The sequence below is a fragment of the Rutidosis leptorrhynchoides genome, chromosome 1, assembly GCF_046630445.1.
Source record: "Rutidosis leptorrhynchoides isolate AG116_Rl617_1_P2 chromosome 1, CSIRO_AGI_Rlap_v1, whole genome shotgun sequence".
NCBI lineage: Eukaryota > Viridiplantae > Streptophyta > Magnoliopsida > Asterales > Asteraceae > Rutidosis > Rutidosis leptorrhynchoides.
Genome location: NC_092333.1, coordinates 6811453 through 6883541, shown reverse-complemented (window position 1 = coordinate 6883541; position 72089 = coordinate 6811453). Strand labels below are relative to the sequence as shown.

Below are 72089 nucleotides of genomic sequence, written 5' to 3'. Positions count from 1 at the left end.
TTAAAATAATAGAACCAGAAAATGGATAGTAACAGGAGGTTGATGATTTAGAACGAAACAGAAGTACTACTGCAGTAAGAACGAGTAGGATTTGCAGGTGGTTGTTCACAGTTTCCTTGTTCATCGAAAAGAAATAGGAACGAACGTAGCAGCAGGGCAGATGAAACAGAAAAATAGTTCGTATGGTGGTGATTGTCTGATTTGTAGCAACGGTGGTGCTTGGACCGAGAAGGAAGACAGAAGACAATATATTTTTTTTTTCGTGGTGTTTATTTGGGTTTCGAAGGTTGTGTTATTTGAACAGTCGTAGTAAACAGGCGGGATTACAATGGTGCATTAGGTTGATGTTTACGAAGGAAGCAAGAAAGAAAAAGGAGAGAGAAGAGAGAAGAGAGAGAGAGCAGATGGTTTCGTTTTTGTTTTGTTCGATCAACGAAGAAAACACAACGGGTTTAGGTGGTTCATAGTGTTCGAATAGTAGCAGATTGTTCTTGGTTGTCGATGGCAATGGGATAAAGGGTGATGTGATCAACGAAGAGAAAAGAGCAAGAGAAGGGTAATTGTAATTGTTTATTGGTAATGTAATTGTTTTGTATCATTTAACAACGAATTTAGTCAGACTTTATCACAATTACAATCGACAAGAATCCTTCTTCCAGTACAGAAATATTAGAAAATATAAAAAGGAGAAAACAACAGCTAACAGATTTTGTTTGTATTATAAATTGATATTCGATTTCTTGATTCAGATTAGAGACATAAATAAATTAATCTACAGCTCGATAGCTATTTCAATCATCCACAGAAAAAGAAGAAATCACATAAGCAGTTGAAATTTATAATTGAATTCGTACGTATGATCTTATCCTCTTTTTAATAATAATTAATAATTAATAATTATAACTATATTAATAATAATCTAAATAAAAATAATAATATTAATATTAATAATAATAATAATGATAAAAATAAAGATTTCTAATGATAATGATAATGATAACTAAAATAATAATACTAATTGTAGTAATAATTAAAATTATAATTCTTACAACTAATTATGATAATAATAATATTATTAATGATAACCATATTAAATTGAAATAGGGTTGATAATAATGATGATAATACTACTGTTATTAATGATACTAATAATAATACTAATTACAATAATATTAGTAATAATAGTATAACAATTTATATTTACATCCATTTTCATAATAATATTAATGATACTATTGTAGATGTTAATATTGAATGAAAGTAATAATATTATTACTATAACAATTATAATTAAATTTACTATATCAGATATTAACATTACATGTTATTAATTATATGATATATATATATATAATACTAATAATAATAATACTTGATGTCAATACTTAATAAAAATAATTCTTAATTCAATTGATTAAATATTATTATTTCCAATTATTATATTTATTTACATTTATGTATGTATACACCTGTACATATTTATTTACAAATAATTTGTTCGTGAATCGTCGGGATTAGTCAAAGGGTAATTGAATATATGACTATAGTTTCAAACTTTTTGAAACTCAACATTACAGATTTTGCTTATCGTAGCGGAATCATATAAAGATTAAAGTTTAAATTTGATCAGAAATTTCCGGGTCATCACACCATAGATACTAACTAACAACTTTATAAGTTAAAAACATCAAGAACACAAAATCTAGTGATTTTAGAAAGTTACCCAAATATAATGAAATCGGTATAGAATCGAAGAGGAAGTTGCAAGGATTCCAAATATGTAATTTATTTTGCAAGACACCCGCTAGCTTGGATTTAGATGATGATTCTTGAAATGGAGAAATGAGAGAAAGTTTGAAAGTATTGAAAGAAAAAGGAAAATGAAATGGAAAAGAAAGAGGAGGTGTGACGCCCCGTACTAAATCATCACGTACGGACCATCATCAACAGGATCATTACAAGGTTAAGTACTATATGCGTTTTCAAAACAGAGTTTGCATTCATTAATAAAGGTGACGTCATAACATACGTCGAATGTTTTACAATCCAAAAGTAAGCTTCACTAAGTAGAAGCATTAAATAAGTGTACGTGACCACAAAGGTCGTTACATAACATAGTTCTAAAAGTATATAAGTTTGAATGCAAGATAAGTAGTCATGCGATAACAACTCTAAGCAGCGGGTTCTACAGCACGACTAGTATGATAGCGGAAGCGACTTCAAGAACCTGAGAAATACACGCTTAAAAGGTCAACACAAAGGTTGGTGAGCTATAGTTTAAGTATAACAGTAATGTAAGTAGGCCACGAGATTTCGGTGCTACAACGAGCGTTTCAAAAGTATGTAAAAGTATATGCTTAACCGTGGGCACCCGGTAACTAACTTAACGTTTATGTACCCCCTGAAAGTGCACTTGGCAAGTGCGTATAACCTCGAAGTATTAAACACTCGTTAAATGCTAGCGCGACTAGCCCGAGTGGGGATGTCAAACCCTATGGATCCATATCTAAGATTCGCGTTCACGATTCAAAAACCAATGATTAAACGTTACCGAGCTAAAGGGAATGTTTCTGCCGTTATATAACCCACACATATATAAAGTTTAAGTACTCGTGCCTATTATGTAAAACATAAAATGTGCATGTATTCTCAGTTCCCAAAATAAGTTAAAGTAAAGAGGGAAAGCTATAACTCACAATGATAAGTAGCGGTAAAATAGTAGTAATGTAGAGTCGGGAAAGTGTGCAAGTAATCGGTCCAAAAGTCCTCAACCTAAGTCAAATAGTACTAAGTCAGTAGCTTGTCTTAAAAGGTTTATAAGTATGTAAATAAGGTCATAAGGGTCATCATCAATCATCATCAAACGAAAAGTATAGGTATGTTTTGTTCATAAAAGAAGTTTTAAAACAAAGGCTGACTTCGGTCAGTCACCACGGTCTCTATACCTACTGAAATAAGGTGAGACCAGTGGCCATGGCTCCGTCTATGAGTCCCTTAAGTGTGGTAAAAATCTCAGAAGCAAACTCGTCTTATTTTGACCGTGGCGACGGTTTAAGTGCGAGTAGGTCAGAATTTTCTGCACAACGTTAAAGGACCTAGTGACGATCGGAGGGCCATAAATCCTAAACCGTAACTCGTATTAAGACGAGTCCTAAACGAAAAATTATCTACTCGAACAGATCTAACTGAATATCACAGTTACAGTAGCCCAGGTGTTCGGGTCTGACTCAGAAAACAGTAAACAGAAAACAGAAACAGGAAACAGAAAAGTAAATGGACCTAGTGACGATCGGAGGGCCATAGACTCTAAACCGTAACTCGTATGAAGACGAGTCTTATATGAAAAGTTATCTAATAGAAAATTCCTATCCAAAAATCAAGGTTAGATCAGCCCAGACCTACTGGTCTGTTACGAATTCAGCTGATCAGAAAGTTGGACAGAAACAGTAAGTTTTAAATGGATTCCGGTGGTTTGGTGCTTGATGCTCATCACGGTTCTCATCCTTGATGCATATAGCTTCAAGTGCACAACTCGTTGATGTGTTAGCATCATCTTGACCAAGATTTGACCATCATAACCCTTGTGTGAGTCTATGATATGAAGCACAACTCACTTTAGAGTTGCATGAAGGTTGATGAACCAAAGTTGCATCAAGGTCATAGATTCAACACATGCATGTAATGTAAAAATAACATTGTACTATAATTTGAAAATAAACTAAATAAATCAAGATCTTAAGTGGTAGTACATAGTTTTTAGATTGGTCTAAAGTTGTTAAGTAAATTTTATGTTCTTGAACCTTTTTAAAGTTAATCTTTAGTTCAAGAGAAACGAGATCAAAGTTAACTTGTAACACTTGACCATCCACAACCAAAATCACGATTTTAAAAGATGAACAAATGAGAAAAATAAAGTAATTACACAAGTAGTAAGTTCACGGGTTTCATACTTTTAAAGATTCAAGCCTAAGTCTTGATCTTTAGAAAGTAAACTTTTAAGTTTACTTCATGAACACAAGTATGCTCACAACACATGAACTTTTATCCTTCAAAACAATAAAGGTAGAACATAAACTAGAGAGTTTTGTTCTTGCATGTTCTTGTTAACACAAGATAAATAAAGAATCAAACTAGAAAGTTTGCTCCTTAGTAATTAGTATGTATTATCAAGGGACTAGTAAGCAAAACAACTATAAGTAAGTAACAAGAACAAGAACAAGTAACAACAAGTAAATGATGATGATTAGAGGGGTGTTTTGGTTCGGTTTTAGCAAGGAGGAAGAAGAGGGAATTGCTCAAAGTTACTTACAAGAACTAGAGAGTAAAAGGAGAGAAATTAGTTGCAAGTTTGAAGTGTGTGTGAGAAATGAGAAAGCAAGTGATTATGTAGTCAAACTTGGAAACCAAAAACCCCCCTCCCCATGCTCTCTTGGCCGTGAACCTCCCACCAATGGGGGAGGGAGTTGCTCACTCAATGTGCATGCTTCTTTGACTAAGGGTGAATGGTTAAAGGGTAACTTTGTGGGGTAAGTGTGCAAGTAAGTGGTAAATAAGTTTCTTACCATGTTTTTCATCTAGGTAACTCCTAAAGTGATACTTACATAAGTGTTGGGCTAATTAAGTCCATTAAAGTGTAGGGTGGGCTTATAAGTCCACAATCATGAGTCCATAACATTTAACAAGCCCAAGTTCAAGTAATTCACAAATTAATCCATCTAAAGCCCAAGTAATTAACTAATAACTATAGTTAATCAAAATAATTAATAAAATTAATTATGAATGTAAATAATACTTGAAAATATTATTCGTGCAAGTTCCGGGTGTCGCAAGGGCGTTTTGGGCAATTAAAGTCAAGTTCGGGCAATCATGGAAACAAGTAAATGTAATAACGTACACTCGTTTAATCACACGTATTAATAATAATAATTATTAATAAAATAATGTTGGAAAAACCAGGGTCGTTACATTACCCACCTGTTAAAGAAAATTTCGTCCCAAAATTTTAAGCTGAATCTGAAGGTGATGGAGGAGGTGGAAAAAGGTGAGGATACTTCTGTCTCATTTGATCCTCTCGCTCCCAAGTAAACTCAGGTCCTCGTTTGGCATTCCATCGAACTCGAACGATCGGAATCCTATTGTGTTTCAACTCCTTAACTTCACGTTCCATAATTTCAACAGGCTCTTCCACAAAGTGAAGTTTGTCGTCAATAGTAAGTTCCTCCAATGGTATGATCAGTTCAGGTGGAGCAAGACACTTCTTCAAGTTTGATACGTGGAAGGTAGGATGAACTGAGCTCAATTGTGTTGGAAGGTCAAGACGATAAGCAACGGGTCCAACACGCTCCAAAATTTCAAAAGGGCCAATGTACCGCGGGTTTAACTTTCCGCGCTTTCCAAAACGAATCACACCCTTCCAGGGTGCAACCTTCAACATAACGCGGTCACCAACATTGAATTCAAAGTCTTTACGTTTACTATCAGCATAACTCTTTTGGCGATCACGAGCTACCTTGAGTCTGTTTTGAATTTGGGCAATCTTCTCTGATGTTTCGTGGACTATCTCGGGCCCGGTGAGTTGCACTTCACCTAGCTCGGCCCAACAAAGAGGAGAACGGCACTTGCGGCCATACAATGCTTCAAAAGGTGCAGCTTTAATGCTCGAGTGGTAACTGTTGTTGTAAGAGAATTCGGCGAGTGGCAAATGCCTTTCCCAGGCCTTTCCAAAATCAATAACACATGCACGTAGCATGTCCTCCAAGGTTTGAATTGTTCGTTCACTTTGCCCATCAGTCTGAGGGTGATATGCAGTGCTCATGTCAAGACGAGTTCCCATGGCTTCTTGCAAAGAACGCCAAAATCTAGAAGCAAATCGAGGATCGCGATCGGAGATGATCGATAAGGGTATACCGTGTCGTGATACAACCTCTTTAATATAAAGTTGAGCAAGTCTCTTCATTGTATCGGTTTCTTTCATTGCTAAGAAATGTGCAGTCTTGGTAAGACGGTCAACAATAACCCAAATGGTATCGTATCCGCCCACTGTCTTTGGCAGTTTGGTGATAAAGTCCATAGTTATCATCTCCCACTTCCATTGTGGGATTTCCGGCTGTTGAAGTAACCCAGAAGGTTTTTGATGCTCGGCTTTAACCTTTGAGCAAGTCAAACACTTACTAACATAAGCTGCAACATCCTTCTTGAGATTCGACCACCAATATTGTTCTTTAATATCATGGTACATCTTGCCCTCCCCGGGATGAATCGAATACCTAGACTTGTGGGCTTCATCCAATATGAGGCTCCGTAAGTCTCCATAACGTGGTACCCAAATTCTTCCGGCATAACATCGGAGTCCAGATTCCCTAACTTCGAATTTAGAGACGAGGATGTTCAAGTATTCATAGCGTAAGTTCTTCTCTATGAGAGCCTGTTCTTGGGCTGCTTGAATCTGATTGTGAAGGTTTGAATGAATGGTGATATTCAAAGCCCGAACACGAAGAGGTGCCGTCCTCTCCTTTCGGCTCAAAGCGTCAGCTACGACATTAGCCTTGCCAGGATGATAACGTAGTTCACAATTGTAGTCGTTTAGCGTCTCAATCCATCGTCGTTGTCTCATGTTCAAGTGTTTCTGATCGAAGATGTGTTGGAGACTCTTATGATCGGTGAAAATAGTGCTCTTAGTTCCATACAGGTAGTGCCTCCATAATTTGAGCGCGAAGACAACGGCTCCAAGTTCAAGATCATGAGTAGTGTAGTTCCGCTCATGAATCTTCAGTTGACGGGAAGCATAAGCGATGACCTTCGTGCGTTGCATCAGTACGCAACCAAAACCACTTTTCGAAGCATCGCAATAAACGACAAAATCGTCATTGCCTTCAGGAAGTGACAAGATAGGTGCGGTGGTTAACTTTTCTTTCAAAGTTTGAAATGCTTTTTCATGTGCGGGTTCCCAAACGAACTTCTTCCCCTTGTGAGTCAGCGCGGTCAAAGGGCGCGCAATCAAAGAGAAACCTTCAATAAATCTTCGGTAGTAACCGGCGAGACCTAGAAATTGGCGAATATGAGTCGGAGTAGTGGGGGTCTCCCACTTGCTGATAGCTTCGATCTTGGCGGGATCAACTTTGATGCCCTGGTCACTCACAACATGACCCAAAAACTGAACTTCCTTCAACCAAAATTCACACTTGGAAAACTTTGCGTAAAGTTGCTCACGTCTCAAGAGTTCAAGTACTAATCGGAGATGATGCTCGTGTTCTTCTTCGTTCTTAGAGTAGATGAGGATATCATCTATGAAGACTATAACAAATTTGTCCAAGTACGGCTTGCAAACACGATTCATAAGGTCCATAAATACAGCAGGTGCATTGGTCAGACCGAATGGCATTACAAGAAACTCATAATGACCATAGCAGGTTCTGAAGGCGGTCTTCATTACATCACTCTCTTTCACCCTCAACTGGTGATAACCGGATCGCAAATCGATCTTAGAGTAGACACATGATCCTTGCAGTTGGTCGAAAATATCGTCAATTCGTGGAAGAGGATATCGATTCTTGATTGTTAATTTGTTGAGCTCACGGTAGTCGATACACATTCGGAAGGATCCATCCTTCTTCTTTACAAACAACACAGGCGCGCCCCACGGCGAAGAACTCGGTTGAATAAACCCTCGATCAAGTAACTCTTGTAGCTGGCTTTGCAATTCTTGCATCTCGGAAGGTGCAAGTCTGTAGGGTGCGCGAGCTACAGGTGCAGCTCCTGGCACTAAGTCGATTTGAAATTCTACTGCCCTCGGTGGCGGTAATCCAGGCAATTCTTCAGGAAAGACATCGGAGAACTCGTTCACAATACGCACATCTTCCACTTTCTTCTCCTCGGTTCCTACGGTTTTCACGTGAGCTAGGATAGCAAAACGTCCCTTCTTCATTATCTTTTGCGCTTTCACGCAACTAATGAGGTTCAATTGAGAGCTACATCTCTCTCCATAAATGATCAGTGGCTCTCCATCTCCTTGCGGTATACGAAGAGCTTTGTCTCCACAAATAATCTCAGCTCTTATCTTAGTCAACCAATCCATGCCAACAATAACATCAAAACTTCCCAACTTAATGGGTATCAAGTCTATCTCAAAATTCACGCTGGCTATGTTGATAATAGCCCCTCGGCCAATTTGGTCAACTTTTTCAAGTTTACCGTTGGCTACCTCGACGAGCATACTTTCCTTTAAAGGAACTAACGACCAATCTAACTTATCACAAAAATGTCTACACACATAGCTCCTATCGGAACCGGTATCAAATAGGACAGAAGCTAAAAGATTATTGATTTTGAATATACCTGTCACCAAGTCGGGGTTGTCGCATGCATCCCTTGCATTAACATTGAAGGCTCTAGCACGTGGTGGTCCGCCATCTTTACGCTTGTTTGGGCACTCGTTTCTGAAATGGCCCGTCTTCCCGCATTCATAACACTTCTTAGGCCCATTGTGATTGTGGTTTGGCTTCACATTCAATGTAGTAATCTTGCAATCCTTGCCAACATGCCCGGTCCGTTGGCACTTCTCGCAAACAACATTACAAAACCTGGTGTGGTGCTTGTAGCATCTCTTGCATTGTGGTAAGGTTCCCTTGTAGTTCGGGTTAGAGCTTGTGCCGGGGTTGGTGTGACGACCCGAAAATTTTCGACCAAATTTAAACTTTAATCTTTATATTATTCCGACACGATAAGCAAAGTTTGTTAAGTTAAATCTCAAGAATTTTAAACTGTGTTCATACATTCATTATAACCTCGACCAAATTCTGACGATTCACGAACCGTTATATATAAATAGATATGTATATGTATATATATATTATAACTTGAGAATATTAATAAAGTATTAAACGTATAATACTTTACCCGAACGTATTTGTTTCAATATGATTTTTGACGAAATTAAAAAATATATATTAAATGATTGAATTATCAGAAATATTGAATTATGATTACAAGTCTCTATTGAGAGGTCCACTATGATTTGAGAAAATCTATTCCTCTTAACGATATTCAGAATAATTTGTAAAGTTATTTATAAATAAAAACATAAAGTGTCATTTACGAAAGTTAGACAAAAGTTAGTGGAGAATTGGTTTCCATAATATTCTATTAATCTATTTTCAAACGTACAAAGACGTTTTCAATTTAAAAAGAACTTTATTATTAAAACGTATATAACTTTTATAAATATCTAGAATCACTTTTGACAACTCATTACTTAACCAGTATGATAAAGATAACGATATTTATATTTTATTTTATTAAATATATATAACGATTTAAATTAATATTATATATATTTATACGCGTATTATACATACATAGTTTTTGTACTTTTACTATACTTTAACTTTACCTTTACTTTACTTTTACTTTACTTTAACTTTAATAATTCATACTTTAATAATTCACTTTAATAATTCATACTTTAATAATTCACTTTAATAATTCATACTTTAATAATTCACTTTAATAATTCATACTTTAATAATTCACTTTAATAATTCATACTTTAATAATTCACTTTAATAATTCAAAAATCTATTATAAATAGAATTCAATAGGTTTCATTTTTTCATAGAAATTTGAAAATATATTTCTCTAAACTCTCTCAATCGAATTACATATATATATTTTCTTTGTATTATTTCAAGATATTATTAGTATACATAAAATACAACGACAGAGTTATACTCAGACGATTTCAAAATAAGTTTTCAAACGGGATAGAGCTAAGGAAATTATGGGTTATAGCTATGGAGGTTATGGGTATTAATCGAGGGTATTGCTCGTGAGGTCAACCTAACGTTTATCATTTTCGTTGCGTCTACGTACTTTCTTGCAATATTGAATCACAATATTGATACGTTCGTGAATCCGAGACAAACCCTGCACTTGTTCAGTGCCGTCATATACATAATTGCTACGAAATACAGTATTGTGAGTTTCATTTGCTCCCTTTTATATATATTTTTGGGACTGAGAATACATGCGCTGTTTTTATAAATGTTTTACGAAATAGGCACAAGTACTAAAACTAATTCTACGTGGATTTAAACCAGAAATATACCCTTAGCTTGGTAACATTAAACTACTTGTCTATGTACGGTAGGCGCGAATCCTAAAGATAGATCTATTGGGCCTGACAAACCCCATCCTGACTATGAGATGCTTTAGTACTTCGAGGTTATTTTAAACACACCTGATCTGGTGTACTTCAGAGGGTAAAACATGAACGTTAAGGCTTGTTACCGGGTGCCTACAACTTATAGAATACTTTTATACACTTGCGAGTGTACATATATTTATAAACGGAAATCTTGTGGTCTATTAATATATTGAAATGATTGTTATGATAAACCTGTGAACTCACCAACCTTTTGGTTGACACTTTAAAGCATGTTTATTCTCAGGTATTAAAGAAATCTTCCGCTGTGCATTAGCTCATTTTAAGGATATTACTTGGAGTCATTCATGGCATATTTTGAAAGACGTTGCATTCGAGTCATTGAGTTCATCAAGATTATTATTAAGCCAATTATAGTTGGATGTATTATGAAATGGTGTGCATGCCGTCAACTTTCGTTGTAAAGAAAGTTTGTCTTTTAAAAACGAATGCAATGTTTGTAAAATGTATCATATAGAGGTCAAATACCTCGCGATGTAATCAACTATTGTGAATCGTTTATAATGTATATGAACGGGTCCTTTCAGTTGGTATCAGAGCGGTGGTCTTAGCGAACCAGGTCTGCATTAGTGTGTCTAACTGATAGTCGTTAGGATGCATTCGTGAGTCTGGACTTCGACCGTGTCTGCATTTCAAAAGTTTTGCTCATCATTCTTGTCGGAAATTACCTGCTTATCATTCTTAGTCTAGACACATCTTATTGCATTGATTGCATGAATAGTGTATAGACAAAATTCATATCTTAGCGTATCTGCTAATTCATATCTTAGCGTATCTGTTATTGTAAACTTTGCCTGACATATTCCGTAAATTCCTCCGTAATCTACGAAACCTTTTGCTCTATATAATTAGAATACCACCCGATAGCCGGAAAATCATTTCATATCGAAAAATTATTTATTCAATCGTACGAAATGGAATTCGTCATTAGTTCAAGTCCCTCGGATTCCGAAATGGAATCCCACTCAAGTTCCGAAAGCAGTGTGACCGGAATGGATCAACCAATTAGTCATCATCTATTCTGGATGAATTGGGGATGGGTTCGTAGCCTCCTTAATCATTGGAGACAAGAAGAAGGTGATCCCTTCCATCCACCACATTGCCCTCTTGGCGAAGAACCTGAAGCACTTACCGGCGAACCTATCCGAAACACCATTTTCTCTCTTATTTCTAGAGTATCTCGTCACGATTACATACTACACCAAATTCTAGATTTTATTTATCCGATCGTCCGAACCGACAATCACCCCGGTGTAATAGAAGAAGTCAACGAGCTTCGCGCTCGGGTAGTGGCTTTGGAGAATATGGTGCAAAGGTTACAAACACCAGCACCAGCAGCATAAACAGTACCACCATCAGCAACACCAACAGTACCATCACCACCACCAACAACAACATCCACATCCCACACCGCAACATCACAATATGTATCTCAAACATCAACGTCATACGCCCTGTAAATATCCAGGAATATCAACAACAACAAACGATGAAGTATTAATTCATAAACTTCATTGAAGAGATATCTCTGCGGCAGTTATGTAATCTCCAAAATCTTAGAGATTATTTAATTCTGACCGTAAATCGGATGAGTGAACGGAGATGGTAGAGTAGAAACTTTGATCGAAAATGGTGTACGATTTACAAGCTAGAATTGTTTTACCAACAGCATCAACAGGACCGTAGCATCATCAACACAGTCAGTGCCGTCAGTATCGTCAGAATCAACAGCACCTGTAACATCACAAACTCTGTCAGTTCAAGAATCGTTGTGGACATCATTACGAATCAACAACAAATATATTGTATCAACGCGTTATGAAGTATTAACTCATTTCCAGTCGAAAGATTTATATGTATATTTTATATGTATAAATTTTTAAACCATAATAAATCTTCCCGTACTAAGCTATTATGTGTGAATCTTAACTACTCAGTTAATTCATATTACAAATATGCAATGATGTACGTCCTTCGTCCGCAACTTAACCATCGTTAATTACAATCTCTGTCTCAATTCAATAAAAAAATCCAATTTATAATAAATCAAGTGTATTATTCGAATATATGTTTGATTTTACGCTTTCATCATCGATGTACTCGAAACTTTTCAAATAACATCATTCGTACCTCGCGAAGTTTACAAGAATTTCACGAAAACCAACAAATAACAAAGTAATGATTCATAATTTCAATATTATTGAAGAAATACTTATGCAATTTATAAAGTTTTAGGGATTACTCAATTCTAGTTCCAACCATAAAACAAATGAGTTTAATTTAATATTAACTCATTAAATCTATATTACATCTAAAGAAAATATACACATATATTTTCATAAAGACTGTAATAAACTTCCTTTGTACAAAATATTAATTGTGAATTTTTTTTAACGGGTAGGTAATACCCGAGAGATATATAAATTCACAATTAATATATTACATTTTTCGAAACTGATTCAGCAATCATCAACTATACTCCCTACTTTCACAACAATATCCATTCTTTCATATAAATCAAAACAATCATACTCATTCAAATTCAATTACATATTCTGATTTTGAAATCGCATAATTCAATTCGAAATATAACCAGTATCATCACTCTTAGATTCCTATATCTTTCAAAGCTATACTTTGACTTCAAAACTGTGTTAGAACATCATATGTATTAACGATTACAATATGTGCTCAAACCCTTCGAAATTCCTGAAGACACTTCAACTAAGGAACAATCGAGATGATGATCCAACCACATGTTACCCACAGTTATACACCTGGAAAAACTCTCAAAACCCAAGTCATAGTTCGACACGTATCCGTGTTAGACCCTTTGGCATTTACTAGCTAAAATAACTTTTCAATTCCGTTTCAAAATAGACAGTTTTGTCACAGCTCCAGCAAACCAACTTCAATTGTTCATTCGAATAAGCCTTATTATAATGATTACCCCTTCATCATTATTACCGGGGAACCTTTCATATCTCGCCACATTAGCAGTAAACTTATTAACAACTTCATTGATCTTTGAATTTCCGAAAAATCTTTATATTTATCAAAACCCCATCATTTACTCATCTGCATCTTGTAACGAGAATTGCCATACGAATCATCGGAAATTAGCAATCAGTATTTTGAAGTCTCGCAGCATGTCTACGCCAACAATTATATGTGTCTATCTTCTGGACTTATATACTTTGAATGTGAAGTTTCTGAAAAACACCCTAAACCAGTTCTCAAAATTTTGAAAAATGCTGATGAAGCAGCAAAAACTGTAAATGACCTTAACAGTAAAAAGTTGGATGATAAAGGATAGTATATTGGCAAAGCTCAGAAAAAGAGAAGCTTTGGAACTGAAAAACGGATTGAGCAAAGTATGAAGGAGGCTGTGGACAAATCACAAAGACTGAACCTGCCTTCAAAGAATCCAAATGATTCAGTACTTGCTGAAGTCATTAACGAATACCTTGCTCCTGACTCTAAACCCCTGCGGACAATATCCTTCATCATCCTCTGATATTAGACATTCTAAGATATCATCGTATCTTTCATTATAAATATCCTCCATATTTCTGAAGATATTTCCATAATTATTCTTATCTGAAATCATTTACCTCTTCGTGCTGTCTGTATTACATCATAAAAGAAACTATTTTAGTTTCTAAATTCTGAAACTTTCGAATTTAAAAAAAGAATATTTTTGAAGTAGTGTTGGGAACTGAAGCATGAACTAGTATAATATAATGACACTTGATCAACGTGATTATATTACAGTAATTCATGCTGAGTTTCTAAATGGAACATAATGATTCACAGATCATAACGTCATCATGTGCTATGTTACACGACTCTTATATTCTATTTGATCTCTAAATATCAAAAAAATATTTCTTGATGATTCGGCCTTTTTCGAGGTATTCTGGTAATTTGACAAGTCAAGATCGTGCCATTACAATTTCCTTCCTAGAACATTAACAATGTTCATTCCGAAATTTATATCTGCGAATTCTGGACCATTACAAGCGGTGCTTAATCGCAAGAAGAAGAAACGAAAGGACAAAGCTCCGAACTAGAAATGGGAGTATAAATCATAGCAAACAGAAGAGAGCATTAACTGTGGATGACAATGATTATAGAAGAAGCAAGGACTTTGAAATATAAGGGAAGATATAAAACCCAACAACAACCCAGAAATCACAAACCGTATATATCAATGCATATAGCAATATAAAGACACGGGAGAACTAAAAATACTATAAAACCAAGAGTATAGTAGAAGTAAATAGATTCTTCCAGAGGCAGATGAAAAAGAAGAGCGACAGATATGAAAGTGAGGAGTATATCAAGAATCAGCACTGGATGAAGCGTATTGACAAATAATTTTAAAGTAAGAATTGAGGGAGAAAGAATAGAAGGTGTGAATTAAAAGGAAATGAAAGAGGTGGATTTATAGTGAAATATCCGACAGAAAAATCGAGATGAATCAACGCATTAAATCGAAGAGGATCATAATTTCCTTAATCATCGAAGAATCAAATCCTATATAGATTACAAAGATTTTCTTTAATCCGGAGATCAACTGTAATGATGTCAAAATATAAGACGAATCCCTATTTTCTCATTTCACTCTTTTACGATAGCTTCACTCATACGTTTCGAGTAATCGAATTATTTTATCCATATTTCTCAATCATGATAAAACCCTATGAATCAACTTATATTCATCATAATAACATTCTTATTGTTAGCCATGACGACCTCGATCAAATTTCGGGACGAAATTTCTTTAACGGGTAGGTATTGTGACGACCCGAAAATTTTCGACCAAATTTAAACTTTAATCTTTATATTATTCCGACACGATAAGCAAAGTTTGTTAAGTTAAATCTCAAGAATTTTAAACTGTGTTCATACATTCATTATAACCTCGACCAAATTCTGACGATTCACGAACCGTTATATATAAATAGATATGTATATGTATATATATATTATAACTTGAGAATATTAATAAAGTATTAAACGTATAATACTTTACCCGAACATATTTGTTTCAATATGATTTTTGACGAAATTAAAAAATATATATTAAATGATTGAATTATCAGAAATATTGAATTATGATTACAAGTCTCTATTGAGAGGTCCACTATGATTTGAGAAAATCTATTCCTCTTAACGATATTCAGAATAATTTGTAAAGTTATTTATAAATAAAAACATAAAGTGTCATTTACGAAAGTTAGACAAAAGTTAGTGGAGAATTGGTTTCCATAATATTCTATTAATCTATTTTCAAACGTACAAAGACGTTTTCAATTTAAAAAGAACTTTATTATTAAAACGTATATAACTTTTATAAATATCTAGAATCACTTTTGACAACTCATTACTTAACCAGTATGATAAAGATAACGATATTTATATTTTATTTTATTAAATATATATAACGATTTAAATTAATATTATATATATTTATACGCGTATTATACATACATAGTTTTTGTACTTTTACTATACTTTAACTTTACCTTTACTTTACTTTTACTTTACTTTAACTTTAATAATTCATACTTTAATAATTCACTTTAATAATTCATACTTTAATAATTCACTTTAATAATTCACTTTAATAATTCATACTTTAATAATTCACTTTAATAATTCATACTTTAATAATTCACTTTAATAATTCAAAAATCTATTATAAATAGAATTCAATAGGTTTCATTTTTTCATAGAAATTTGAAAATATATTTCTCTAAACTCTCTCAATCGAATTACATATATATATTTTCTTTGTATTATTTCAAGATATTATTAGTATACATAAAATACAACGACAGAGTTATACTCAGACGATTTCAAAATAAGTTTTCAAACGGGATAGAGCTAAGGAAATTATGGGTTATAGCTATGGAGGTTATGGGTATTAATCGAGGGTATTGCTCGTGAGGTCAACCTAACGTTTATCATTTTCGTTGCGTCTACGTACTTTCTTGCAATATTGAATCACAATATTGATACGTTCGTGAATCCGAGACAAACCCTGCACTTGTTCAGTGCCGTCATATACATAATTGCTACGAAATACAGTATTGTGAGTTTCATTTGCTCCCTTTTATATATATTTTTGGGACTGAGAATACATGCGCTGTTTTTATAAATGTTTTACGAAATAGGCACAAGTACTAAAACTAATTCTACGTGGATTTAAACCAGAAATATACCCTTAGCTTGGTAACATTAAACTACTTGTCTATGTACGGTAGGCGCGAATCCTAAAGATAGATCTATTGGGCCTGACAAACCCCATCCTGACTATGAGATGCTTTAGTACTTCGAGGTTATTTTAAACACACCTGATCTGGTGTACTTCAGAGGGTAAAACATGAACGTTAAGGCTTGTTACCGGGTGCCTACAACTTATAGAATACTTTTATACACTTGCGAGTGTACATATATTTATAAACGGAAATCTTGTGGTCTATTAATATATTGAAATGATTGTTATGATAAACCTGTGAACTCACCAACCTTTTGGTTGACACTTTAAAGCATGTTTATTCTCAGGTATTAAAGAAATCTTCCGCTGTGCATTAGCTCATTTTAAGGATATTACTTGGAGTCATTCATGGCATATTTTGAAAGACGTTGCATTCGAGTCATTGAGTTCATCAAGATTATTATTAAGCCAATTATAGTTGGATGTATTATGAAATGGTGTGCATGCCGTCAACTTTCGTTGTAAAGAAAGTTTGTCTTTTAAAAACGAATGCAATGTTTGTAAAATGTATCATATAGAGGTCAAATACCTCGCGATGTAATCAACTATTGTGAATCGTTTATAATGTATATGAACGGGTCCTTTCAGTTGGTGTTGTTGTTTTGCCTGAAACCTTCATGTCGCTTCGCCGGGTTTTGATCATAGTTTCTACCTCGGTTGTTGTTGTTGTGGTTGTTGTCCCATTTCCTCTTCTCGCCACTACCAGTTTCAAACTTAGCCTTCTCCGGCTCGTCAAGGATGATTTGATTCAAGAGAGTATGCACCATGCGCATTGCTTCGGGAACACTTGGTGGCTTGGATGAGGTAACATTGCCCTTGATGGACTTAGGAAGTCCCGAGAAGTATTTTTCCAAGCGCTTAAATTCGGGGGTGACCATAGTCGGACACATAAGAGCCAACTCCAAAAACCTACGATTGTAACTGTTAAGGTCGTTCCCTACGGTCTTCAATTGCATAAATTCAATTTCCATCTTTTGGATTTCGGTCCTCGGACAGTATTCCTCGATCATAGCAGATTTAAATTCTTCCCAAGGCGTAGCATACGCCTCATCAATTCCTTGCGCTTGGGCCATGGTATTCCACCATGTAAGCGCGCCATCGGAAAGCGTGCAAGATGCAAATTTCGTTTTGTTAGCCTCAGAGCAATTGCTAACCCTGAATACCGATTCTAACTTTTCGAACCATCTTGTGAGACCGACTGGTCCCTCAGTGCCACTGAAGTAGTGCGGCTTACAGCTTTGGAATTCCTTATATGTACACCCAATTTGGACGGGTGGAACAACCGGTGGTGGTGGTGGTGGAGCTTGGGGTTGCCTTTCAGCTAGAGCAGCAGCAACACGCTCGTTAATCATTTCTTCAATTTGTGCTGCGGTAGGGGTTGATCTCCCGTTGGCCATGATGTTCTAAACAAACATTTTTGACTCAAGTCAAAATCCAGTATGCAAATAATAATAATATAGTGTATAACAATCAACATGAAAACAGCACAACACATGTTGATTAAGTAACGCAAGCAGATATAAGTACCACAAAACCATGATAATGTGAATAGAACACTTGTGCAAAAAGTAAACAACACAAATTTCCATTCATTAAAGATAATAAGTTCCATACATTACAATAAGTTCGTACGATACATAAGTGAAATATGAAATTTCAAAAGAGATTACAATACAGAATCTAATACAAAGTCCTACGGTGATGGTGGGTGCAAGATGTCCAAAACCTGAGCCAACTGCTCCTCAAGCTCAGTAACTCGGGCCTGGAGAATCTCAATCTCCCGCCTCAGTTCTTCATTAGAGGAAGATGGTGGGGCAGGTGGTGCTGGCGGTGCAGGTGGTGCTGGTGGTGCAGGTGGTGCTAGTGGTGCTGAAGTAGATGGTCCGGCTCTGGGTGGAGATGGTAATATCAGTGGGTCAGCAGGGTACGGCACCAGCCGTTTACGAGCAGTAATCCTCTGACGCCGACCAAAAGCGTCAGTGATAGTACGACCCGGAATAATGCCAGCGAAGCGATACCGCTTCTTCGGCGGGGTAGAGGGTGCCTGAATCGGTCTGTCAGCGGGATCCTCCTCATCACTGGAGTCATCAGATGTGGTGTCGTCTGAAGGAGCATCGGTGGAAGACCCGTCGTCTGAATCATGTGGTGGTGACACGGGTGGCTCAACTGGATATCCGAAGGCGGCCAACATCTGTCGGTGTCGGCCTGGCGTAATCACTGCTAGGTATCCGTCGGGAGTGCGTCGGCAGGGAGTGCGCCAGTGATTACGAAAAGGACCCTCCCCGAACTCCGCGGGGATCTCCATACCACCAATGCGAGCCAGTTGCCTCGGGGGTCTGGAAGAAGACGCTGGGGCAGGTGCACTAGAGCTAGCTCCGGAAGTGGAAGCGCCGGGATCGCCAGTGGGTGTCGGGGCCGAAATATCGGCAGCAGCAGCAGCAGCAGCAGGTATAGCAGTAGGTGGGACAACGGGGTCTGAGCCTGTACTGCCCGGAATGCCAGCAGGTGGAACGTCCGACATCTGAACAAGGAAAAATAAATTTTTCCATGTCAGTAAGTCATAAAGCACGCAAATAATTGGCCAATAGTTTAAATCATGTATAACAGTAACTAGCATGACAATAACAGCAAATCGTATGAAAGTAGCATGCAATCGAAAGCAAATAATAGCATGTAGTAGTGAAAACATGTAGTAACATACGGCATATAGCAGTAAAGGTAAGCAGCAACATGTAGTAAACACAGCAGAAACAAGTAAACTAGCAAGTTGTAGATTAGTCCTATTAGTGAATCCTACTCGGGTCGGTCTTAGACTCACTAATGCATCCTAATTCCCTACAACCAATGCTCTGATACCAAATGTGACGCCCCGTACTAAATCATCACGTACGGACCATCATTAACAGGATCATTACAAGGTTAAGTACTATATGCGTTTTCAAAACAGAGTTTGCATTCATTAATAAAGGTGACGTCATAACATACGTCGAATGTTTTACAATCCAAAAGTAAGCTTCACTAAGTAGAAGCATTAAATAAGTGTACGTGACCACAAAGGTCGTTACATAACATAGTTCCAAAAGTATATAAGTTTGAATGCAAGATAAGTAGTCATGCGATAACAACTCTAAGCAGCGGGTTCTACAGCACGACTAGTATGATAGCGGAAGCGACTTCAAGAACCTGAGAAATACACGCTTAAAAGGTCAACACAAAGGTTGGTGAGCTATAGTTTAAGTATAACAGTAATGTAAGTAGGCCACGAGATTTCGGTGCTACAACGAGCGTTTCAAAAGTATGTAAAAGTATATGCTTAACCGTGGGCACCCGGTAACTAACTTAACGTTTATGTACCCCTGAAATTGCACTTGGCAAGTGCATATAACCTCGAAGTATTAAACACTCGTTAAATGCTAGCGCGACTAGCCCGAGTGGGGATGTCAAACCCTATGGATCCATATCTAAGATTCGCGTTCACGATTCAAAAACCAATGATTAAACGTTACCGAGCTAAAGGGAATGTTTCTGCCGTTATATAACCCACACATATATAAAGTTTAAGTACTCGTGCCTATTATGTAAAACATAAAATGTGCATGTATTCTCAGTTCCCAAAATAAGTTAAAGTAAAGAGGGAAAGCTATAACTCACAATGATAAGTAGCGGTAAAATAGTAGTAATGTAGAGTCGGGAAAGTGTGCAAGTAATCGGTCCAAAAGTCCTCAACCTAAGTCAAATTGTACTAAGTCAGTAGCTTGTCTTAAAAGGTTTATAAGTATGTAAATAAGGTCATAAGGGTCATCATCAATCATCATCAAACGAAAAGTATAGGTATGTTTTGTTCATAAAAGAAGTTTTAAAACAAAGGCTGACTTCGGTCAGTCACCACGGTCTCTATACCTACTGAAATAAGGTGAGACCAGTGGTCATGGCTCCGTCTATGAGTCCCTTAAGTGTGGTAAAAATCTCAGAAGCAAACTCGTCTTATTTTGACCGTGGCGACGGTTTAAGTGCTAGTAGGTCAGAATTTTCTGCACAACGTTAAAGGACCTAGTGACGATCGGAGGGCCATAAATCCTAAACCGTAACTCGTATTAAGACGAGTCCTAAACGAAAAATTATCTACTCGAACAGAGCTAACTGAATATCACAGTTACAGTAGCCCAGGTGTTCGGGTCTGACTCAGAAAACAGTAAACAGAAAACAGAAACAGGAAACAGAAAAGTAAATGGACCTAGTGACGATCGGAGGGCCATAGACTCTAAACCGTAACTCGTATGAAGACGAGTCTTATATGAAAAGTTATCTACTCGAAAAGTCCTATCCAAAAATCAAGGTTAGATCAGCGCAGACCTACTGGTCTGTTACGAATTCAGCTGATCAGAAAGTTGGACAGAAACAGTAAGTTTTAAATGGATTCCGGTGGTTTGGTGCTTGATGCTCATCACGGTTCTCATCCTTGATGCATATAGCTTCAAGTGCACAACTCGTTGATGTGTTAGCATCATCTTGACCAAGATTTGACCATCATAACCCTTGTGTGAGTCTATGATATGAAGCACAACTCACTTTAGAGTTGCATGAAGGTTGATGAACCAAAGTTGCATCAAGGTCATAGATTCAACACATGCATGTAATGTAAAAATAACATTGTACTATAATTTGAAAATAAACTAAATAAATCAAGATCTTAAGTGGTAGTACATAGTTTTTAGATTGGTCTAAAGTTGTTAAGTAAATTTTATGTTCTTGAACCTTTTTAAAGTTAATCTTTAGTTCAAGAGAAACGAGATCAAAATTAACTTGTAACACTTGACCATCCACAACCAAAATCACGATTTTAAAAGATGAACAAATGAGAAAAATAAAGTAATTACACAAGTATTAAGTTCATGGGTTTCATACTTTTAAAGATTCAAGCCTAAGTCTTGATCTTTAGAAAGTAAACTTTTAAGTTTACTTCATGAACACAAGTATGCTCACAACACATGAACTTTTATCCTTCAAAACAATAAAGGTAGAACATAAACTAGAGAGTTTTATTCTTGCATGTTCTTGTTAACACAAGATAAATAAAGAATCAAACTAGAAAGTTTGCTCCTTAGTAATTAGTATGTATTATCAAGGGACTAGTAAGCAAAACAACTATAAGTAAGTAACAAGAACAAGAACAAGTAACAACAAGTAAATGATGATGATTAGAGGGGTGTTTTGGTTCGGTTTTAGCAAGGAGGAAGAAGAGGGAATTGCTCAAAGTTACTTACAAGAACTAGAGAGTAAAAGGAGAGAAATTAGTTGCAAGTTTGAAGTGTGTGTGAGAAATGAGAAAGCAAGAGATTATGTAGTCAAACTTGGAAACCAAAAACCCCCCTCCCCATGCTCTCTTGGCCGTGAACCTCCCACCAATGGGGGAGGGAGTTGCTCACTCAATGTGCATGCTTCTTTGACTAAGGGTGAATGGTTAAAGGGTAACTTTGTGGGGTAAGTGTGCAAGTAAGTGGTAAATAAGTTTTTTACCATGTTTTTCATCTAGGTAACTCCTAAAGTGATACTTACATAAGTGTTGGGCTAATTAAGTCCATTAAAGTGTAGGGTGGGCTTATAAGTCCACAATCATGAGTCCATAACATTTAACAAGCTCAAGTTCAAGTAATTCACAAATTAATCCATCTAAAGCCCAAGTAATTAACTAATAACTATAGTTAATCAAAATAATTAATAAAATTAATTATGAATGTAAATAATACTTGAAAATATTATTCGTGCAAGTTCCGGGTGTCGCAAGGGCGTTTTGGGCAATTAAAGTCAAGTTCGGGCAATCATGGAAACAAGTAAATGTAATAACGTACACTCGTTTAATCACACGTATTAATAATAATAATTATTAATAAAATAATGTTGGAAAAACCAGGGTCGTTACAGGAGGTGGGTTGACTAGTCAAATACTAGGCACCTCTTTGGCATTTTGGCGAAACTAGTCCCTCGAGTTCGGTTGCGGGTGCGAGAATTACCTAAACGAGATATTTTTAAAACGCGTAACAACATGAGACGTTATAAACATATAACGGAATTTAAATAGTTAAACGGAAAAGTAAACGGAAAAATGCGGGATGTTACATCATCTTCATAGTGACACCATCCTCATATTCGCGTTTCTTCACCATAACCTAATCGTGATCACCACCATTATTTATTATCACCACCATCATCGTTACATTTAACACCAATCATCATCATCACTGTTACTCTTTATTGTCATCATCACCAAACATAAACAGAAAACGAGTAGAAGTTGTAGGAGGGTATTCGGTGAATAAAAACAGGTGTAGCAGCAACGAGCAGGATGGAAGGGACACAGCAAAAACAACGGCTCAAATCAAAAGCCCAACGGCAATACTTAAACTGGATCTTGCCAATATCACGGCCCACCAACACAAGTAAGAATATTGGTTCAAATTTGCACAGGCCCAGCTAGCAACTTATGGCCCAAATTGAAGAAGTCTGGTTGAAAGAATAAAAAGGAATACGTTCAATTTATTTTATTTAACAAAAGGCAGCTAGTGGAGTTGTTTGTGCCAACCCTACTGCAGCACTCATTAACCTTATGTCTCCACCTCTACGAATCAGAAATAGTAATATTAATTAATCATTGTGTCTAATCTTCATTGCCTTTATCATTATTCATCACGATATCATTGTTAAAACAGAATAGAGATAAAGCGTGCTGTAGCTGGTGCTATAATGGTGTGTGATCTTCGTGTTTTTAACCCTAACAGGTATGGCATCGAACAGAAGAGAAAGAAGAAAGAAAAAAAAATATAGATGTGGCAGCGTGTTCGTTTATAAATGGGTTTGTGTGTGGTTGTCGATGAAGAAACAAGAAAAGGTGTCGGGTTTCTGTGGCTAATCGAACCAAGGCAGTAGTCTCAATGGTTTTCATGGTGATTTATGGTAGTGGAGTGGTGGTGTTGATTTCTAATTTGAAACAGAAACGGGAAATGAGATTTCAATTTGGTGGTCATGGAGGTTTACAAGGAAAAGAATAGAGAGAGAGAGATGATGAGAGAGAGAAGATGGTCAATCGCTTGAGGTGGTGGTGGCTCCGGTAAATGATAACCGATGAAGATGGTGTGCTGTGATTGTGAGATTGTATGGAACACAAGAGGTGTTTGGTTATAGTTGATATCAAAGAACATGCTACTGGGTTCTTGGGTGGTTGCTTCAAAGGAACCAAAATCAATAAAAGAATATAAGAGGATGTTGGTTGTTTGATCACAATGAGAATCGACAGGAAGAAGTTTGTGTTTTATTTTTATTTTTTTTCTGTTTCAGCTTCTCCTTTTCTTCTGTTTTAACTTACGAATAGTAGCAGAGAATTTTATGGTGTAAGTGATTAATGGATGTTGTTACATGAATTGAAGGATCGTGTTTATAGCGAAGGAGGAGACAAATTGATTCACGGGTTTAATAGAAAAGGAAGAAAACAAAATAAGCAGATAATGATATATGGACACCTAATTCGCTAAATATATCTATCAGTTTATATATCTGTTTCTGTATATATCTGCATTTATATATATAAGTATTTATATATTGTAATTACTTTTAATGATTAATAATAATAATAAATTAAATATTAAATACACTAATAATAATAATAAAAATAATACTAGTCTTAATGATAAAAATAATTAATAACATCAAGAAATACTAAATATGATAAAGTTAAATGTAAATAAAAATAATGCTTAGATGATGATTTTTAAATGATAATAATAATAACATTTTATGATAATATTAATAATTTTTAATGATGAAAATAATAATCATATCTAATAATAATCATAATACAAGTAATAATTTAGGTATAACAAGTTACATGTATCAACTTTCATATCTATATATTTATGTTGTTAATAATATTAACATTAATAATAATATTAACATTAATAATAATAAAAGTAATAATATTATATACTTTATACTTTGTTAACACTGACAGCTTATGTTCGAAATCACTTATAATCAATATACTATATCTATTCAAATAACAAGTTTTAATTATTTTAAGTTATCTTTTATAATAACTAAATCACATAATAGTTCATTAATATATTTAAACTATTATTTATAATTATTTATATAACTATTTATATCTACAATTATGTAAACACTCAAAGGTTCGTGAATCGTCAGAATCAGTTACAGGATATTTTAATATATAATAATAGTTCAAAATTTTCGTGACTCAACATTACAGACTTTGCTTATCGTGTCGAAACTATATTAAGAATTAAGTTTAAATTTGGTCGGAATTTCTCGGGTCGTCACAACTTATATTGATGAGACAATGACATACCACAGGTCCCGACTCTCTTTTCATTAAATAAATATTCATTATTACGAGTTGTTAATTTTGTCTATTTTTTTAAATAACGAATATTTGATTTTTTTTTCTTCCCCGTTTTCTTTTTTCCAAACTAAGCTTTTCTAACTGTTTTTCTTCAAAATCTGACCCTTTTGGGATTTTTACCCTTTTATGAAGGGATTATAGCCAAAATACCCATTCCCAGCAAGTTTCTTGCGCTGGAGCCCAAAATTTTTTTTTTTTGCCAGGTTGCCCTCGCAAGATACAAGGTGCCTTGCGAGTTGCCCTCGCAAGGCGCAAGCTTGCGTCTTGCGAACTTGCGACCTTATCTGATCAGAAATACGAGTTTGTGGATAAGATTTCGTCAGATATCATAGATTTTTACGGATAATATTTTGTCCCTATATATAGATTGACCCTGAGACTTTGAAATCACAGTCTCATAAATATTTCAAAATTTTTCAATGCAGAGCTTATACCCACGTTAAGGTACTATTTTAACCACTTTTTCACTAATTTTTGTCATTATGAATTGTGTTAATGATGATAAATTTGTTGTTAATATATGTTGTGGGGGTTCTTTTGAGTACATTAACAACATACCCATATATAATACAGCAATTTACCTTCTCAATTGGTTTTCTATATCCAGGTGAAGTAAACGGGGACCTTAATGCACGCGTGGGTCGTCTTTCTCTTATTCCACGTTGTATTTGCATCGGAGAAGGGTTGACAATCTCATTGTCAGAGAAAGATTTCTCATAATACGTATCGTCCTAAGCAAATAACAAATAAAAAATAAAAATTATATAAATTCATTGAGAACAAATATTCAAATGCAAAAAATAAAAATAATTAATAAATTTTAATATACCGGATACTCTTGCTCTGGAAAAGGGTTTTCTTCGTATTCCAATAATTTCCTTTTACATTCACTTAATTCATTTTCAACTTTGTCCAACCGCTCTTTAAATTCTTTTTCAGTTTTGGATACCCGCTCGGTCAACAACGCTACCACACGATGTAATTCTTGTACCTCGGTATTTTGATGTGTTGGTGTCTGTGTCTATGTCTGTGTCTCCTCTACAGTTTTTGGAATTATTGGGGTTTCTTCTTGCTGGATCTCCTGTTCAACTAAAGTTCCAAGAAATAACGCGTCACTATCAATCCACCATTGACACTCCTTCTCTGTATCAGTGGGGAAGAGACCACTTATAGGTCTCTTGTTCTTGGGACAATCATCCTGCATAATCAAACACGACTTTATACACAAGATAACAAAAAATACTAGGAACTTTTCTGGTCAAACAGACGCAAGGACGCAAACAATTCTTTGCGTCTCCATAGTAGCACGTACGCAAAGACGCAAGTACAACCTTGCGACCACGCTTACCAAAGACGCAAGGACGCAGGAATGGTCTTGCGTCCTTGCCATTTCCTCTCTGTTTCAACAGTCATTTACCAGTCAATGGTAATTCCAAATATTAAAGCCCACTGACCTGAATATCTAAGAGTTTAATGTAATCAGAGATTCCAAAAGTCTCCGCTGTTGTACGCTTCCAAAAAAGAGCCCTCGGTACTCCATTCTTGTCCGTTTTTGTAGCAAAGGATTTAATGTTACGACGGTAAGCCTCGAGGATCCAAATCTACAAATCATTTTTGTTTAAACAATATCAATATATATATATTATCTTTAAATAATAAAACTATTTGAAATCAAGCATGTCGTTACCTTAAATGCCCACATAAATCCCGCCAAAGTGTACGCCTTGCCGCTCTCTAATTGGCTTTCCCGAACAACAAACCCTTCACTAACCGCTTCGTAAGTCGGTTCCCATATACGAGACCCCCATGGGTACTTATTTACACTTGAAAAATCTTCAACTAAATATAAGAACTTCTTGTTCACCACATGGGCAGATTGTTTACCCATAAAAGCTCTCTCTACAACTAATATGATTGCTAGTCGAACCACATCATCGTCCGAAACACCAACCCGACTACTTTTTAGAAGCTTCTTTTCAATATCACCAATCAAAATGTTTGTGCTCTCTTTAATGGACGGAAATAAACGTTGTCTAATTGGAGTCGTCTCTTTTTCATAATTTTTAGGGATGTAATGTGCCATATCCGCACGGGTACCAAACAAAAACCCCGTTACTAGACAAAATTCACGGCGACCAAATCTAATAGAAAAATTAGGCTTAAATCTAAACCATATGTCATCTTGCTCCTCGGGGTACTTATCATCATCAATACCTTCCGGCCGTACAGTTTTACATTGGAGCATTGCATGTACAAGTCCGGGATCGTTTCCCATGTATTCAAGATCTAACCATACACCAAAACACGTTTGTTTAAATATTTTTATTTGATTTTCGGTCATTACTTTCTTCACATCACCTATAATACTTATTTTATTCTTCATCGTCAGTTTACCTTCAACTCATCCCTGTAAAATTAACAATAACAACATCAGCATATGATACGCAAATACGCAAAATTGGTCTTGCGCCCTAAACTACAGGTACGCAAGGTCGCAAATATGGTCTTGCGACTTGATTGTGTCCGAAACGCAAGGACGCAAAACGACCATTTTGCCTGGACAGTCAAATTAATTTGACCAGCAACAAATTGTTGTTTCACCAAAACACTATACAAAACAAGACATAATATACCCCATTATTAAAAAAAAAAAGCAAGAATACGGTTTAATAATGATGATTATCACAGACACATTTCATCGAACAGTTGGTGTGCACATTTTCAGATTTATATATGAACATATGAAATTGATATACACCTCCCAAATAACTAACATATATAGTGAAGGAATAACTAACATGCGGATTTGCCATTGTTATTAGGTTGATATCTTGATTTATTTCGTAGTTAAAATGGAGCAGACGAAGACGATGGTGACGTAGTTGGTGACGTAGACGCTGGTACGTGGTGGTGGTGGTGAATACGATGGATGAACTGGTGGTAGTGCAGGTGGTGATGGTGGTTTCAATCTACTGTTTGAACGAGAGAGAAGATGATGGATCTTTGCGTATTTGCGTTTGTCTAGGTTTCACGTAATTTGATTCTCTGCGTCTGTGCGTATTTACGAAGTGTGTGTGTGTCAAGTGAATGTTATTATTAGGTTTATAACCTAATAATAAAAAACACAAGACGCAAAGACGCAAGCACGCAAGATCCACAAACTTTGCGTCTTGCGTCTTGCGTCTCGCAAGGCTTGTTTTGCGTCTTTGCGTATGCTATGATTACTATTTTATGTTGCTGCTATTTGAGTTTTTTTTTTATTTGTTTAACTACTGTTAATGTATATGTCCATCTATGTTTACAAATATTTATCTAGTGCTTAAGTGTAAGTTTATAAAAGTTATTGACCAAATTACTCCCGTCGTCCTTGAACTTGTACTGAAAATTAAAATGACCAATAAAACAGATAGGCTAAAATTAAAATACCATTTCATTAACCAGTAGTACAAAAGGCCCTACGACCTACTTTATTACATGATCAACCAAGATTAATTAAATTGCAGCAGCATACATAATCTGAGCATTCAACACTTCTCGATCAGAATGATACACCAACTCGTCTTCATCAGCAAAGAAGTTGTTCAACAACATGCCATACGGAAATCCACTCCCACCAGCTGCAGGCAATCCTGCCATCCGATTAGCAACCACATATGCCAGATTAATTGGGATTTGTTCGAGCAAACACATCAAAATCAAAACTTCAGTTACAAATAGCTCCACATCAGCATCATCTCGAAACATGACATTCTTCTTGATGACATTCATCATCTGTTGATACTGGTCCTGAATATCTTCCTCCGTGATAATGACAGGACCACTGTTTGGCATGTAAAAACCAGGTTTACATAGTCCCGAAACAAACCCAGAAGCTGAGAATGAATTTCCTGTAGCTGACCTCCTCGGGGCCTTTTTCACATCCTTGCTAAGACTGAAAAACTTGAAATCTCCATCTAGAATATCCAGAATCTCACCAAACTCCTCCAACGTCCAATCGTAGGAATAACCAAACATGTTCACGTGAACACATTTCAGTTTACGTGGATCAAAGACATAGTTAGCATAGAATTCTCTAACAAGTCTGGGATAGTACTCATTAACTTGACGATATAGAAAAGCTCCAGCATCTATTCCCCGCCAGTACGCGAAAAAACCACCTTGAGCAACAACGTTAATACCAGGAAGAATGGGACAGTCGGCTAATAGTCGTCGTCTTTCAGCAACTTGTTGTGATGACTCTCCTTGTGATGGTCGGTGTGAAGCTCTAGCTCTTCTGTCCATGGATATTAACTGAGATTAACTGTAAATAACAAACTAATTAAAAATAATCATCATACACACAAATAATAAATACTATAATTAGTGAAGAAAAATGCTTAAATTAGTACCTTAAAGTACCTTTAATCAATGAATTGCACAAGGATGGAATTTTTATGAGACTGTGAAATCAAAGTTCCAGGGTCATACTATAAATAGGGTAAAATCTTATCCGACAAAAATCTAAGAAATCTTACTAAATCTTATCTGAAAATCCAACATCTGATCAGATAAGGTCGCAAGTTCGCAAGACGCAAGGACGCAAGCTTGCGCCTTGCGAGGGCAAGACGCAAGGCACCTTGCGTCTTGCGAGGGCAACCTGGCAATTTTTTTTTTTTGGGCTCCAGCGGAAGAAACTTGCTGGGAATGAGCATTTTGGCTATAATCCCTTTTATGAAACATAGTTTATTCTTCGTAGAGTTTGCTCATATATTAATTTGGACCATATGCTCTTTTTATTGGTATGAATCAATTGTCCCATTCTTTCAGAGGCCCATATATAGTATTAGCAGGCCCATATAAAACTGTTAATACAAATACAAATACACATACACTACCCAAATATGGATCATAATGACCCAATTTTTTCTCCTATAAAATCGGTACTATTTGCTAAACAATTCCACCAATTTCTCCTCAAAACCTTCCCTTCCCTCTCACCCTCAATTAATCAGAAAAAAAAAATCAAATAAAAAAACAACAAACAAATTTTCTTACATTACAATCATTCAATGAAACGTCAAGTGCCACCGTTATCCACCGTACGAGCCGATCCACCATCATCTCCACGTTACCCGCCACCCGTTTCAACCCCCACTGCAAATGCCCAACGTCGTATCGCCATCGCGGTCGACCTCAGCGACGAAAGTGCATTCGCCGTTCAATGGGCCGTTCAAAACTACTTACGACCTGGTGATGCGGTTATTCTCCTTCACATCCAACTCACCTCAGTCCTCTACGGTGCGGATTGGGGCCATGCAATGGACGCTGAAGTAATTAACCCATCTAAAGAAACACGACAAAAACTTGAAGATGATTTTGATAACCTCACAACTGCAAAAGCTAACATGTTATCAGAGCCTTTGGTTGAAGCGAATATACCGTATAAGATTCATATCGTTAAGGATCATGATTTGAAAGAGCGGCTTTGTTTGGAGGTTGAGAGGCTTGGATTTAGTGTTATGATTATGGGAAGTAGAGGATTTGGTGCTTCGAAACGAAAAGGGAAAGGGAGACTTGGAAGTGTTAGCGATTATTGCGTTCGACATTGTGTTTGTCCTGTGGTTGTTGTTAGGTATTCTGATGATGATGATGATGGTGATGGTGATGATAGTGCGAAGAAATCGGGTGTCGATGAGGGGACACCGGTGTTTCATGATGCTAAAGATCATGCCACAAAAGGTAATTAGCTTGCAATTTTAAATGATCTAAGATGCATAATGCTACAGTTAAACTGCATGCGGTGTTAAAACTATCAATTTCAGATAAAACTGATCTGAGATAATGCACATCTTCTAGCAATACTTTTTTGTTTATTATTTAAAATTGAATTGCATATTTATAATTCGGAGTTAACATGAACAAACAAGACTATCTACATACATTTATATGTTGCAATCTACATTTTTATAATGGTGTAAGGACCTACATGATCAGTTGGATTATATAAATATATAAATATGATCCAAATAAAGAACATTGTTATTTTAATCAAATTACAGTTTATATATGGACGCTGATCTAAAAATTGCAATATTTGTATGTTACTGCAGGTACATAAGTCATATATGTTGCCACGTATCTGTCTCCGGAGGGAACATATTCGCTACAAATATTATAACAGCTAGCAATTTCAATACTCGATCCTTCTTTCGTAATGGAAGCACTATATCATCATATCATATCATATATCATATTATATGGCTCTTAGTAATCACTTTAAATATGTTACTCTCGTTTGTTAATTAATTAGATAGATTGAAATTCTCTTTAATTGGAGTTATTTTTGTGATTAGAGAGATAGAGGTGTTTTACATCTGCCTCGCTAATAAATTATACTCGAGTTGCTATATATTAAACCATCATCAAAAGATATTTTAATGGTTGTCATCTCATGATATCTTGGTAAAAAAAATTTCTGGTTCAAATTTTCTGGCCTTAATATGCTGCGATACCAAAACCACCATAACTTACTTAAAAAAGACAATACGACATATATTTACTGTGACAAGTTTAAGTCCAACTCAATAGCTCTCCATGACATATTTACTTGGGCCAACTACTACGTTGTCGCCTGATATTATATTTATATTCTGGTGTTTCTGATACTTGCCTCTAAACTAGACCGATTTGAATTAAAAAATGTCATTTTGTCTCCAACGTAAGCTTGATGAATAATCTGAATCTTCCTGATTTGGAAATTCAACAAAGAAGAGTGAAAGAGGAGGTAACTGGACCACCAACGAGATGTAGGTAGTCGGAAAAAAAGAAGAAATAATGATGGTTTAGAATCTGAATCCATTGAATGGTCAAGACTCAAATCTTGTTCAAGGGTCTTTTCTTTTTCTTTATGTATATCTTTTTTCATCTTTGATGAAAGTCCTTGATTATATTCAAGCTCTCTCTCGTTTTTTTCGCCAAAATAAATACCGTAGCACTTTCTTTTTGAACGGCTTGAGTAGCACTTTTAGCTTTATCTAAATTTTATTCGGGGCCTACTCTAATTTCAGTTATCCAACAGACCAACACTGTTCCAACTAATATTTATATTTATATTATGTACATGTTCATAATTTTACTAAATGAATAAGTATAGATAAAATTAAATTGTGTAGTTGTTGTGACCCATTTCGGATTATCAAAACCACTAACGATCTCGTAAACTTAAGGATGCGCACAGTGAAAAAATTATTTAGTATAAAATGGAGACTATTTGGCAATAAAATGATCTAATTACGTGTTTCTTCGAAGTTTAACAATTATAGTAAGGGAAGCGGTGCAAATATGATGATCAAACAGCATAAAGTTAGGAACTCGAAATGTTCTAATGATGTAATGGCAATGGACCATTTTGTCAAAAAAAAAAAAAAAAAAAAAAAAAAAAAAAAAAGACGTAAACGAACGAGGAAAACAACAAATTTATAATTTGTCATTTTTACACACACAGAATAGTGCACAAGATGACCCAACGTAGACTTAGAAAGTAGGCGTTGACTCACATAATTGAACTACTTTTCATAACTTCCACAAGATTAGTATATTGATGCCAAAAACTGTTATCTACACACTTTAAGAATTGTTCCTAACAACAACATCAACTTCGCAAGACAGTTATCATGTTTCTTTCCTTTTTTGCATCTTCCTGATATAATTCTAACTAAGCACTTCGATCATTTTTATTCACTCAAAGGAAAATAATCATGATAATATCATCATCATTCACATTTACTTATACAATTATCTACAATTGCTTCTTATGGATGGTCTTTTTGTGCTTATATATTGAGATTTGTTCATCTAAATACAGCATAACAACAGGAGAAACCATTGAGGGAACCGGTTATTTGGAATCAGCAGGCGGACAGTTTCAGATGGGGTTCTTTTCAAGAGGTCTGGAACAACGCCGGTACATTGGAATTTGGTATACCAAGGATATTCCAAGGACGACCGTGGTATGGGTTGGTAACCGTGATTATCCACTGCAGGGTTCAGATGGAGTACTTACAATTTCACAAAATGGCGACGTTAAGCTGCTAGACAAAGATCAAAATGATTTTTACTTCAACATAAGCACAGGTCAGACACACGTCACACACAGCCAATTGGCTCAATTATTATAGGCACGTTAACTCATTTGACATTTTGACCTCATGAAAAATTCGATAGTCTTTGCAAAATTATGGTATTAGATTACCGAATTTTTCATGAGCTTAGTATTAACATATCGTGTGACAGATGATAAGTAAAAGGGAATATATATTTGGAGGCCACTCAAGTTTATCGTTTTGCGTTTCTAGACTACCCATATTTGAAAATGATTTTATTGGTCACCCAAATTTATTTTGTGTTTATAGACTACTCATAATTGAAAATGATTTTGTAGGTCATTCAAGTTCATGTGTTGTCCCATATGTACAAAATAACCAAGATTTTTTAGTTAACATTATTATTTATATAATGATTAGTTGTTGCTAAATACTGTAAATGTTCAAGAATAGAATAGAAATCTACTCTTGAAAGATTAAGGTAGCAAGACTTTGTTGCTAAAGATTAGAATAGCAAGACTTTGATGCTAAAGATTAAGATAGCAAGACTTTGTTGCTAAGCAGATTAGAATACATAATAAAAGTGTAGAATAGAAATAATTTGAAGGTTGGTTATATATTCCAACTCTTGATTACACTCCTATTTATAGGCTTACATAAAGTGACTTACTTAACTTCTAAGAAATCTTATGATGTAAGTATCACGAATACCGATAATTTCTTAACTAGTAAGAAAACTAAAATACCTAAGTATTCTTTATATATGAATACTTAATAACTAAGAATACTTAATAATTAAGAAAACTTAATAGCTAAGAATACTTAACGACTAAGAATACTTAATAGCTAAGAAAACTTAATAGCTAAGTTTTCTTAGTAACTAAGTTTACATAACTTAAGACAAATGTCTAATAACAATCTTAGATACACTAACACTCCTCCTTAAGATTGTTGTTGGACATCATAAGTCGAGTCTTCAATTGATCTAGCTTCATTCCTGTGAGAGACTTTGTAAGCATATCTGCCAATTGATCATCGGAGGTGCAATATTTCAGTGTTGCACCGGATTCTCTGTTATATCAATTGCAGATTTGTTATCACAATAGATGACTGTTGGACTTTCTTGAGTCAGATCCAAGTCGGGCAACAGTTTTCTTATCCAAACAGCATGATTCACAGCAGCCGCGATTGCAATATATTCTGCCTCTGCAGTAGATTGTGCGACAACGCTTTGCTTCTTTGAGTTCCAGCAAAATGCACCTGAACCAAGATTGAAAACATAACCAGAAGTACTCTTCATATCATCAACACTTCCAGCCCAATCACTATCAGAATATCCTTCAAGTTTCACATCTTTGTTTCTCTCGAACATAATCCCCAGATCGAGAGAACCTTTTAAGTATCTTAAGACTCTCCTGGCAGCTCCCAAGTGAGAACTAGTTGGTGAAGTCATAAACCTTGATAAGAAACTAGATGCATAAGCTAAATTGGGTCTTGAGATTGCCAAATATAATAGACTCCCGATAATACTTCTGTATAGAGTTGGATCAACTAGCTTATCTCCATCTTCTTTAGACAACTTGTAATTTAATACAAGTGGTGATGTGACTGGTTTGCATGAAAACATGTTGAATCTCTTGAGCATGTCACTTGCATACTTTTTCTGAGAAATATAAACACCACTAGTTTGTTGATTAATTTTCATGCCAAGAAAATAATGCACGAGTCCCAAATCTGACATTTCAAATTCAGATTTCATTTGTTTCTTGAACTCCTCAACAAGTCTATCGTTGCTCCCGATCACAAGTAAATCATCAACATAAAGAGAGATAATCAGCACCTCTTGAGAATTTAATTGTTTCACATAAAGAGCTGACTCATTTGGACTCCTCCTGAAATTATGATTTATCAAATGAGCATCAATCTTAGAATACCAAGCCCTTGGTGCTTGCTATAGACCATAAAGTGCCTTATATAGTCTGTATACTTTATCTTCTTGGCCGGATACTTCAAAGCCTTGAGGTTGCTTTACATAAATCTCCTTCTCAAGTTCAGCATTCAAAAATGCAGATTTTACATCAAGATGATGAATTTTCAAATTGCGTTGAGCAGCTACAGCTAACAATAACTTGATCACATCATGACGAGCAACTGGAGCGAAAGTCTCTCTAAATTCCACACCGGCAATTTGAGAATATCCTTTCGCTACCAACCTTGCTCTGTGTTTATGAACTGAACCATCAGGTTGAAACTTAGTTCTAAATACCCATTTGACACCTATTGCACTCTTACCCTTTGGCAAATCAACAAGTCTCCATGTGTCATTTTTCTTGATCATTTCAAGTTCTACTTTCATGGCTTCATTCCATTCATCGTGTTTGGAAGCTTCAATATAGCTTTCGGGCTCCATAACAACGTGATTACAAAACTCGTAAACATCAGCAATTTTTCTGGTTCTCAAAACTTTGGTGTTAGTTGTGTCTTCGACATCAAATTCTGGATCATCATAATGAGCTTCTTTTTGGAGATTTGAAATAGAAGCTTCATGCCTTTTAACTTCTTTCATATTCCAATCCAGATAGGCTCCTTCATCAACAGTCACGTCTTTACTTTTGTAATCGACATGCGATGCCATGAACAAGTGTTCAGTTGCTTCCTGATTTTCTTCAGAGATATTTGCCAACTGAAGTTCCTTTGTTTGGCCTTGATTTTTCTTTGCTCTACAATATTTCTCAATATGTCCAAACTTTTTGCAAAAATTGCACTTAAAGTTTGGTTTATCTTTGAACCAACAATCAACATCTTGATGATTTATATTTTGACAAACTTTACACGGAGGGAAAGTACCTTGGTAATTTCCTTTCTTGTACGTGTTTTGTCTTGAATTTTCAGCCTTGTTATTTTTGAAAGAAGCTTGAAAAGCACCTTCAACCTTTTCTTCGGATCTCATAGAGACCCTTTGTTCTTGTGCTTGAAGCTTGCTTGTTAGTTCAGAAACTGTAAGCATGCTAACATCACAAGATTCTTCTATTGCGGAAATTTTGGCTTCAAATTTTTGAGGAACACTTATCATTATTTTCTCCACCACTTTCTGGTCTGAAATCTTGTCACCATGAAGTCTAATTTGATTAACAACATCCATTATTCGCGATGAATAATCTTTTACGAGTTCATCATCGTTCATTTTCAACAATTCAAACTCTCGTCTGAGAGTCAATAATCTGACAGCTTTTACTCTATCGGAACCTTCATAGGTATCTTGGATTTTATCCCACACAACTTTTGGTGTGTCCAAGTCCATTATTGAGGTGAAAATTTGATCAGCAAGTCCTGAATGTAAACAGGTAAGTGCCTTATCTTTCTTCAGCAACTCTTCTTCATAATTTTTTAGTTGAACAACAGTTGGGTTTGCTCTGAGTGCTGGAGGATCTTCATCAGTCTCTACAACCTTCCATAAACCTTGAGACTTCAAATATGTCTTCATCTTTACTGCCCAAATATGATAGTGCAATCCATTAAATAATGGAATTGCTGGAGCAGTTGAACTAGATGTCATGTCTAGTTTAATTTTTTTTATCGTGAATAAAACAGCCCCTTAAGAAGAAAGCTCTGATACCACTGTAAATGTTCAAGAATAGAATAGAAATCTACTCTTGAAAGATTAAGGTAGCAAGACTTTGTTGCTAAAGATTAGAATAGCAAGACTTTGATGCTAAAGATTAAAATAGCAAGACTTTGTTGCTAAGTAGATTAGAATACATAATAAAAGTGTAGTATAGAAATAATTTGAAGGTTGGTTATATATTCCAACTCTTGATTACACTCCTATTTATAGGCTTACATAAAGTGACTTACTTAACTTCTAAGAAATCTTAGGAGGTAAGTATCACGAATACCGATAATTTCTTAACTAGTAAGAAAACTAAAATATCTAAGTATTCTTTATATATGAATACTTAATAACTAAGAATACTTAATAATTAAGAAAACTTAATAGCTAAGAATACTTAATGACTAAGAATACTTAATAGCTAAGAAAACTTAATAGCTAAGTTTTCTTAGTAACTAAGTTTACATAACTTAACTTAAGACAAATGTCTAATAACAATCTTAGATACACTAACAAATACGAGTGTAAGAGTTTTTTATATTTTCTTCAAAGAGTTTTGAGCCGAATCTGGTATATATAAAACAACATATGAACTCAGATGGCCTACAAATCCTTTTCAAATATGAGTAGCCTATAAAAACGAAATACATTTGGGTGACCAATAAAATCACTTTCAAATATGGGTGGTCTGCAAACACGAACAGATAAATTCGGGTGAACTACAAATCACTTTCAGATATATGTTGCCTACAAACACAAAACAATAAACAATTAAACATTGACGGCCTCCCGATATATAATCCCGAAGTAAAAACATAACGATTTTGCCAGATGGGGATCCTGAGAAAACAATGAAGTTACTGGATTCTGGAAATGCAGTTTTGATAGATGCTTCGGGAAGTTATGTATGGGAAAGTTTCAAACATCCAACGGACACTTTTCTTCCAGGTATGAAAATGGAAACTAACTTAATTTTGACTTCATGGAAAAGTGTCGACGACCCAAGTAGCGGAAGTTATGTGTTCCAACAAGATGAAACGAATCAATATTTCATCCAGGATACAACAGATACATCAAATTATCGGTGGAAGAATGGACGGGGATCACTGAACAATTTCATCCCAGACCAATTGTTCATTGGTGCATACTACATGCTATCAAATTCCACCAAACCTCCAAAAGATACAAATTTATGTGGCCCCGGAACAATTAATAAAACTCTCAACTACTGTTTTTAATAAGACAGATTCGTTGGATTACAATAACTCAAGGTTATTGATGAGTCAGGCAGGAAATTTGCAATATTTTAGCTGGTCGGAACAGGAAAAACGATGGGATCTAAATTGGCAAGCACCACAGGATTATTGTAGCATTTATAGGGTGTGTGGGAAATTTGGATTTTGTAGCCTAAGCGATAATCCTCAATGTAGTTGTTTGCCAGGATTTGATCCTATTACACGAGAAGTGTTTTATGATGGCTGTGAACCAAAATATAAATGTAATCACGACAGAGACGAATTCTTGAATCTCGCTGTGATCAAAGTTGAGAATCCAGGTCGACCAGTAGACAAATCGAAAAATGAGAATGAGTGCCGAACAACGTGTCTTCAAGAATGCAGTTGCAAGGCTTACTCGTACACTCCAGCAAACGGAAAACAATCAAATACTGGACGCCCTTATGGTTGCTGGATATGGGATTCAGATGTATTTGATCTTCAAGAAGGCGGTACACATAATATTTCCATTCGTGTCTCCAGAGCCGTACAAGGTACTTCATGAACTTTACCTATAAATCTTAATCCATAATATTTTGTGCCTAATGGTTGCTGGATCTGGGATTCAAATGTATATTATTTGTAATAAATTTTCTTATGTAACATAGAATACAGCAACCAGCCAGAAGCATATGGGCCTTCACCGTCCTTCATAACTCGGACGAACATTCTGATCTTCACAATGACAATTCTTCTAATCATGTTGTTAGCAAGCCTTAGCTATATATATTACAAGAGAATGGTACTCACGAGGGAACAACGTAAGTAGCTACTAGATACCATCGAATACAAGAATATGTAATATAATAATAATAATAGACTCTGCATCAACTTATGGAAAATATTAACCTAAAAGAATTATGCACATCATGAACTTTGGTTGGTGATTATATTTAGGAATGAATTCAACGCTTCAAAGAGATCATGATGAAAGATGGGCCATAGACTTGCTCGATCTAGATCATTCAAGAACAGAAGATACACAAGGCATTGGGATACCATTCTATAATTTTGAAAGCATACAAGTCGCAACAAATCACTTTTCAGATGCTAATAAGCTTGGAGAAGGAGGGTTTGGGCCAGTATACAAGGTAATGATCCCAAACCATCAAAGTCCATATGACATATTTATAATTATTGTGTTCGAATCCCGTTTGGGACGAATATTTAGTGGTGGCCAGGAAAGGGTCGGAAACAGCCAGGAGTAATCGTGTTGGGCTGCGTACATCAGAGTATGAGGTCGGATTACTCGCCCTCCCGGGTAGCCCGAACAGGGAAAACCTTCTACCTTTTTATAATTATTATGTTTCGTGTAGCATATAATTAATCAATATTATTTAATCATTTTAATGATAATAATGTCGTTAGGGCGAGTTTCCTGGAGGACTTGAAGTGGCTATAAAGAGATTGTCTAGCATTTCTAACCAAGGATTAGAAGAGTTCAGAAACGAAATAACCTTGATTGCTAAACTTCAACACCGCAATCTCGTTAGATTGTTGGGATACTGCATAAAGGGAAATGAAAAGATTTTGTTATATGAGTATATGCCCAACAAAAGCTTGGATGCCTTCATATTTGGTTAGCCTCCGAGTTTTATTATATTTACTCCCTCCGCCTCAAAAAAACTGTGTACCTTTCTATTTTAATTTGTCTCAAAATTATTGTCCCTTTCTCTAAATAACCATTAAATATCATTAAAGTTCCAGTTATGTCCTTTTTAATTTTGAAAATTTAACTTTAAATATATCACTTAATTTTATATTTGAATAAATAATCATAACCATTGACATGTACTCCATAATCTCTTTGTAAGATGAAGCACCAGCTATAATATTGAATTGGGCAAATCGATATGACATTATTATGGGGATTGCTCGAGGACTTCTGTATCTTCACCAAGATTCTCGACTGAGGATCATTCACAGAGATCTGAAAACAAGCAACATTTTATTAGATGAGGAATTGAATCCAAAAATATCCGACTTTGGTTTGGCGAAAATAGTTCAAGGCAGGGAAATGGAAGCTAGTACCAATAGAGTTATTGGAACCTAGTAAGTAAACAAACATACACAACTTTCTCATTATAATTAATCTTAGTATAGTTTGCATTATTTGTGTCCTAAAACTTACTTAATGCAGTGGCTATATGGCTCCAGAGTATGCATTAGATGGCTTCTTTTCCATCAAATCCGACACGTTTAGTTTCGGAGTCGTCGTTCTCGAGATTATTAGTGGAAAAAAGAACACAGGACCTTCTCAGTTCCAACAAAATTTAAGCCTACTAGGTTATGTAAGTAATTCTAATTATCTCAAAGCCATTTTTTATTTGCATAATCAATAAATCTGCAAATAAATGATAGGCCTGGAATTTATGGAAAGAAGATACTCCATTAAAATTAATGGATCAAAGGCTATTATTAGAATCAAGCAATTCAAGTGAGGTATTGAAGTGCATAGTCGTTGCCCTTTTGTGTGTGCAAGAAGATCCAGGAGATCGTCCAACCATGACGAATGTAGTTTTAATGCTTGCTGGTGATATTGCAAGTCTTCCGACTCCAAAACAACCAGCCTTTGTTGTTAGAAAAACAATGTCCAGCTCGTCTTCTTCATCGTACAAACCAGATCAGTCACAAACAAATAACAATTTAACCGTCACTCTGGAAGGAAGGTAACGGAAGCATGCAGGATGTGCATGAACATTTTAAAAATGCAAACTTGCCAAGTATTTTGAACTTTGGATTTCATGTAAGCAATTTTTAATTTATAACTTGTCATAGAATGAAGGAATGACGTACCTTCAAGTAAAATATATAGTCAACCTTCGCAATATCTCTGAGAATATTGTTGGTGAGTAGTGAAATTCTTTAAACCCTGTGTACATATTTGCATTGCCATTTTTACGAGCTATCTAGCATATATTGAGAGTAGTAGGTAGTAGTGTACATCCACGATTTCACAAAATTAATAAATCAAAATTATAACTAATAAATATAATTTATTAAATCTAATTTCTAATGATGATGATGATGATGATGATGATGATGATGATGATGATGATGATGATGATGATGATGATGATGATGATGATGATGATGATGATGATGATGATGATGATGATGATGATGATGATGATGATGATGATGATGATGATGATGATGATGATGATGATGATGATGATGATGATGATGATGAAGTTTTCTTTATAAGAGAATAATGATAATAGAGTTTGTTTTGTTTTTATAAATAAAAGAGGTAGTTGTGTTTGTTACAAATCAATGGTTGAAATTCAAATCAATTAGTTTGAAGAGAGAGAGAGAGAGAGAGAGAGAGAGAGAGAGAGAGAGTGTGTGTGTTATAAGTTATAACATCATCCAAATCAATAATTGAAAATAATAATTATTAATTCATGGCATGTCGGGTACCCAATGTGGTGATGTGTGTGAAGAGTTTTCCTCCTAACGTGTGTGTGGGTGACAAATGAGAGCGAGCATTCGATGTCGATATCGCCGTTAAAAAAAAAAGTTCATCCAAGATACAACAGATACATCAACTTACTAGTGGAAGAATGGACGATTAACAAACGAAAGAAACAAATTACTGAATCACGCACGCGATCCAAATCGTCAAGCACCAAAGGATAACTGTAGCATTTATAGGGTGTGCGTGAAAAGTATTTTGGATATTTAAGATGTGGTTCACCATATATCCATCTCAGGTACTTACTTGTGGTGGATGCTAATCTTAATTGATTTTACAAATATGTTTATGTTAACAAATCAATTATGGATTTACAACACAATCCACTCCACGGAATCTTTAGTTGATCAGCTTCACACGAGTATATTATTGGATAATGTAGCATTGGAAACTATCTGCTCAAAATCATTTGATCAATTGAGTCCAACCCACAAAAGCATGGACTAAATGACTGCACCACATTTCTTCGGTTTGATTGAACCTAATAATATAGGAATATGTGTGAGTTCGAACGAGTATGGTACCATACCCACGTAAGTACTTTTTGCTCTCTTCATAGGCCCCAGTTTTGAGTGTGACGAAAGCATATCATAAAGACCAATCCATTACTTGAATTACAAGTTGTGTTTTCGAATATTCAAGCGTAATGTCTATGTTCAATCTTCACAATGTATACCATGAGTCATGCTCTCTTATGTATCGTGGAGATGTGATTCTCAAAGATGCCAATGATGCTATGGCATATATCAAAAATAAGTGAAAACTAGAATTTGTGGATTGGTATGAACCACTTGCTCATTTTTTATGATTGCTTTTGCATTAAAGAATATTAATTACGGAATATAATTTTAATGTAATACAATCGGGTGTGCTTGGTAACGCGTCCTCGGAATGTTTGAAGTTGGGGTTCCATAAGCCAACCCGATTGTATTAATAATTAATATTCATTTAAGTAAAAGCAATTATAGAAATTGGTTCATACAAATCCACAACACCTGGTTTTCGCTTGATTTTGATTGATGCCAAAGCAGCATTTGACATTCTTGGGAATCACATCTCAACGATACATAAAAGAGCATGACTCATGATATCAATTGTAAAGTTTGCACTTACACATCACGCCTGAATGTTTGATAACACAACTTGTAATTTATGTAGTAGAGGGGTCTTTATGATATGCTTTTGCCACGCTCAAAACAGAAGCATATGAAGTGCAAAAAGTGCTTACTTAGGTATGGACCATGCTCGTTCAAAACTCACATATTCTTGTACTATTAGGGTCATCAAAACGAAGAGATGTGGTGCAGGACGAGACTACTTGTGCTATCAGCTAGATGCTTTTGTCGGTTGGACTCAACTGATCAAATAATCTCAAGAGAACAGTGTTGTAATAATTAAACCCGTATCAAATGGTTAAATGATCTCGAGTAGATAATTGATGATTTCCAGTGCTACATTACCCAATAATGTACCTGTATGAAGTTGATCAACTAGAGATTCCATGGAGAGAACTGTGTTGTAAGCATCCATATTTGATGTGTTACCCTAAACACATTTGTAAAATCATTCAAGATTAACATCCACCACAAAGAAGTAATAAATAAACACGTATCTAAGGTACCTGAGATGGAGATGAGCATGTGGTGAACTACATCCGTCTATCTTAGAGCCATTTTTTTGTGGTGATTTACTTCTATTGCTTAATTAATAATAGTTGTGGCCCTTTTGTGTGTGCAAGAAGATCCAGGAGATTGTCCTAACATGACAAATGTGGTTTTAACGCTTGTAGTTTCAACGCTTACCAGTGATACTGCAAGTCTTCCAACTCCAAAACGGCCTACTTTTGTTGTAAGAAACACTATATGTCCAGCTCGTCTTTTTCATCGTACAAACCATCAAACACAAACAAATAACAATTTAACCATCACTCTTGAAAGACGATAATAGAAGTATCAACATTCTAAGCAATTTTTATAGTAACTATTAATTTATATCTTCTCATATAAGAAAGGAATGACGTACCTTCGAGTAAAAGATGTTGTCAACCTTTGCAATACTGATCGTTTCTAGTTAGATATGGCGGTAGAACATATAGTACTCAATAATATATATATATATATATATATATATATATATATATATATATATATATATATATATATATATATATATATATATATATATATATATATATATATATATATATATATATATATATTCATTGATCATCTACAATTGGCGATTCTAATCTTCTCATTAGTCGAATGCATTTAGTATTATAAACAATTTTTAGTTATTATTTCAACTATAGTTCCCTTTAAGCACTAGATAATTCTCAACAAACATAACAGCATTAAAAAGGTATAAGAGAGAACAAAGAACTTACCAGCCATTCTAGCGACATTGTTATCTGAACCTCTCTAAAGCAACAAACAGTCTGTTGGGCTTTAACATCTAAAAAGAACCGGTTCGGATCATTACGCAGCTGCAACGAAATAGCATAGCATTACAAGTATATAACAAAACACGAACATCTAATGTCTGCAGAAAGCAAAGGTTTGAGTATCAACGAAAATACCATCAATAATTAATTTTATTTTTATTCTTAGTTTAATACCTTTTTGAAAGAATTTAAGATACGAAGATCAATTCACAAATAGCTAAACTTTCTCAAAGTGAATAAACGATATTGAAAAATACTACTCATCCACGTTGAATGACCGATCCATTCAAGCAACTGCGAAAATCTCAATGTATTCAAAAAAGGTAAGTAGAGAGTAAGATGTGTAATCACTAACCAACGCATCAAAAAAGCTAGTAATGCAATTTCAAAAATCGTAAGTCACACCTCGAGAAATACTCTAAAGAAATAAAAAAAGGTTGACCTTTGTGATCTCTTTTATACTCTGTTTTGTATGAACAACCGCACTTAACATTATGATAACACATAGGATTTCATAAAATCAACGGAACCCTATTTCAGAAGAAAAAAAAAAAATTAACCTTTGAGAAAGCAAGTAAGTACAATTGTACAAAAGCTTATCTGAACTTCTCAAAAAAACAACACCAAACAGTCTGCAAGGAATTTAACATCCAAAAATTGCTCGGTTTGGGTCATTCAACACATGCAACAAAATAACATTACAATGAGTATATAAAAGAACACGAACATCTAATGTGTCGAAACAGACATAGTTTGACATTAATCGTCAGAAAGGAAAGGTTTAGGTATCAAAACTAGCATAAAAATGCACATGAATCGATTAGAATATATTTTTTTACAAAATACCTTCTTGATAGAAGTATAAAGTATAAAGATCATTTTATAAACAGTTAAACCATCTTGAATTGAATAAAAGAAAATGAAAAAAACTTACTCATCAACTTCTGGTGAACAATCCCTTAAGAAAGGCAAAAGAAAGGCAAAAGAAAGAAAGAAATGAAGAAAGTATGAATCAGATAATTCTGTCTGTACATATAAAGTTTCTTAAAACGGAAGCCTAATTCAGATCAATAAACCATTTAACCATCTTTGAGAGAGGAAAAGAGATAAGAAGGAAGAATGAAAGAAAGCTGACATTTGAGACAAAAGAGAAATCGGATTCAGCAACAGTTTATTTAGGGTTTACTTTGTGTAAGAAACAGAGCATAATGATGTAAATCACATAAATAAATAATGAGCATACAATTTTTACAAAAACACATAAGCAAATCACATAAATAATGATGTTTAAATAATGCTTACAGTGGGATTTTTTTTACTTGTATACCAAATAAGCATACAAGTTTTCCAACAACCCCATCACCAACAGTAACACACTTTATGAACCTAGAAGCACTTGCAGCCATTGAATATGAATCGGTCAAAGAACACAAATATTGTTCTTGCAATTTTAATATAATGTTTCTCTAATCTAATGGGAGAAGAATTAATAAAGTATTGTACAGATGGAAATGAAGGAGGGATTTATGTTATGCTTTTTAATGGTGGTTTGTTTTTAATGGTGGTTTGTTTTCTATGCTAAACATAACCATGACACCTGTCAAAGATACACACTTGTGACTTAACTATCACACTACTTAGTTTTCATGACATATCATTTTACCATCAAATAGACCCACCTAAATTAATTAATTAATACAATGTACCACTTTTAATGGGTAATGTACAACCAAATAATGCAAATACTCCGTCCTTGAATATGCTATATTAAACCATAATGAACGACGGCCATTCAACGGAGCTCCAAGAAGCTTGATAGCAATGGCGTCTTCCAACAACTTGGCTTTGACACTCCAACGGCAAGTCTTTTGTGTGTATACATGGTCAAGATTCCGAAATGTACAACAGTATGTACAACGTACAAAAGGTTTGTAGGTAAAGTTAGAAAAAAGTAGAATACTTTCTACCACCCACCTTTCGTTGAGTGATATGGGAGTGGAATCCAACATGGAGTAATGCATATCCAGTTCGATTCTCACTCAAAGCACCATAACTGTGCAGTAATATGTTGTATTGTACAACATGTTAATGCATGATTTGTGGTGGATGAAATAAAAATGATGGTGGATATATCGCCAACCTTTTTTTATGGTGGCTTCTATTTACGGAGGATAAATTATACATTCTTTATAAAATCTGAGACTTGGCAAGCAAATGCATAAGCAGCGGCGGAACTTGAACTAGGATACAGGTGGGGCGGGTGTAATTTTTTTTAAAATCTTTCATATTCAGCAGGGTCGAGCACTAAAAAAACCTTATTTTTTAGTAAAAAAAAAAAAATTAGTGTAAAAATTTTTGTTCCGTAAAATCCAGGGTGGACGGATACCCACCTTGGGTTACTCTATGTTCCACCTCTGTGCATAAGCAAGAGATATTGCTACACTTCCTTAACCAATGCAACCAGCATTTTTAGTAACAAAACTACCTACAAGCTATGATACTTCTTCATATCAACCACTAACACAGACCCAAGTTGATGTTACAATTTCCACGATACAGGGCCGTTTAATATGTTGAATAATTCTCCTGCCTTACTTTATCATTGTTATAAAATACATACTATACATGTAAAGTTATCTTTTTGCAAAAATGCTAGTTTTCTTCCTCTTGATTTCAATTTAAAACATTTGCTATTATCATGATTGTATTGTATCTATGTAGTGAAAACAGAATTAATAAAGCCTGTAGATGTTTATAATGAATCTACTGGCATAAGCATTGTTAGATCGTTTAAACATAATTAAACAATCGTTAATGTTATATTGAGTGTGGAATCCTCGATATAGTGTTTATATTTCGAGAACACTTGATTAGTTGATCAATTTGCTTTAGATACGACTTTGAACGGTTAGGAATCGATTAGGGTTGATGGTAAATGTTTAGGAGCACAAGAAATTGGCTGGAGGGGTATTAGGGTTCGTAACCTTTACAATGAACACGAAAAAGCCTACATATAGAGGCTGCAGGTCTATCCGTACGGATATGTCCGGCATCCGTACGTATGTAACGTATCCATGCTATATCCGTACGGATGTAAACAAAGTGTAAAACTTTATGTTCTCGTACGTAGTCCAAATGAACGAGGTCCTTACATTTATGCACCAACAAGCATTTTCATATATAATACAGTAAACAAGAAGAATCATATAGTAACAAACCTAACAAATTTATTGTGTGCAAAATGTAGGTGGCACAATGGGCAAATAGGCTGTTTATACATATTGGGTAACACGTCAAACATGGTAAACTCAAAACAGGTAAATTTGTAAGCAATTGGTGGAAGTGGGTCGGCAGGGTCGCATTGTTGACATATCAACCCATACATATATAGTTTCAATATTTAAGTTTCACAATATGTTAATTATTACTAGTAATTATGAATGATATAATTATTAAATAGTGTAACAATTTCTTGTGTAATGACAATTTATGATGTAAACATCTGGTTTATTTTCGCCAATTAGAGAATTAAAAAACAGGCATATGTTCCTTTCAGTAATGACAATGTGAAGTTTGACTTTTTATGTCAAACATACAAGTTTACATCATTCAATTCACCCAAATTGTTCAATTGTTCAAATTTCGTTTCTCACATTTTAAATAAGCATTAAGAATTGCCATATCTAAGAACTATAGGATAGATCAACGATTAAATGGACGTCTAATGTAAAAAAAAAAAAAAAAAAATGTTTGACCTCAAAAGCCAAAACTATTGTTCTCCTATAAATCCATTCATTAGTCAACTGAAATTGAGTTGAAATTATAATTAAATTAAAGTAGGATCGAACAACGAATAACCGATACAGATAATTTCTAACAGATACTTCAACCCTAAGCCCTAGGGACCTTTCTTAAAAAAGCTATCAATCCGTCTACTACCAGCCGGAACAGAGTTACTATCACCTTCACTTGTTTTCTTAAATCTGTCGGTTTTCGATGAAATTTGCTCAGGCGGCGGCATCGGAAGCGAATCGAGAAGGAAATCGGCAGTCGGCTGATGTCGCTTCACCGCGATTCGCAAATGTTCCAGCTTGATCATCTTCCGTTTCTTCTCAATTGCAACTCGTGATGATTTCTCGGCCAAAAAGTTAACAAAAAGCTCGGTAGCGTTCGAGATTACGAACAATGCATCGGAATTGATTTTGTTGATCTCTTTGTCGAGCTTCATGATTCGTTTCACCCTGCCTGATGGAAAGCTTGATTGGACTGTTTTGGTGTTGATTTCTGCATCCTGTTGTTCCGCCATCATTGTGAACTGATTTGGTTTAGTTGAATTGATTTTGTGTTTTTGTGGTTATTTGGGTTTTTATTTTGGCGGGAGTATGAAAATGATTTAGGCGGGGTTTGGTGGTCACTGAAAATGGAAATAATCCCTCTAGTCCCTCACCCACTCCCGGTGTTGTAAAAAACCCGATTAATTCCCGATTAATTATTTTTAAGAGTAATTCGTTTCGATTATCAAAATCGAATTTGGTAATCAAAGTCAGTCAAAGTAAAAAATGTTTAACATTTTAATATAAATTTAAACTAGAATTTTATAGTTTTAAAGTAAAATGAATAATTTTAAAAAATTATGTTAAAATTTATCTTTATATTTATGGTTTTTTGCTATAGTTACACATAATTTTTGAAATTTAATATTTAAATGTATACAGTACAATCCGATTAATCTATCATTAATCTTCGAATTGCCGATTAATCCTTCCAAAGTCCCGACCGATTAATCCCCGAATAGCGAATTTTGCAACCTTGCCCACTCCTACATTCAAGTTTTCGACATTCATTTTAAGATTTAATGTCATATAGCAATTATTTTTTAATTTGTTACTACTCCGTATAAATTAGCATAAAGTTTTAATGTTTAGATTATCATAGAAGAACTTGTTTACAGTTTTGACATTAGGGGCGACTTTACTTCCCACTTAAAAATTTGTTTATGTATAGCTTTTAGAGCTTGTTTACATCCCACTTAATGATAAATTTATATACAAGTCTTAATTTAATAAATAAAATTGTTATTTGTTTGTCATTTATTCTGAAAATTTGTCTGTTTCTAGGAAACATAAAATCAGACACCCATGTCCAAATAGAGTCAAATGAAAAAAATAATTGACTACAAAAATAAAAAATAAAATAACAACCACTTAATTTAGGAACTTAAATTATTGTTTATTTGTCACTTAATTTAAAATTAGTTTGTTTTTACATAAAATACAGACACTTGAAGCAAATTAAAACAGAGTCAAAGACAGGAAACAAAAAACAACCCCTATGTCTTATATATGCACGTCCATAGACATTTTTATTGCAAACAATTTATTTTTATAAAGACAAAATAAAATAATGTCTTATCATACACTTTGAATTATGTTTCTAGTGTTGCATACAGATTTATATTCTTTTGTATAAAATCAAATGTTATTCACAGTTCGACATGACCTTTACACATTTTTTTTTACACATATGGTTGGACAATGAATCGGCAAACCATCAAAGATACATATTGTTATATTTTTAATAACTATGTTTTTTACCATATTCCAGAGCCACCCTAGAATTATCATGAACGCAGAGAAGCTTCCACCAATATCTCCCCTTACACAAAATCCAACTTTCTGGAAATTTCTCAACCAAAAACTAACCAACCCCTCAACTATATAAATTCGTATATTCATATATAACATCACACATTCAACAAACACAAGAACATATTACAAATTTGCAGTTTTCGACTCTCATCTAATCTAATACGGAGTAACGTACAATATAACCCTTCATTTTCAAAATGAAAACAAAACTAATCATACTGTCATCATTTTTGTATTTCTTAATCCTGACATCCCAATGTTCCGGATCCCTGTTATCACTACTCAATAATCATCAAACCGACCCGATTTTAAGCCTTTTATCATCTAAGCTGTTGACCAATCCTTTTCAAGAACTCGAACAAATTCCATTCGGACTCGAACGTGACGATGAAGTCATCACCTCACCAGCACACGTCGACTGGAAAGAGACACGTGACAGTCACGTGATTAGCATGGACGTACCCGGACTCAAAAAACACGAATTAAAAATCGAAGTTGAAGAGAATCGTGTTTTGAGAGTTAGTGGTGAACGCAAAAGAGAGAGTAATGAAGGTGGTAATGACACGTGGCACCGGAGTGAAAAAATGTATGGAAAGTTCTGGAGGCAGTTTAGGTTGCCGGAAAATGTGGATTTGGATAACGTGAATGCAAAACTTGAAGATGGAGTGTTGGTGATTACGATTGGGAAGCTGGCGCCGGATAGAGTAAAAGGGCCGAAGGTGGTGAGTATCGGTGGCGGAGAATCACCGGCGGCAGTGTCCATGGCGGAGACGAAATCGGAACTTTGAATGCGCATTGTACCTAGTTTTGTTGTAAAACAAATCAATTGAAAAATGAGATTATTAAATGTGTAAAATAAGACCGTTAACGGTTAAATGTACTTCATTAAATACGGATTATAATTTCGAGTTGTTATATGTGAACAAAAACTTCGGTGGCAAAAAATTATAATAAAATCTTTTGAGCTAAATTTGACAAAACTAAAACATGAAGGGTAAATTAATAAACTTATCCAACTCTCCTGATTCGAGCAATCAATTTTCTTGTTGTATCAACGATGGAAGTCACCTTCTTCGTCTTCATCACTTCGATTCGATCCCAAAAAAATGGAAAAACACATCCAAATATTTCTAACTAAAATTTCATATTTATCGATTGCAGTATCAACACTAATTTTAATATTCATTTTCTGCTTCCAACCACCTCCACAAACTTGCATCAACCCTAATTCAAACCCTAATCAAAAATCACATCCATTATCTACTTGCCACGTGTCTCCCCGTCCGATTACCACCGTCGATCACAAAAATCACCGCCTCTGGTCCACCAACACGTGGCGGAAATCCGTTTCCTCATTCACATCACTATTCATCAATCTCCAAACCTTGACTAATATTTCAAATCACACACACTCGTTAATAATGTCCGCCGGCGGTGGACAGGCTGTTATGGCGATGCACCAGATCGGAGTGGTTGATGTTACCGGAGTAGAAGTGATTGATTCGCCCCCGTTGGTGAGTCGAGCTGATCCGCATAATTTGCCGTTTTTTGATTCGGTGTTTGGGTTAGGGTTTAGTGTGGAATTGGATCAGGCGTTGTTTCCGGATAGGTATGTTAGTGAGATGGAAAGGACTGTTAGTGTTGGCGGTGTGATTGTTGTGTGTGTGCAAGTGTGTGGAGATGATGAAGTGAATGATGTGTTGAAATTGTTTCGAAAATCGGAGTTTTTAGGAGCTAGAAATGTGACGGTGATGGCATCGAAAATGACGATGATTGTTGTGAAAAGAATTTAAGGTGTTTCATGAAATCTTTTATGTAAAGTTTGTTGTAAATTATGGTTTATAGTAGTACAGTTACAGTTAACTTCATGATTTTTTATCATTGTAATAATAATTCATTGTGAATCTGATTGTTCGAGTTTGCATTTTTAATAAAATTGTGATTTTGCAGCAATGGTGATTGTTAATACTCCGTAGTTGGTAATGTGATGGTAATGTGAGTATGTGCGTTTTGAAAGTGAGATGTGACTTCGAATGATAAAGACAAGTTAACCACATGGTGCAGGAGATATAGTTCTTTCATTCACCTCTTATGCTAATTGCTAAACGTGCAGTCATAAACTCATTTATATTTATCGAAATATAGTAGGGTGTTGGTTAACGATATGACTGAAAACATACATTTTGTAGACATTATACATGTTATGTTCATTTAGGGCGATGAAGATAGCTGTTATGGATATTTGATAATCAGTAGAGCTCGAGTGATCCAGCAACAAAAGTCATCAGGGGCTGAAACTCCTCGTAAAATATATGAGTAAATGACGACGTCAAAGTATTTCATTATCTGGGTTGGTATTTGGGTTAGTATTCACATATATGCTTTTCGGGGTGTAGATATTTATCAACTCAAAAGGCCATATGCATGTGGTTAAATGTTTCAATCTTGCTCTAAATGAGACCAGTCTCACCCTGTTTTTTGCGTTTATCCGACTTTCAACAGGGCCCTGTTAGTTTGAGACGTGTTCAGAAGCAGAGGTTCATACATCTAAATCATTGGTCGTGCCAATCCAAGGTATATAGTATTTACTTCTTACTTATACGGGGTCTGGTTTTTGTTAGCTACGATCTCTAACGGGTCAAAGTGTCAAATGGGTGATACAAAAGAGTAGCTTATAAGGATATAGGTAAATCAAAAGATCTCTATATTGTAACATTTTACATCTACTTATGCTAAAGAAAACATAAATTGTTTCATTTCGGCTCAACTCAACTCAGCCCGTAGCAAACTTGTCATCTGATCCATGAGTCCCTTTTATCTTTTTAGAGCTAGTAATTTTGTACATCTGTTTTGTTAAATGTGTCATTTCAAATACATCTAACTTTACAGAAATCTGAAACAGCTCTTATTACAAAATTGATGAAAATGAACACAACGGGTGACCTGAAGAATACCCTTTTTTATCTTGACATGCTATAAAGCTCGTCCCTACTCAAAGGCCGAGCAATTTCATGCACAGCAAAATTCTTCGACACGAACAGATCCGGTGCAGTAATTGCCACTCCATTGATGAACACAGCCTGAGAAATTTTAGAAGTTTCAGTGATCTCCACATGTTTATTCGTAACCAGTGTTCTCAACGATGCACCTGCAGGCAAACCCGCTAATTGTTTGAAAGTATATCTCTGTGGAATTATATGAAACCTAATGAATTTATCCAATAAAGGTGAAGACAGCGCCATTAAAGCTACATTCGTAGGTGTTAAAATCGTTACAGATTTCAAATCTGGAAAATCTTTTAGAATATTATCAGTTTCTGATTTCAACCCTGTCGCAAATGGCATGAACCCAGATGTGTTAAGAAAGTTTACAACTTTCTCCCATTCATCTCTGTTCTTGATAAAAAGGCTAGTAGTTTTTAATCCGCTATTGTGATCCGATCCACATACAGGTAAGTTAATTTTTTCTTGCTGATGATCAAATGAAGCGAAAGAACCCTCGAGACCATGAATTGAAACGGGTCCGTCAAGAATCAAATCCGGGTGAGTAATCAACACATTATTGATTTCAAGATTTCGTTTCTTGATGTCACTTTTCGTTATTCCAATTGTCTGTTGCTGAATCAAAGTGGGTAAACACGTTCTTGTCGGTTTCTTGAACAAATCATGAAAAGTTAATTTCACTGGTGTAATGTGGTAGGCGATAAGGTGTTTCATCATGTAAGGCGGGATTGAGAGGTTGGAGATGGTGGTATCGGGAATAGCAAAAATGGTGGTTTGTGGTTGTGAGAGGAAAGGGTCTGGTGTAATGTGGAGGAATGTGGCTATGAAGTTGAACCCGTTTGATCGAAGGAGTTGTGATGCGTTTGATGGTAGACCAATCGTTGATGAGTGGTTGTTAAGGCGGTGATGGTGGCGGAAAGTGGTGGTGATGATTATAGCGAGAAGCATTGTGGCGGAGGTGAAGAATACTCCTTTACCCATTTTTGTTTGATTTGATAACAGAAATAACAGCGTATGTGAGGGGTTAATCAGGCGGGAATTGGTTTATACTATAAGTTTTGACTGTATTAACTTATAAAATAGACCCTCGACTTTAGGCTATGCGCAATATTAGTCCATTAAGTTTTTAATACTGTAATACGTAGTGCTCCGTAATGTTTTGCAGATGTAAATTTTTAGTTTCAGACTTGCAGTGGCTTTATCAATATGGTTGTTTTATACTCCGTAACATAAAGTACACTTGAAAAGAGAAAAAGTACATACATCTCTCGTATGTATTTGTAGAAACAATGAAGGGAACATTACATATAATGGCAATGTGGTTGGCGTAAATATAATTTTTAAATGACATAATATAATATTATATTAGAACAAGAAGCAAAAAATTCGAGTGGTTAACATGGATCTCTAGCCCCCCAAATATTTATCTCATGTAGCTTTTGTTGTATGATTTCGATTTCGTGTGCTTGTGTAATTTTTAGTTTCAATGTGTAGAGCCTTAGGATAGTTTGGTTGCTTACTTTGCAACCACCCTCATTCACGTTTGTCTTTAGATTCGTATTTTCGTGTTTGCGCCCGAGATGTGTTAGGGGCATTACATTGTATATGTACTTCGTGCTTTAATTTAATCGATTTGCCTTTCAAAAAAAAAAGATGATTGCAAAAGTTATCTAAAATATTAACAAATTTTTTTGTTTTAGCAAAATTCATCTAATATATCTACGAAGTTAATTTACCTAAAACACTGTAAACGTATTACATTCAACATACTAACTTGATTGTTTTCAGTATGATGTTTCTGGAACGTGATTGAACTGTACTTTTTAAAAGATGATGATTTCACAACACTCTTAGTGAACACAAATCTTAGTGGGGTTCACTATCAAATAATGTTCTTGAAAAGTAACAAAAAATCTTGATATGAATGCAAGTTTTTGCACGTTAATTTGGCTTTATAAAAAGGCATAAAAAAGATCGTTACAAAAACATTAAAAGCAAAAGAAATCAGTAACGTAGATCCAAGATTCAATAATAAGCTTAATTTCAAAAATACCATATATGTGTAACAAAAGAAAATCATTCACATGTATCAAAGATTCCATAAATTTGTTCATACAACTTCAGATTTATAAACTAAACGATTTTATTGAACGTGTGATTATATATTTTTTTTGAAAGGCAAGCAATTCTATTAATAAAAAACTAGCCAGAAGCTAGCAGATACAACGACAGTAACCAAAGAACTTACTGATTATATATAAATTAAATATACACACTTTATAAAGCAACCATAGTATTCACCTTCCACAACACTTCTTTCATAAGCAAAGTATCCCATGGTTAATCCCTATACTTACGATTTTTTTTTAATTATTATCATCTAAATACCAAACTACCAAAGCTTAATTAGCATTACCAAACCTAGCTTACAAAACTCACTTGCTCAACAAGAATCTTAAACTTACTTAAGATTATCAATTTGTCCATTATCAATCGTTGTATATATGCCGATTATCATGAGTTTTTTGTTAGGATTGTACCCAAAAAAAAAAAAAAAAGTTTTGTTAAATTAAACAACTAACTCGTTTTTAGTTAAAGTATTGTTCAAAACTTCATTATGCAAACCATTATAATAGTCTACGTGCATAAAAAGCAGTAAACAAAAAGCGATAAAGTGAAGAGAGGACAATATTTCATATACGAATCAACATTTTTAACTTTCTTTAATTTCGATTTTTCACATGGAATTAAGTATCTTCATGTGAAAGTAAAATGATATATACTCTCATAAACATTTCACAAAAAAGAAAAATAATAATAATAATAATAATAAATAAATAAAAATAGCAAAATTGAAAGTATTTGTGACTGGTCCATCTTATTTTGCATATTACAGTGTGAATGTAGGATTGTAGGTTTATATAGGTTCCAACTGTGATGACGTGTCATATAATGAGGTATACAAAATTGGAAAGTGTCTGTGATTGGTCCTTCTCAATTGTAACACTTGTATTAAATATTTAATATATCTATTACTCCGTAAATCAATATAATCTGCTAATTATATTTCTTATGTATGTATATTAAAAAATAAATTTTGATATGTACAAAAATTAAGAGTTTCCTAATGTAAATTAACATGAGGGCATGTGGCACGAAGAGTACTAATAACATAAATATATTTTGATATCAAAATATATCTTACTTTTGCGTAATCAATCAAACATGGAAATTAAATGAAATAACATAAATGAAATTTGGCTTTGCTTTGTAACAAGCATGTTTCTCACATGCTTTGCTTTGTATCATCTTTTACTCTAATGAAATTTGGCTTTTCAAAAAAAAAAATAACTTATGGAAATTTATACCTAAATCTGATTAACTATCTAAATCAAGTAATTAGCTAGAGATGACTTTGCTTCAAATTTCGATTTAAGACCGAATTTGCTATCAATTTGTTGAATTGAAATGGTACATAACAAATCAGCTAACAAACAAAAAGTAAAAAACCATCATCATATATTAATCAAATGGTAATTTGATATATGTATATGTCACGGGACATAATTCTACTTGAATAAAAATCCCCAATAAACAAAGTATAGATAGAACTAAACATTTTAATGTTTTTCACCATCTCTTTTTCGAGTAACTCTAATGTAACAATAAACCGTTGCAAAAAGCGCAGTGACAAAGCCACCGATGATCACACCACCGCCCGCTACAGACGAATGATGATGGTTTTCCGTATGCGACTTCTCCTCTTCAGGTAAAGATGGTGCCAAAACCAATGAAGAAGACGAATATACAACGGGAATAGATGATGAAGGTGGATCAGAAATATACGAAACTTCTTTCGTTCTAATAGAAAGGTTAATTAATCTTGCGTTAATTGGCCTAAACAACAAAGTTGTGACGAACAAGAAGCAAAAAAACAGCACTTTGATCCTACCCATGAGGGATTTTATGAACTGAATATTGTTACTTTGTTAGTGTTATTGTTTTGGTGTTAGGTTATGAAAGGTATTTATATATAGAGTGGACATGGGAGTGGTTCCAAGGATTTGGTAGTACGAGTAATAAAAGATTACATATGTTCTTTTCCTCACGCGTTTGCAACAAAATATAAATTGTTAAGAATGTATTTGTATTATTAATTTATTATTATTATATAAATATAAAATATAAATATAAATAAACGGGGAAGGACCAAAGTTTCGTCCTTGATTACCCGAGGTTTTACTTATATGGGGAGCCAATGTGCTCGTTCATAGGAGGGTTTCCTCGTTTAAAAAAAAAAAAAAAAACTACAATACTCAATTCCGCGCTTTCGAGATAATAAATAGTTTGATTTTTGAATATATTTTTAGCACTATAACGTTCATAAAGTATTGTCAAATACAGAAGAAAAAAAATTAAAGTCACGCTCAAAAGAATTCAAAATACGGCAATAGATTTGAGAAGGGGGAATAATATTTTAATTAAGTTGCAAATATATTACTTATTTATTATATTTATATTTATTACATAAATATAATATATAGTATGTGGAAACACAAATGTCTAAACTAAATAATAATTAAAAAAAAGTACTTGATTGCAAATAAACCGTGATCGCTTCGACAAGTAAAAAATGATTTGGGTTCTGTTTAGCAGGTTCCGATTGTGAGTCTAGTCCATTTGTTTGAAGTTTTCTTTTTTGCGGTTTCTTGTTTAGCTTTTGATTGATGTTGTCGTAGTTGTTTGATTTAGGCTAGTGGTTTTCGTATGTAGTTCTTTTTTGTTTAGATGTTGGTTTGATTCTCTTTGTAACATCGGTTGTTGGGTCTTTCATTTTCTATGAAAATCTTCTTTTTGTTTTTAGTATATTCATTTTTTCAGAAAAAACAAAAAATTGGCTAAGTATGGAATACTATTAGACCATTTGTATGGTAAATGTTGTCGTGTTGCGGAGTTGTGTGAAGAATTTATGCTGACGTGACAGTGTTGTGGGATGGAGGAGGCGGTTTGATAAATGTTGTGTTGTAGTGTTGTGGGTTGTTTTGAATGTTATAAATAAAGCACGTGAACCCTAACAAGACTTGATAACCCTAGGTTATTAAACACACTTACAATAAACGAAATAGTTGATGTATACGAAGAAACTAGCAAAAACAATGAAGACAAGAGAATTTAACGAGAGTATATGTAATCACGAATGATTACTTTAATACTCGACCACCAAAGAGAGTTATTTTATCGATAATTTACGTGGAACCATGTATGAGTTACAATAAGATGCTTAAATAAGCAAAACAATACAATGAAATAGCTTTGAGAGCATGAAAACGCGGTTTCTAGAATTTTCTCCCCACGACTCGCGATCGCGAAATTGCTCCCGACAACAAATTCCAGTCGCGGATTTGGACTCGCGATCTCGACCCTGGTGCAGCTATTTTCCGACTTTTGACTCCTTATTTAACTCGCTTCGCACTCCTAATACTGAATGATGTAGTAAAATATAATTGGTAATAAGTGAAGAAAGGAATAAAAGAAAATATCATCAACCAATCATATTGAGACATGAGGGGTTATATTCCATTGTAGTCTTCGTGGTTTGCCCTCACAACTGGAGAAGGAACGTTGTAATCATTGTAGTTCAACAAAAACTTTCGTTGTGAGAGTATAGCGTATGGTCTTATTGTAAAGTCCTAACAATAAAATGGAAGAGAGGAATAAAAGTAGGGCATGTGTAATGAATTTGTGGCTGGTGATTTTTTAGTAGACCATTGTACAGTCTGGCTTATGAAACCTACCGAACCGATATGCCAAACTAGGACCTCTTTGACCATTTTATCTTAGAGGTACTGACAAAGTGGTTGAAACCGGATTGGGTGTGATTCTATTCTATTAAATTCTATTCTATTAAATATTAAAACTACGCTCTATAATAAACATACACAGGCTTGTTTCTAATTTAAAATAAATAAAAATATACTATAAAATGAAAAAACTTCAATTATATATTTATATAGGAAAAAACTATTTTGTACTTTTCAAGCTTATAGTTCGCTTATATCGTGCCCCGCTCAATAGAAAACACACACTTAGTGACTAAATCAAAAAAGTAAAGGTAAAAGGTATAAGATTTTCCTTTTTCCGGACTATCTGGGAAGACGAGTAATTCGACCTCATACTCTAATGTACGCAGCCCAGCATGATTACTCCCCGAGTCCCGGCTTCCAACCTTTTCCTAGCTACCACAAAATATTCGTCCTAAACATGATTTGAATCCGAGACATTTTGACTGAATCAACATACCGAAAATACATTTTCAGTTTACTAAAACATGAAACATTTTGATTGCATTGTAAATATTTCAATTATCTTTCACGCGCGTTGTCAAGCAAGCAATGATTTTCGATCTGCCTTGTCGCAAACGCTTCATAATTACAGAATTAGAGAGATAACGGGTGTCGGGTGGTGTATGGAAAAAGAAGATAAAAATACATCGATAATTTCATGAACATCACGGATAGTATCCATTCGAGGAATTAGCATCATATAAATAATTTCATTTATGTGGTCTCTACTACGGTTTTGGCTACTATGTATTTCGGATTCAAAACGAGCATTGCATTTAAGAACATCCAGTGGTCACAAATTAAAGCGTTTGTTGCTATACCATAAATAGTATCAACCACATTAATATTTCAAGGATATGATTGTATTTAAGGAGTCAAATGAACTGTATTATTAATGTAGTTGTTTGGTTCAATGTCCTTTTCTATAAGAAAAAACGAAATGAACACAAATCATATGATAATGCAACAACGGAAATGGTTTATCACATAACTTGTCTTATTTGCTATAAGTTGATTAATTAATTAATTAATTAAAATAATAATATTCATCATTATTATTGTAAAAGTCGTATTCATGGGCGCATGGCAAGCCCATTCATAGAATTGTGGAGTCCAATGATCTCATTAAATTGAAATTTTTTAGACAATATAATCTTTGTTATAATTTAGTAGTAAGAAACAAAGATTAAATTCTTATTCAAGAATAGTGTACATACTGATTACAATCGATATCATATTTATAGTACAATAATTCACTGTGCAGTTAGGTGGAACAGTAATATCCGTGATCCACCAAATTTGTTGATTCACCAAATTTTACTTTATCAAAAGTAAAATTGTCGGCCACCACACTATGATTTATAACACTCCCCCTTGGACGACAATTTTGTTTCAAGAAAAATCAACTACATGTTACTGCCTCGTTAAAAACCTTGCTAAAGAAAAACCCAGTGGGAATAAACTTTAGCCAAGGGAAAAAGAGTGCAGTATAGAGTTGACTCCCCCTCAAGTAGATATCGCTGAGTCGTCACATCTTTTGAACATGCCCCATGCCAATATTGTAAACATGCGTTCTGAAAATAGCAGTTGGAAGTGCTTTGGTGAAAAGATCAGTAGAGTTTTTGCTGGATTGAACATATTTCATTTCAATCTGATTGTCTTTGATGAGATCTTGAGTGTATGGGAAGAATCTAGGAGGTATGTATTTCGTTCGGTCACTTTTGATATACTCTTCTTTCATTTGTGCTATGCAAGCTGCATTATCTTCATAGATAGTTGTTGGACTTTTATCGCGTTATAGTCCACAAGAATCAGTAATGAGTTGTATCATTGATCTCAACCAAAAACATTCTCGAGTAGCTTTATGTAATTCGATCACTTCGGCATGATTTGATGATGTTGCAACAAGTGTTTGTTTTTGAGAACGCCATGATATTGCGGTACCTCCATTTAGGAATACACATCCAGTTTGAGATTTAGCTTTATGAGGATCACATAAATAACCTGCATCTACATAACCAACCAAATCTTGTTTTGAATCGTTAGAATAAAACAATCTTAAATCAGTAGCTCCTCGAAGGTATCAAAATATGTGTTTGATCCCATTCCAGTATCTTGTGGTAGGGGTTGAGCTGAACCTTGTCAATAATTTAACTGCAATAGAAATGTCAGTTCTTGTACAATTTGTAAGATACATAAGAGCCCCAATTGCACTAAGATATGGAACTCTCTGATCCAAGAAGATATTCATGATCTTTACGGGGATGAACTGGATCAGTGTCAATATTGAGTGATCTAATAACCATAGGAGTACTTAATGGTTTTTGTCTTGTCCATATTAAAATGTTTTAAAATCTTTTCGGTATAAGTTATTTGATGTATAAGTAAGTCATTAGCCATATGCTCAATATGTAAATCAACGTAATACTTGATTTTTTTTATTTTTATTTTTTTTCATTTCAAAATCTTTCTTTAGAAGTTGAATGGTTTCATAGATTTCTTTATTTAAGATAATTGATATAAACAGTTATGATCACATATCCGAAAATTGTTTTTATAAAAACACACGTGCAAATAAGTTTATATGTATTCCCTTTTCTTATCAAGTAGTCATTTAATCGGTTATACCACATACGTCCCGATTGTATAAACCCATATAAAAATCTTTGTGATTTAATGGAATACATTCCCTTGGGTTTTGCATTAGATGCTTATGATACCATAAATCCTTCAGGTATATTCATATATATCACTATTAAGTGATCCATATAGATAAGTAGTAATAACATCCATGAGATGCATTTAAGTAACTACCAGGTTGATTAAGTATCTAATAAGTAATTGTATCCTTTACAGGAGGATAAGTTTTCCTCATAATTCATTTCTGGTCTTTGTGGGAAATCTTGAGTTATAAGTCTAGTTTCGCCTTGTAATTCATTTGCACATTTCTTTTTCGGATAAAAAAAAATTCATTTGTATACCATACGTTTCACATCTTTAAAAGTGATAACAATTGATCCAAAAACTTTTCTTTTATTGAGCGATTCTAATTCAGCTCGTATTGCTCCTTTCCATTGAGCTCAATCATGTCTATTTTGATATTCAATGACAGATTTTGGTTCCAGATTATCATCTTTATTCATGATGTCATTGTAACATTATATGAAAATATCTCATCAAGATTTTTCATTTCATTTTGGTTCCATAATATTGCATAATTTATCGCAATTTATGTATTTACATTTATCCATATCCTCTGCAGAAGGAGTATTGATATTTGGTTCTTGTTGAACACTTTATTTTACCTCATTATCAGCTGATTTTATTTTCGAGGATTTTTTATCTTCGAAACTAATTGATCTTCCACGTTTCATGCGTGGCAAAGACTCAAGAGTGATATTATTGCCAGCTTTTGGAATTTCAATTCGAGCTGGAGCATTTACTGCTATTATATATGATTTAGTCACTCTTTTTATATCTTTAAATGCATCACGTAATCGATTTGCAAGTTTCTTGCATATGCATTATTTTTGAACTTTCGTTTCACATTCTTTTGTGCGAGGATCAAGATACCTTAATTGATGTTCACACCATGAAACATCATTTATTTATTTTTCATTTCTCCCCCTAATCTAGGGAATAATTTTTCATTAAAATGACAATCAGCAAAACGTGCTGTAAAAACATCACCCGTCTGGGTTCAATATATCTTATAATTGAAGATGTTTCATATCCAACATATATTTTCATCGTTCTTTGAGGAACCATTTGTTGTGGTGGTGCAATTAAAAATACACTGCACAACTAAATGTTCTAAGATGAAAAATATTTGGCTCTCGACCAAAATTAAGTTGGTAATGGAGAATATTTATGATCTGCACTTGGTTTAATGCGAATTAATGTCGCATCATGTAAATTTACATGTCCTCATATAAATATTGAGAGGTTTGTACTCATTTCCAATTGTCTGGTTATTAGCTGCAAGTGTTTATCTATTGATTCAGCTAAACCAATTTTGTGTATGCACATGAGCAACTGAATGTTCAACAACAATCCCTGTAGACATATAATAATCATTAAATGCTTGAGATGTTAACTCACCAGCATTATCAAGTCTCATCCTTTTTAATGGTGTAATCAGAATAATGTGCCCTCAATTTAATAATTTGTGCAAGAAACTTTGCAAATACCATATTACGGCTTGATAATACACAAACATGAGACCATCCGCTAGATGCGTCTATTAGAACCATGAAATATCAAAATGGTCCACATGATGGATGAATTGGTCCATATATATCCCCTTGAATTCTTTCAAGAAACATTGGTGATTCTTTCTCAATGTGCTTTTCATTAATCACCATATGTGCTTTTCATTAATCACTATATGTGTTTTTCATTAATCATCATATGTGTTTTTCATTAATCACCATATGCGCCTTTTATCATATGCTCTTTTAGTCATATGCGCTGCGATTTTTATCATATGCACTTTTCATTATATGCGCTTTTAATCATATGTGCTGCTCTTTTCATCATATGCGCTTTTAATCATATGCGCTGCGCTTTTCATCATATGCGCTTTTAATCATATGCGCTTTTAATCATATGCGCTGCGCTTTTCATCATATGCGCTTTTAATTATATGTGCTGCGCTTTTCATCATATGCACTTTTCATTATAGTTTCCTTTTCCTTTTTGAATTATTTGTAGTACTAAAAAAAATTGTTGACGTAGCTAGAGAGAGACCAATGCTAATCTCCATTTATTATTAAATTATTTTACCATTTATCACATGGAGTATTTATTTGTTTAATCTAAATTAAGTAAATAATATTAATTATACCACTTTAAAATCATGTGAAGGTTACGTGTTCTTTCATATGGTCCCATCTTTTTATTTCTAATTTGTTTGCTTAAATAATTGAAAAGAATAGTCACAAACTATGAGAAAAGATTTAGCTGTGCATAATCGACGATATATGTGTAGTATATTAAATCAAGGTGGTGGGGTCTAAATTTAATTAATCATATGGAGTTAAAATTATATATATACTTCTTTCCCTATATTATATGCAAAACAAATATATAAACAATTATTACGTTCCCATCATTCATGTATATTTATATAAGTGGATAATTAATTTGGGAAATCTCACAATAGAATACTAGACTATAGATTTGAGAGGAGGAAGTATATGCTTATTATGTGGGCGTAAGTTTGATCATGAAAGTGTACACGCGTTATTGATCCCTTTAGGTTAGGTGTGTGATTAAAAAGTGTATTTAACCACGTTGATAAAAATATGATCTTGAGGTGAAAGATGTCAAAGGATGGGTCCATTTTGGTACAATTATTAATCATGGCTCTAGCTCTAAGTGGAAATATGATGTAGCGTGAATTCATTATTCTTTTTACCCTTTGACATCTTCGATCACGTTATGTTTTTTATTTTGTTATCATATGATTGATGCTACTCATATTACCACAAAATAAAGTAGTAGTGATTATTATACTTTTATAAAGCCCAATATATCGCATTCGAGTACGATAAGACAAATAAAACGTATATAGTGTGCTCATTGATGTTCTTTTAGTACTTTACTAAACATATTCTTAAAAGGTATATTAATTGTTGTGGTGAAATTATCAAAATTTCAAATATGTATTCGAGTTGTTGTGTGTCACTAAGCAAGAAGGCAATGTGTTATGTGTTTTATTTGTAAAGAGATAAGGCTTTTTCTTTGAGGGAAGGGGTAATTTTTATTGGTAATGTTTACTCGGATTACTCATTTATTCTGTAACCGTCTTTGACCTTTAGTTGTCAAAGTATTTCAAATTTATTTGAATGTTTTTACATTAATATCTTATAATATGTGATAGTACACAAGATTCCTTCACTAAATTGTTTTATCCCTATTCTTTCATGTAGTAGGTACTTCCCAGGTTAAATAATCCAGTAGAATGACCCACAGTCCACTATCCTCATCAAGTGGGATTATTTAGTTTATAAGTGTTGGCCATAAAGAAACAAAACGTGCACTGTAGTAGCAACAATATCAAAAGAGTTTTCGTTGATTTGAGCAGGAAACAAAACAGGAGTTGGTGATGGTTTGATATGGTTGCAAGAGTTTGAACATGGTGATGATGGTGAGCTTTCATTCGAACAAAAACAAAAATATTTGCAGGTTTAGATGGTCTTTGGGTTTTGTGATTTTTGATGAAGAAGACCTTGGTGTTGGTTCTCGATGGAGATGGTGGTTCGTTGGAATGTAAACAAAAACAACCAAAATTTTAAAGAAGGTGATGGTAGTTTAATGGTGTCATGGGGGTGAAGTACCAGGCCGATGGAGACTATTTTGGTGATCGTAGAGAGCAAGAGATGGTGTTTGAACAAGAAGAATCAATAAAAAGGAATTCAGTGGTTTTGAGTGATAACAATTCAAGTACTAGCTAACTACAAAGTAATCCTTAACTTAATATAAGTAAATTAGTCGAGTGTTGAGTACCACAAATGTGTTTTAATTATCAAAAAATCATCTTACAATTTGTAGTCATTTTTTTTTTTTTATCATGTGTTAATTTAGTAGACATTTAAATCATGTATAGAGTACCTGATAATTCAGTGGTTGAAGAACTCAAGCTAATAAATTCTTGATCAGAAGACACATATGAGGTTTCAAGATCTTCCAGCGGATTCAACGCCGGAGGACGGTGGCCGGCGGGAGCTCTTCGTGCTGATAACGTGTTATAATTTAGTAGTAAGAAACAAAGATTAAATTCTTATTCAAGAATAGTGTACATACTGATTACAATCGATATCATATTTATAGTACAATAATTCACTGTGCAGTTAGGTGGAACAGTAATATCCGTGATCCACCAAATTTGTTGATTCACCAAATTTTACTTTATCAAAAGTAAAATTGTCGGCCACCACACTATGATTTATAACAATCTTTAAATTGTATAGGATAATACTAAATTTAACTATAGGCCTTCATACGTTTTCAAAATTTATGTTTTTTTAAGGTAAACAATCACAAAAATACCTTTAAAAACATAATTAGTTTAAAAAAAAAATTAGGACTCCATTGAATTTTCATCATGGATTCGCCACTGAGCGGATCGACAGATCCCGTGTAGAGCAAGTGAGTTCCCCTTAACGACCAAATATTTTGATACTTTTTTTTAGTATATCTAAAAGTTAAAGTTTGATGTGGTCAGTTATAATATTCTTGTTTTGTTTTTGTTTTTGTTTTGTTTTAAAATTTTGCCCACAACAAAAATTTTCTGAATCCCCCACTAGTCATATGTGAGAACCCGAAAATTTTTGAACAAATTTAAACTTGATCTTTATATGTTTCCGACACGATAAGCAAAGTTTGTTAAGTTGAATCTCAAGAATTTTAAACTGTGTTCATACATTCATTTAAACCTCGACCAAATTCCGACGATTCACGAATCATTAAATGAACGGTTATGATTATATATGTATATGTGTATATATATTATAACTTGAAAACATTACAAAGTATTAGATGTATAATACTTTACATGAACGTATTTGTTTCAAAATATATTTAATATGGTTATCGATGAAATTAAAAAATAATATCAAATGATTTATTTATCAGATTTATTGTACGATTACGAATCTCTGTTAAGAGGTCCACTTTGATTTAAGAAACATTTCCTTTTAGCGGTATTCGGAATATTTGATAAAGTGATTTACATGTAAGAACAAATGTGTCAATTGACGAACGATAGACAAAAGTTAGTGGAGAATTGGATTCGACTGACCTATTTTTTCAAATGTGAGAAAACGATTTCAAAAACTGAATTATTATAATCTATTATTTTATAAGGATAAATTGATTAGAAGAATTTAAGCTTTATATTATATATATACATATATATATATATATATATATATATATATATATATATATATATATATATATATATATATATATATATATATATATATATATATATATATATATATATATATATACACACACACACACACACACATATATATATACATATATATATACATATATGTATATATATATACATATATATAGCGTTTCAAGAACGTAAACGTAATACGACATAGTAAATTCTATTATTTAAATGACTATATATAATAATCTTTGAAATATGATTATTTTGGAAAAACTAAAAATCTTATTATTGGATAAATATTTCAAACATATATATTATGTATAAATTTATAATTCTAAATGGAAATATATATATATATATATATATATATATATATATATATATATATATATATATTTTAATAAAACATTTCAATTTAAAATAATACATTTTGGTAAATAACGAGACATCGATTTATAGAAGCAAATGACCAAAACACTCAAATGAATAAGTTACATTTTAAGTGGGATAATTTTTCATTGATTTGAGTCTTGTTATTGATAAAGGTACATTACACGAAACGTAAAGTACCAATTTTCTTAGCGTACAAAAATGCGTTCGAAAAACCGGAACCGGTACGTAAGTCGAGCGTCAACGTACAATTCATCGGTGTAAAAATTACAAGTTAACTATATACGTAAATATAATATAATATTTAATTAATTATAAGAATTATATATATATATATATATATATATATATATATATATATATATATGTATATATAATAAATTATATTATCAAAATGTGTCGGTAGTCTAATAAGTGGAATGTGTGCTGTATTATGATACCATGCGAACGCATGGTTGATACATTCAATCCCCATGCGATCGCATGGGGGTTGGTGGCAGCCACATCCCTTTAAATTCGAACGTTTTCTGTTTCTGAATCATTTAATCATCTATCTATCATTCGATACCTCTCTCTATATATTTATAATAATAATTATTATTATTAATCCTAATATTTTTATTAGTAGTATTAGTATTACTATTAATATTAGTATTTATACATAAAATACTACGACGGAGTCATGAGCAGGTTATTTCAAAAATGGATTTTATGAGTAGGATAGTGCTAAGGAAATTATGGGTTATAGCTATGGAAATGATGGGTATGGTTCATGGGTATGCTCGTGAGGTCAATTTAGTATTTGTCAGCTCCGTTGCGTCTACGTACTTTTTCTGCAATATTGAATCTCAATATTGAGACGTGAGCACTCATAACTTAACTTTTATATATTAATAGTGTATCCCTGACTAGTGCTCGAGTATATAGGATTATGCATGCTTGTACTTTTGATATTACCATTAGATAGGTTATGTTGAATCCTGAATTAGTTACATATGCGGTTGAGATAAGGTATAAGATATGCATGTCGTTGGAAAGCTAGCGAGAAATTAAGAACTTTCATTTAGATATCGAATGGTTTCGATGAACGGATTAGAAGTTATAGTCAATTGAATTTTTGTATTATTATTAAAAAAATGATTATTATTATCGTCGTTATTATCGTCGTTCTAGTTTTTATCTAATTATTATTATTATTATTATTATTATTATTATTATTATTATTATTATTATTATTATTATGATTATTATTATTATTATCATTATACATAAAAAGTATTATCATTAAAAATTGTTATTTTATTATTATTACTATCGTTATTATCGTTAAAGTTATAATTAGTATTATCATTAATATTATCGTAATATTTATTACCATTAGTATTATTATAATTAGAAACTAATATTAGTAACACCTAATTATTATAATTACTATTATTATCATTAACACGAGCGCGATATAAAAGATGATTAAAAGCTATTAAATGAATCGATTAAGAAATAATGTGTATGAATATCATGATGAAATTAAAATATTGTAAGATATTGATTTAAATAAAATTATCGTTCTTATTATTTTCATTCTTACTATTATTATTAAAAGCATCGTTAATATTAAAACTATCATTTTAACAAAAATTATCATTTTTAATAGAAATGTCATTGTTATTATAAAATATCATTATTATTATCATTTTAAATAAAATTATTATTTTAAAGTTAATATTATAAAGTATCGTAAATATTAAAGTTATCATAATTAGAATTATCATTTTATCATAATATCATTGTTTTTAGTAAATATAAATATTGATATATTTATTAATAGATTAATAATAATCACTATTACAAAATAATACAACTTTTACTTATTATTATTATCAAGGTTAATTTATCAAATAAATATGTAATACAAATAATATAATTACCTTAATAGAATCTATCACAATATTTTTATGATATTAAATGAACTTTATAAATTTTATTACTTAAGATATATAAAAGTATATTTTAATATAAAATTTTATTTATTAATAAATGAATTATATTATTTACTCTATTAAATCTTTTAAAAATATTTAAAAATATAAAACGACGATATTTAAACTATATAATAATCATGTAAAAATTTTGGAAATTATTTTGAGTCAAATTGACTTTTGTTGACCTTTGCATATTAGTCTCGAGCATTAGGATTGTGGTACACTATGACTTGACCTAATTGGTTAGACAAATATTGACCAACATATAAATGTATATAATTAATTTAGGTTCGTGAATCTGAGGCCAACCTTGCACTTGTTCAATGATGTTATATGTATTTTTACTACGAAATACAGTATGGTGAGTTTCATTTGACTTTTTACCCCTTATATTTTTGGGCTGAGAATACATGCGCAACTTTATAACCGTTTTACGAAATAGACGCAAGTAATCGAAACTACATTATATGGTTGAATGATCGAAATTGAATATGCCCCTTTTAGCTTGGTAGCCTAAGAATTAGGGAACTGGCCCCTAATTGACGCGAATCCTACAGGTAGATCTACGGGAACTAACAATCCCCATTCTGGAATTTGGAATGCTTTAGTACTTCGAGTTTATCATGTCCGATGGGTTTCCCGGAATGATGGGGATATTCTATATACATCTTGTTAAGGTCGGTTACCAGGTGTTTACCATATGAATGATTTTTATCTCTATGCAGTTTGCGAAATGCCTGATAAGAGATGTGTATTTATGAGAAACAAAAATCTTGTGGTCTATTAAAATGATGAAAATAATCGTTTATGATAAACTAATGAACTCACCAACCTTTTGGTTAACACTTTAAAGCATGTTTATTCTCAGGTATTAAAGAAATCTTCCGCTGTGCATTAGCTCATTTTAGAGACCTTAATTGGAGACATTCATGGCATATTTCGAAAGACGTTGCATTCGAGTCATTGAGTTCATCAAGATTATTATTAAGTTAATTATAGTTGGATAGTGGATATTATGAAATGGTATGCATGCCTGTCAATTTTTCGATGTAAAGAAAGTTTATCTTTTAAAAACGAATGCAATGTTTGTAAAATGTATCATATAGAGGTCAAATACCTCGTGATGAAATCAACTATTGTGAATCGTTTGTAATCGATATGGACTTTTTTAAGATGGATTAGGACGGGTTATGAAAGTTGGTATCAGAGCGGTGGTCTTAGCGAACCAGGTCTGCATTAGTGTGTATAACTGATAGTCGTTAGGATGCATTAGTGAGTCTGGACTTCGACCGTGTCTGCATGTCAAAAGTTTTGCTTATCATTTTGTGTCAAAAATCATCTACTTATCATCCTTAGGAAATTACCTGTTTATCATTCTTAGTCTAGACACGTCTTGCTGCATTGATTGCATGAATAGTGTATAGACAAAATTCATATCTTAGCGTATCTGCTAAATCATATCTTATCGTATCTATTACTGTAAACTTTGCCTGACATATTTCATAAATTCCTCCGTAACCTACGAAATCTTTTGTTCTATATATATGGATATTCTATGTAATTAGAATACCATCCGATAGCCAGAAAATCATTTCATATCGAAAAATCCTTTATCCAATTGTACGAAATGGAATTCGTCATCAATTCAAGTCCCTCGAATTCCGAAATGGAATCTCACTCAAGCTCCGAAAGCAGTGTGACCGGAATGGATCAACCAATCAGCCATCATCTATTCTGGATGAATTGGGGATGGGTTCGTAGCCTCCTCAATCATTGGAGACAAGAAGAAGGTGATCCCTTCCATCCACCACATTGCCCTCTTGGTGAAGAACCTGAAGCACTTACCGGCGAACCTGTCCGAAACACCATTTTCTCTCTCATTTCCAGAGTATCTCGTCACGATTATATACTACATCAAATTTTAGATTTTATTTATCCGCTCATTCGAATCGACAATCACCCCAGTGTAACAGAAGAAGTCAACGAGCTTCGCGCTCGGGTAGTGGCTTTGGAGAATATGGTGCAAAGGTTACAAACACCAGCAGCAGCATCAGCAGCATAACCAGTACACCATCATCAACGCCAACAGTACCATTACCACCCCCAACCACAAACGTGTCGTAAACCTCAACTTTACAATCTGTCCCACGAGCACCAATGTCATACGCTCTGTAGATACTAAGGAATACCAACAACAACAAACGATGAAGTGTTGATTCATAACTTCATTGGAGAAACATTCTGCGACGATTATGTAGTCTCTAAAGTCTTAGAGATTATCTATTCTAGCCCTAACCATAAATCAGTTGTGTAAACCAAAATAATAGAAGGAAGAGTAGAAACCCTGATAAGAATGGTGTGTGATTTACAAGCTAGACTTGTTTTACCAACACCATCAACAGTACCGTAGCATCACCAACACAGTCAGTGCCGTCAGCATCGTTAGAATCAACAGCACCTATAACATCACAAACTTCGTCAGTTCAAGAATCACTGTGGACATCATTACGAATCAACAACAAATATATTGTATCAACGAGTTATGAAGTATTAACTCATTTTCCACCGAAAGATTTATATGTATATCTTATATATATAAATTTTTAAACCCTAATAATTCTTTCCGTACTAAATTATTATGTGTGAATCTTAACTACTCGGTTAATTCATATTGCTAATATGCAATGAGGTACGTCCTTCGTCCACAACTTAGCCATCGTTAACTACAGTCTCTGTCTCAGTTCAATAAATTCCATTTCATAACAAATCAAGTGTATTATTCAAATATATGTTTGATTGTACACTTTCATCATCGATATACTCAAAAAAATTTGATAACATCATTCATACCTTGCGAAGTTCACAAGAATTTCACGAAAACCAACATCATGCATCAATAAATAATGAAGTATTGATTCATAATTCCAATATCATTGAAGAAATACTCACGTAATTTCTAAAGTTTTAGGGATTACTCAATTCTAGTTTCAACCGTAAATCCTTGAGTTTAATTTAATATTAACTCATTAAATCTATGTTACATCTAAAGGAAATATACACATATATATTTTCCTAAAGACTGTAATAAAAATTCGTTTGTACAAAATATTAATTGTGAAAAATTTTTAACGGGTAGGTAATACCCGAGAGATATATAAATTCACAATTAATATGTTATATTCTTTGAATCTGATTCAGCAATCACCAACTATACTCACTACTTTCACAACAATATACATTCTTTTATAAAAATCAAAACAACCATTCTCATAAAAAATTGATTACATATTCTGATTTTGACGAATCAAAATCTAAGTCAAGATTTAACAGAAGACATCACTCTTAGATTCCTACTTTCAAAGCTATACTTTGACTTCAAAACTGTGCTAGAACATCATATGTATATTAACGACTACAAGCTATGTTCAAACTTTTCGAAATTCCTGAAGACACTTCAAATAATGAACAATCGAGATGATGATCCAACCACATGTTGTCCACAGTTATG

General features: G+C 33.9%; 6 protein-coding genes across 6 annotated transcripts; 4 read left to right on the top strand and 2 right to left on the bottom strand.

The window, feature by feature from the left end:
- Window positions 1-29966: 29966 nt before the first annotated feature.
- Window positions 29967-31015, top strand: LOC139901297 (universal stress protein PHOS32-like). The gene is made up of 2 exons (XM_071884045.1): window positions 29967-30636; window positions 31008-31015. The coding sequence occupies exons 1-2, from the start codon at window positions 29967-29969 to the stop codon at window positions 31013-31015; spliced, it is 678 nt and encodes a 225-aa protein (XP_071740146.1).
- A 609-nt stretch (window positions 31016-31624) lies between these two features.
- Window positions 31625-40754, top strand: LOC139901236 (G-type lectin S-receptor-like serine/threonine-protein kinase At4g03230). Its single transcript, XM_071883982.1, has 10 exons — window positions 31625-31707; window positions 32762-33030; window positions 37441-37806; window positions 37856-38377; window positions 38492-38644; window positions 38781-38974; window positions 39252-39462; window positions 39698-39935; window positions 40024-40174; window positions 40245-40754. Exons 1-10 carry the CDS (start codon window positions 31625-31627, stop codon window positions 40554-40556), a joined length of 2499 nt encoding a protein of 832 aa, XP_071740083.1. The 3' UTR covers window positions 40557-40754.
- Window positions 40755-47702: 6948 nt separating this feature from the next.
- On the bottom strand, window positions 47703-48110 carry LOC139901168 (DNA polymerase II subunit B3-1). Its single transcript, XM_071883923.1, has one exon. The coding sequence runs from the start codon at window positions 48108-48110 to the stop codon at window positions 47703-47705; it is 408 nt and encodes a 135-aa protein (XP_071740024.1).
- A 1539-nt stretch (window positions 48111-49649) lies between these two features.
- Window positions 49650-50240, top strand: LOC139901113 (22.0 kDa class IV heat shock protein-like). Its single transcript, XM_071883872.1, has one exon. It carries the CDS (start codon window positions 49650-49652, stop codon window positions 50238-50240), a length of 591 nt encoding a protein of 196 aa, XP_071739973.1.
- Window positions 50241-50520: 280 nt separating this feature from the next.
- LOC139855738 (uncharacterized) lies at window positions 50521-51404 on the top strand. Its single transcript, XM_071844992.1, has one exon. It carries the CDS (start codon window positions 50559-50561, stop codon window positions 51243-51245), a length of 687 nt encoding a protein of 228 aa, XP_071701093.1. The 5' UTR covers window positions 50521-50558; the 3' UTR covers window positions 51246-51404.
- Window positions 51405-52412: 1008 nt separating this feature from the next.
- Window positions 52413-53435, bottom strand: LOC139901045 (fasciclin-like arabinogalactan protein 21). The gene has a single exon (XM_071883810.1). The coding sequence runs from the start codon at window positions 53433-53435 to the stop codon at window positions 52413-52415; it is 1023 nt and encodes a 340-aa protein (XP_071739911.1).
- Window positions 53436-72089: the final 18654 nt, after the last annotated feature.

Bases quoted from the DNA above. Each gene is read 5' to 3' on its own strand.
- LOC139901113 (XM_071883872.1), top strand. From the start codon at position 49,650: ATGAAAACAAAACTAATCATACTGTCATCATTTTTGTATTTCTTAATC.
- LOC139855738 (XM_071844992.1), top strand. From the start codon at position 50,559: ATGGAAAAACACATCCAAATATTTCTAACTAAAATTTCATATTTATCG.
- LOC139901236 (XM_071883982.1), top strand. From the start codon at position 31,625: ATGAATAATCTGAATCTTCCTGATTTGGAAATTCAACAAAGAAGAGTG. The intron at 37,807-37,855 runs GCCCCGGAACAA...TTAATAAGACAG, and splicing joins AAAAGATACAAATTTATGTG to ATTCGTTGGATTACAATAAC. The intron at 39,936-40,023 runs GTAAGTAAACAA...TACTTAATGCAG, and splicing joins AATAGAGTTATTGGAACCTA to TGGCTATATGGCTCCAGAGT.
- LOC139901045 (XM_071883810.1), bottom strand. From the start codon at position 53,435: ATGGGTAAAGGAGTATTCTTCACCTCCGCCACAATGCTTCTCGCTATA.
- LOC139901168 (XM_071883923.1), bottom strand. From the start codon at position 48,110: ATGGCGGAACAACAGGATGCAGAAATCAACACCAAAACAGTCCAATCA.
- LOC139901297 (XM_071884045.1), top strand. From the start codon at position 29,967: ATGAAACGTCAAGTGCCACCGTTATCCACCGTACGAGCCGATCCACCA.